Source organism: Halichoeres trimaculatus, unplaced genomic scaffold (assembly GCF_033239565.1).
Source record: "Halichoeres trimaculatus isolate MK-OKI-2021-1 unplaced genomic scaffold, fHalTri1.1 fHalTri1_scaffold_13, whole genome shotgun sequence".
NCBI classification, from domain to species: domain Eukaryota; kingdom Metazoa; phylum Chordata; class Actinopteri; order Labriformes; family Labridae; genus Halichoeres; species Halichoeres trimaculatus.
This window is the reverse complement of record NW_027437191.1, coordinates 33,322,721-33,394,809: the sequence shown is the minus strand read 5'-3', so window position 1 is coordinate 33,394,809 and position 72,089 is coordinate 33,322,721. Positions and strand designations below refer to the sequence as shown.

At 39.2% G+C, this 72,089-nt stretch overlaps 3 protein-coding genes across 4 annotated transcripts in view; 2 read left to right on the top strand and 1 right to left on the bottom strand.

The window, feature by feature from the left end:
* foxo3b (forkhead box O3b) overlaps window positions 1–4,312 on the top strand; it is a 64,033-nt gene extending 59,721 nt beyond the window's left edge. The window contains exons 3-4 of the mRNA XM_074685503.1: window positions 1–175; window positions 2,308–4,312. The exon at window positions 1–175 is cut by the window's left edge and continues 1,300 nt beyond it. Coding sequence (XP_074541604.1) covers window positions 1–146 — 146 coding nt within the window. The 3' untranslated portion in view covers window positions 147–175; window positions 2,308–4,312. The remainder of the gene's footprint in view (window positions 176–2,307) is intronic.
* A 32,409-nt stretch (window positions 4,313–36,721) lies between these two features.
* armc2 (armadillo repeat containing 2) lies at window positions 36,722–65,643 on the top strand. Its single transcript, XM_074685328.1, has 17 exons — window positions 36,722–37,008; window positions 38,123–38,195; window positions 39,926–40,097; window positions 40,613–40,739; window positions 48,814–48,878; window positions 49,440–49,547; window positions 52,052–52,236; window positions 52,342–52,444; window positions 52,832–53,046; window positions 54,518–54,663; window positions 56,837–56,936; window positions 58,631–58,922; window positions 61,970–62,092; window positions 62,173–62,286; window positions 62,494–62,626; window positions 64,695–64,849; window positions 64,991–65,643. The coding sequence occupies exons 1-17, from the start codon at window positions 36,800–36,802 to the stop codon at window positions 65,107–65,109; spliced, it is 2,439 nt and encodes an 812-aa protein (XP_074541429.1). The 5' UTR covers window positions 36,722–36,799; the 3' UTR covers window positions 65,110–65,643.
* A 3,667-nt stretch (window positions 65,644–69,310) lies between these two features.
* sesn1 (sestrin 1) overlaps window positions 69,311–72,089 on the bottom strand; it is an 83,768-nt gene continuing 80,989 nt past the window's right edge. For both annotated transcript variants that reach the window (XM_074685325.1, XM_074685326.1), the window contains 8 exons: window positions 71,583–71,648; window positions 71,277–71,477; window positions 70,967–71,149; window positions 70,569–70,802; window positions 70,226–70,480; window positions 69,962–70,152; window positions 69,734–69,878; window positions 69,311–69,640 (listed from right to left, as the gene is read on the bottom strand). In XM_074685325.1, the coding sequence (XP_074541426.1) occupies window positions 69,554–69,640; window positions 69,734–69,878; window positions 69,962–70,152; window positions 70,226–70,480; window positions 70,569–70,802; window positions 70,967–71,149; window positions 71,277–71,477; window positions 71,583–71,648 (1,362 nt within the window). In that variant the 3' untranslated portion in view covers window positions 69,311–69,553. The remainder of the gene's footprint in view (window positions 69,641–69,733; window positions 69,879–69,961; window positions 70,153–70,225; window positions 70,481–70,568; window positions 70,803–70,966; window positions 71,150–71,276; window positions 71,478–71,582; window positions 71,649–72,089) is intronic.

Below are 72,089 nucleotides of genomic sequence, written 5' to 3'. Positions count from 1 at the left end.
TGGAGTGTGATATGGACTCCATCATCAGAAGCGAGCTGATGGACGCAGATGGTTTGGATTTTAACTTTGACTCTTTGGCCAACCTGAACGGCGTCGGCGTGTTCGCAAACACCAAGCAGACCTCTCAGAGTTGGGTACCTGGCTGAGGGGTTCAGACCTGGAAGGCGTGGAGCAGGTTTGTTTGTTTCTGATGTCTTTAATGATCAGAGCATGTAAGAAAAGATCAGATTCAGGTATGAAGGATAAGGTCGTATGCTGATGATACAGTCTTCTCTTCTTGTTATAAACATCAAAGCCAAAGAATCTCCGGTCTTCAGCTGCAATTAAAAACCATCGATAATGAGAGCTTATGCTGTTCACGCCATAAAAAAAATCTAACATCTTTAAATGCTTTATCTGTTGATTCAGAATGTACTTTGTGTTTATTCATGAATTCCTCTAGAAATAGACCTATATGTTTTTTTCAGGGCCGATACCAATCATCAGTAGTCAAGGAAGCTGATAACCGATGTTTGGGTCAATATTCATTGGCAGGAAAAATGAAAATATTCACTTTATTCAAATATTCATTCAAAAAATCAAAATTTGGGATAATACAAACTCCAACACTTAACTTTGTTTAAAGCCTTTATTCATATGTTTATTCAACAGCTCCCAGGTTCAGCAGCTGTCTGTAAATGTTAAATGAAAACTTAAAAAAAAAAATAGCTACATAAAGTTTTCAACTGGAAATCAAGTTTTCCAAAAAATGTCACCAGTCAGATGGTGCTGTGGGTGGGACGATGCAAGAAACAGAGTAGTGACTGCAGACAGAGAGGCAACCAAATTGGAGCCAAAATAACACAGTCTAAAATTTAATTTCTTATCGGCCAGAAAATGAAGGCTGATGCTGATTTGCCTCAAAATTCGTAATATCCGGAACATAATCAGCCCCAGTCTAGAGATAGACCAATAAACGGTCCAGCCTATAATTGGCCTGGTCTAGTAATAGACCTAGACTGGCTCATAGACCTAGATCAGCTGATAATCAGCCCGGCCCATAATTGGCCCAGTCAAGGGATGGGCTGATAATCACCAGGCTGATAAATAGCCCAGTCTAGGGATAGACCTTGGCTGGCCAATAGACATAGACCAGCTGATAATCGGCCTGGTCTAGAAATAGACTGGTTATCAGCCAGGCACATAACTGGCCCAGTCTAGGGATTGGCCAGTAATCGACTGGAATCGAGCAAAATAAAATATCAACCCAGTCCAGAGATAGACTTAGACTGGCCGATAGACCTTCACCAACTGAACTAATCTAGGTCTAGGGATATCCTGATAATCAGCCAGGCACATAATTGGCCCGGTATAGGAATAGGCCAGTAATCGGCCCCGCCAAATATCAACCCAGTCTAGGGACAGACCAGGACTGGCCGATAGACCTAGACCAGCCAGACTTCTAGGTCTAGGAATAGACTAATAATGGGCACAGCTCATAACCCCCCGGCCCAATTTAGGGAAAGGCAGATAAACAACCAATAATCAGACAGGTGTAGGGAAAGGCCGATAGTCAGCCAAGCCTGGGAAAAGACCTAGACTGGCAGATAGACCTAGACCAGCTGAACTGATCTAGATCTAGGGATTGCCTAATAATCAGCCAGGCTTGTAATTGGCCCGGCACATAATTGACTTGGTGTAGGGATAGACCAGTAATTGGCCCCGCCAAATATCAACCCAGTCTAGGGACAGACTTAGACTGGCCGATAGACTTATAATTGGCACGGCCCATAATCTCCCAGCCCAATTTAGGGAAAGGCAGATAAACAACCGATAATCAGCCAGGTCTAGGGAAAGGCCGATAGTCAGCCCAGCCTGGGAAAAGACCTATACTGGCACATAGACCTAGTCCAGATGATAATTGGCCCAGTCTAGGGATAGACTAATAATTGGCATGGCCTGCTATAGGCCTGGTTCAGCGAAAGGCAGTTAATTGGCCCGGCTGTCAATCAGTTCGGCCTAGGGATAAGTCCATACTTGCAGATAGACCTAGACCAGCTGATAATCGACCTAGTTTAGGGATAGACCGATAAGCGGCATGGCCTACAATGGGTTGAGTCTTGGGATAAACCAATAATCTGCCAGGCCAACAATCGGCCCAGTATTTGGGACCATGGGTTGTCCTTTACTTTGGAAGTTTCACTGCAGCAGCTCAGATCCACATCCTGAAAACCTTACGCTGCCAAACCAAAGACGTTGTGTTTAACTTTTCTAAGAGTTACTTTAAATATCTCAGACATTATGATCTCATGTCCTTTGTCTCCCCAGGTCTGAACTGTGTTCAAGAGAAGATCAGACACACAACATCCTTTTTGCCAAACCTGCCATCAGCACAACGTTAAAGAAAAAAAAAACAAACCCTTTGTTTACAGAAGAAGACTTCCTCTCGAGAGCTTTACCTTCGCTCCCACACCGGTGCACCACGAACGATCCGACAGACTCTAGAGACGCTGCACATCAGCCCTCAAAGCCTCCTGTGAAACAACAACAGAAAGAAAGCTACGTCAGACTCACAAATCTTAGAATTATGCAATCTTTCCTTTTACACCTTGTCCGTTGATATCAGAGACACTGCTTGTCAGAACGAGGTTTCAGGTAGATTCAGAACAAGGACTACGCATCAGGCGAAGAGCGACGGAGTGCACGGTGCAGTTGTTCCCGTTCAAGACGACGAAAGTGTAAAGTGAAAAAACCTTGACGTGATGGTGGTGTAAATCTGATTCATGTGTTTCTGGGATTTGTTTCGTTGGAAAAAACGTCCCTCTGTTTTCACTTAGTGGTTTTAAATGTTCAGTGTTGTTTTCGGATATTCTGTTTGATCATAAATGTTCCTGCATCATATACGTCTGTACAAAGTGAACTTGAATATCGTTGAAATGATATTATAGTGGCCATGCAAACACACAGACAAACTAACATTTGCATCCAAACTTGAGAACCCGTCAAAGTCAGAAACCGAACTTTAATGCCTGCACTTCCAGTTTCGTTTTATGAATTGCTTGTGTTGAATAAAATTGGTCAAACTAAGGGTTAAATTAGCTGAATATTAGAAATACTCGTCTTCGGTGTGAACCTAACTTAAGGAAGAGGGCGTCTGTACAGAGCAGGAGAGCGCTTCAGGAAGAAATCTCGTCTAACTTTTCTTCGATTTCTTAACTTCCGGTGAATTCTGTCGAGGTCGTTTTTCACTGCGTATGATGTAGCCAAAATAAATACCTGTGTCCTAGAGTTGTGAACATTTCCACACCATAACAGGTGCTAAGTTAACAGTGTTGAGTCCTGCCCCGAGAGCAAACCGCACATCTTTGAGTGTGCGTTTTGTTTCCTGTTGTTACTCCTGAGCGGAGACGGAGGGCGAAGATCAGGCGGGGCAGGGTTTTAGGCTCATTCCTCTAGAAGCCATTCGTTTCTCGAGTAACACAATAAGCTATCTCTGTATATTGCCAAATTACTTGAAACAGACAGTAGGATATGCTGGCAGCCAAATCACACACACACATGCACACACATGCACACACACACGTATAGAAATATAAATACCAGGGATCTGCGTTAAGCTCTGCTGTTTTCTCGTCACGAGCTTGTGGGGCTTGTTATGCATATGTAGAATCACTCAGGGGGGTAAAGGGAGGCTTTCTGTTAACATCAAGTCACGTTCTACTGGTGTTTGAACTTTTCTCCATGGAAACAGTGATGCTTTGTGTTTGTGAACTCGTAACCTGTGAACCTGTTTTTGGGCCGTCGATATGAAGAGGAGGATGAAGACTTTGTGCGGTCTCAGTTTTTGCTGTCATTGTTTTTTTTCACCCCCTCTTTGTTGAATTGTAACACATTCACACATGTATGGAAAGGCTGTTTGGGCATAAAACTGATATCAGTGATATCAACCAAAGTTCAGCTCTACTAGTGATCAACTTTAGAGTTAATGTACTCAATGTTTGGTTAACTAGTGCACCTGTAGACTGTACTAGTAAGGGGGAAAAGTGTCACTGTTTTACTAGTACAGCACAAGTACAGCTTTGAGGTTTTACCAGTAACATTTTCTAAGTCTACTGGTACTACTACTTACAAAAAAATATCTACTAGTCGATGACTTTGCTTTACTAGTAAGGTTACTTGTGCACTAGTAAGCAAAAACCTTTACTAGTTTAACACATTTTTGTTTTAATTATCAGAATAAACATTATTACAGAGTTTATTGATAAAGGTGCTTGATATGTGCAAGACATTAGCTAACAACAAAAAATATCAATAAATGATATCAAATTAAAGTATTCTCTCTCAAAAAAAATAAGTTTGCATATTTTTGAAATTTCAAAATTATTTAAATTTTTTCAGATGTATTTAATTTCAATTTTTTAAAAACTTTGCAAATGTTCAAAATTTGCAGATGTTTTGTTGTTGTTTTTTTTTGCAAATTTTTTATTTCAAAAAATTTCCAATTTTTTTATTTTTATTATTTTTTTATTTCTTTGCAAATATTTTAAATTCAAAATTCTTGGAATTTTTGCCAATTTGTTATTCAGTTTTCAGTTTTTCAATTTATGCGTTTTTTTTTTTTTTTTTTTTTTTTTGCAATTTTAGCAAATATTGTAATTTTTTGCAAATTTCTTCAAAACTTTGCATAAGGACATCACATGTGCAATATCATAAAAAAAATGTAAAAAATTATTTAGACAATTATTCACTAGATTTTAACCATGTATTAAATTTTATCCACTTTGTATTCTTTTTTTTTGTGTAGATTTTTTTGGGCTCCAGAATGACTTTACGTTGAAAGTAAAGGTTGCAGACCCCTATAGTAGACTGTAGTACAAATGCAGTAACCTGATTGGTTGTTATACTTTCAAAAGCCAATAGGAAGCCTGAATTGGTTTTCCCCACCCCTTCATTAGCATATAAGGCTTACTATCAGTATAAGTGACGCTTTTCGTCTTTTACTGGTGAAGTCTACATGTGCACTAGTAAACCAAACTTGAGTGCATTTCCTGTTAAACTGAATCCTTGTCGAGCTGAACTATGGTTGATGTCACTGATACCAGTTTTAAGCTCAAACAGCTCTTCGTACACATACTCCCTCATGGACACGCCTGGTGCTCCTGCAGGTGACTCCCTGTATTTCTTGAATACATGTTAACGTGTGTGTGAGTGTGTGTGATGATCTTTCTTTTGGATTTCTCTCTGGAGGATGTGTAAATCCCCTCACTTATCCCTCATGGTGCATACAGCACAGCTGACTGTATGCATGTCTGTATTTATGCATTATGAAATGTGAGCGATGCATATTTACTCACTGTGTATGTCCTTATATACTCATGTCGTACTTGACCCTCGGGTTTTGTGATACCTCTGAAGGTAAAGGTGAAGAAGTAACGAACAAGGTCACACGCTGAATGGAGGGAACACTGTTACCAGTGGTTTCATGTTGAACCAGACTTTGAGAAATGGTGGAGAACACTATTATTGTAGCATCTGGAGACCTGGTATCCCTTCTTTTTTGGGGTGTGTGTATGGACGTACACACCCCGCTGTGTATAATAGTGTACAGATGTGTGTATATCACTTTGAGGCCAAGGCAGAGGAGTGTGTGTGCATGGTTGGCTAGAATGATCCTCTGTGCTACCTGAAGATTAGTGCATGACCTAGCTGCCCCCCCTGACCCTTTAAATGGTGCCGTCCTGCCAGGAGAAATGGTAACATGGAGGGACCCTGTGTCCTCAGCACTAAATCATACACTTTGTTATAAATCAGGGACTAAACGTGCACCGTCCTCCTGGATTTAAGGGTGTGTGCATGGACGCAGAAGCTAGGAAAAGCCTCTTTAATGGACGCTCCTTATCTTCACACTTCATTTATTCCACGTGGAGTTCAACAGATTCACGTCCAGGTGCTCTGAGTAAGCGTTAATAACTCCGTCTTACTACAACCCGCCACACCCTGTCACTTCTGGAGTCTCAAGAGCTTCAACACATTTAATTTAGGAATCCTGAATCATCACTTGAGCAGGTTTTAAGGTCAAGTCCACACGTAGCCAGGCATCCAGGAAAAAGTGTTTAATTTTATACAAGTAGGCCTGGAGTCCGTCCACACAAAACCGCAGCTTGATGTCACTGAAAACAAAGTTTTCTGGCAAAAGTGGAGATATTGGAAAACTCAGATTTCGTGCAGACACCAGGAAACTGAGTTTTTGCTTCTCAAATTTCACAGCTGAATGACAGGTTCATGCTGATTGGATGGGTTTCACAAATTTAAAAAAACAGTTATAAATATGGGCAACAACAAAATGATTTTCTTATTTTCAGAAAATAATTTTTTGGGGGGAAATTAAAGAAGAGAAAAGTACAGAAGAGGGCTAGGGCCACTAAAAAAAAAAAACCCAGATATGTCCGTTTTTTTGTTTTTTTTTAATTACTTTTTTTTCTGTGAAAAAAGCCAGAATTCTGAATTTAAAGTCATAATTTCTTTTTCTTTTCTCAGATTTCTGACTTTAATTTCAGAATTCTAATAAATATATATAAAAACAGAAATCTTTGATTAAATTCAGCATTCACACTTTTTTCGCAAATTTCTGTCTTTTTTTTTCAAGGAATTATGACTTTAATCTCAAAATTCTGGGAAAAAAATTCTTTTATGTCAGAATTTTGAGAAAAAGTCAGAATAATGATACAAAAAAATCTTTAATGTCAGAATTTTGAGAAAAAAATTCTTTAATGTCAGAATTTTGAGAAAACGTCAGAATGTTGATACAAAAAAATCTTTAATCTCAGAATTTTGAAAAAAAAAAATCTTTAATGACAGAATTTTGAGAAAAAAAATTCTTAAATGTCAGAATTTTGAGAAAAAGTCAGAATTATGATACAAAAAAATCTTTAATCTCAGAATTTTGAGAAAAAAATTCTTTAATGTCAAAATTTTGAAAAAAAAAAATCTTCAATGTCAGAATTTTAAGAAAAAGTCAGAATGATGAGACAAAAAAATATCTAATCTCAGAATGTTAGACATTTTTTTTTCTCAGAATTTTGAGAAAAAAGTCAGAATAATAACACAAATAAATTCTTTAATATCAGAATTTGAGACAGGATATTTTTTAATCAGAATTTTAAGAAAAAATCAGAATAATGAGACAAAAAATATCTATTCTCAGAATTTTAGACATTTTCTTTAATCATAAAATTCTGAGAAAAAGTCAGAATTCTGAATTCTAAGTCCGAATTCAGACTGTTTTCCTCAGATCTTTTTTTTTTTTGACTGAAAAAAAGATTAGAGTCAGAATTTTGACATTTATCTCAGAATCCTGTGATTACAGTCATAATTACGATTTTTTTTCTCAGAATCCTGGCTTTAATCTCAGAAAAACTATCAACTAAATAATTTTGACTGTTTTTGTTTTTTTTCCAGTGGCCCTTAACGTCTTCTGTAGATGAGTTACTCGTATAAAAATATTTGTGTTTGGAAATGCACGGCTCCATGTGTAAGAGGCCTGAATCCATCCACATTGTGCTGAACACACAGAGCTCTGACAGGTGAATCCAGGTGTTATGGATCCTTAATAAACTGCTTTAGAAGAAGAAGAAGAAGAAGGTGTTTGTTATGTTCGATCAAATCAGAACCTTGAGGCTTTTCAGGGAGTTCGTTTACACCCAAACAGGGAGCAGGTTTTCCACTCAACCACTCTGTGTCATCAGGCTCTGATTATCTCCTCTCGTGTCCGACACGCAGCACAGCTGCTGCAAATTTTAAACAACGAGAAGCGACATACCACTAGATTCCTGTGTCACCTCTTCTTGGACGTTTCCCTTTCAGCCTGCTCTCTGAAATCTTCCTCATCCTCGTTTAGACGCCCGGCCAGCTCCCCTCCACACGCCCTCTGAACTTTGTCCTCTGACCTTTGCCCTTTATTAATCTTGCTTCTTCTCGACTTGATGTTAGTGGGTATTTTTCCTGTGTATTCCATTTTGAATTGTAATCTAGTTTGTATAAGAAATGGTGCGCATGTAAATAAAGCTTGGTGCGGCTCCACACTCTTTCTGTGTCCTTGTTTTGACTCTTTTCACTGCAGCCAAAGGGAGAATGAACATCGCATTTGACAGCAGGGAGGATTTCTCAGCCCAAGGAAAATATTACAGCTCTCTCCCGCCTTACATGTGATGTTAATTCAACGCTCCTTTTCCAACTGTTGTGTGTGTTTGTACACTTGTGCGTGAACGATTTTAACCTCACACTCCCTCCAGAAGATAAATCTCTTTCTCGTGTCAGTCTGCAGGGAACAGCAAAACAACTACATGTTCCTCTCAAGTTCCTGGAAGTTCCCTTGCACAATCTTTTTTCTGTGTACGGCTGTTTTAGACGGGAGCAGGCGCAGAGCAAGCCACCGATACCTCTGGGCTGGGTGCTGTTGCGAAACTTGAAAAAGGACAAGGGGGAATCATCAAGAAGGAGGGTCACCAGCTCGTCTGAAGTTCCCCCCGGGGTCTAACTGTTCACACAACGCCCGGCCAAGCCGCAGAAATATCATGTTCTCCTTCTTTCCTCCTCTCTGTTTAGGCAAGCCCAAAGGCTGCGTCCTCCACTTTTAGAGGTAGAGGGAACAAAAATGTGTTTTCAGCTCTGTCTGATTCATCAAAGTGTGTTTTTTCCTTCCGTTGGACATGTTGTTTTAATTATCCTGAAATCTTCTGAGTTTTCATGTCTTTCTTTATCATGTTCAGTCTCCTCTTCAGTGATGAAAGACATTTTCAGTCAACTAAATCCAAGCTTTGGGCAAAGATCTGTCATGGACGGTTTTATCAAATCTTAGGAGGCTGTGGCTGATAGACTTGTCTGTCAGAGAGAGTTGGAGAAAACAGCTGTAATATCGACGTGGAAGTGAGACTACATTAAAAAAAAAAAACAGTCCCAATAAATGAATCAGACAAGGTGTAAACATTTTTACCGTTTTCAGCCTTCACTAAAACATAAGCCTTTCTCTTAATCTGTACGAGGGATGTCAAACAATCTATGAGGAAGTCTTTCTTCTAGATAAATGCCCGATCCTAATCCATGCTTCAAAATGAGATTATCAGCGCTAACATAGGTTATTCCTAAATGCTACTTTGGAGCTTCAGAACTGAAAATGATTTCTGTGATTAATTTTGTAGTGATGGTGGACACAGGAGCCTAACTGTCAGACAGAAAAAGGACAGAAGAGCAGAAGAAAGAGAAACAGGAGAGAGATAGAGCACGAGCTAAAGGCTAAAAGGGCTAATCTGTTAATGCTAATGTTGACGCCAACCCAGAGTCTGCAGTTATTTTGCAGTGGTCTGTTCAAACTTGAGAGTCTATCAATAAAATGAAGAGAAAGGTTACGTCAGAGCACCTGGCTGCCGATAGCACTACATATACTACAATGTTTGCTACATCACTGTAGGCTACTGATAAATACCTTACCTCGTGGTGTTGTATCCGCCAAAAAGTTGACTTGAACGAAGAAAATTTGTTCCAAAACAAACACAAGCCTGGTTAAAAGTCACATCTTTATGACAGTGTGCGTGAGACTCTGGGCCAGACGCTGGCGCTGCAGTCACATTAAGCAGATACTCCTCATAGCGGCTTTAAAAGAATAGTTTATGGTATTCAAATCCTTTAAATTTGTCTCTTTTGTCTATATGATACATAGCACTTTATTTTTGCTTATCAGTGGAGGGTAACATGGTTCTGTTGTTGTTTTTAGAATAGAATACAAATACTTTATTTATCCCCAAGGAAAAAAGGAGAAGTCACAGGAGCAATTAAGAAAACAGAAGTAAGAAAGTGTATAGAAAGTGTAAAAAGCTCCATAAGAAAATAGATGCTGACAGCTTGTCCATCATTGTCCAGTCAGCCAGCCTCCACCTCCACAGGGTCCAGGACTGAGCTTCTTCAGCAGTCTGTGATGTTATGCCTGTAAATAGCATGATGCTACTCTGCCCTCTGGTATTCCCTCTGTTGCTGGGTTAGCACAGCTAGCTCGTCCATCTTATTGGAGATAGATCTTACGTTCCCAATAACGATGGATGGAAGGACAGGTCGATGTCGTCACTTCTTAGCTCACACCTGAGAACCAGCACGACGTCCTCACCTCCTTCTTCTCACCTTGTGGGGAAACATCTGGCCTAGCACCAGTTAGCGTTGACACGCTAAAGGCTGCAAACAGCTGATTTCACATGTAAACAATGCAGCCATGGTTACATGTAGGATCTCCAGACAAACACAGGAGCAAAAATAGTAAAAATACCACTGAAGATATTTTTACTATTTCTGCTCCTGTGTTTGTCTTTTTGTTGTTGATTTTGTCGTCTGCAGCTCTTAATAAGAAACTAAATGTAATAAAATAAATAAATCTGCATAGTGTTTAACTGCCAGTCTATCTGAGTATGTTACACTCACTGAAACCACAGTCAAGCAGTAACTTCTGCATCAGGATCCATGACTGTAACATTAAATGCCCTGTGGCAACATGTTGTTATCGTGACAGCAAAGACATCAACGTGCTGTGTATTCACAGCCGACCAAAGATGCCAGCCTTCACCGCGTTGCTCTCCGTCTCTGTCAGAATGAAAACCAGACTGAATGGATCATGAAACCCAAGCAGGGCCGTCACACACAGTCTGGTGCAGCCATAACCACGTTGTTTACCACTGCTGCCAAACACAGGACATGCATCAGGAACTTCAGGTTTACCACTGTGGCGCTTTTCTTTGTACTCAAATATACAAAAGAGCCTCAAACAAACAAAGTTCTTTCTGTTTGTTTGCTCTCTCCGACTCCGTTTTCATGAAAAGACGACGTTTTAAAGGAGATGAAAGAGGAAGAAATCCACTCATGTTCGCCCAAACAGCCACTGCAGAGCTCAGGGTTGACTGCAAACTCCCAAATACTCAAACATGCTTTATGACAGCGAGGGCAGGCTCACCACAACTACAAATATACAAACCACATTTCAATAGCAGTCCCCATCCAGCTGGTCACATGACCCACTGAATGTCTGGCCTGGCTGCGAGCTCACCAGGCAGCACAGGGTCACTGAGGTTATTGGTCAGCTGGAATTTTTCTGAAACCTTCTTTTTGTGTGTGTTTTATGTCTGTTATTTTAGAGAAACCCAATCCACATGCAGGATTCAGAGTTCAGAGCCAAATATAGCTGAGTGCGAGGATGTTTTTAAGCCTTAAACTGACGGAAAACGCCAGACGAAGCATTTCTGAGCCGTATGTTTGTGCCGTTTCATGTAAGGACACAATGATCCGGTGTTTGTTTTGACTCACTTTCTGTTGTTGAACTTGCTAGTTTCATACCACGTCATAGCTTAATTATCTTGCACATTTGTTTTGTTTCGCTGTCTCCCACACCCACATTTAGGTTTCAGTTTTATTCACCCCTGCCATGTTCCATGCCAGTGGGCTCTTATTCTGTAAATGTCAACAAGTAAACACCCCACGCACTCAAAGCTCACCAGAAATCAACAAACGTTCGATTATCATGTTAAGTAACTGTGCTTATCTTCACACACCATTACACTGCAATAAACTGAAATTTTAACAAGCGTTTTTGTCTTATTTTAAGTAAAAGTTGTCGGATTATACTCAAAACAAGATATTTTTCTGGACTGATAAATTGAATGTGGCTCATATCAGGTTATTTGAAGACAAAATGAGGTCATACTTGTTACTTCATGTCTGTTTTCCCTCCACTGTGAAGGTTCCATCCCTTTACAATGTCTGTGTGATAAACATTCCATTTTCCCGCCTTTAGTGAGTCACATGACCAGCTGCACGGAACTCTTAATCAGAGTGTGACATCATCACCAACTGCTGCCCTCTGAGGAGTAAAATTGACTTTTTTACAAACAGCTACTCATAGATGCCACAATTTTGACCAAATCTCTCAAAAATTAGAACATTTTTGTAGGGAATTTTGTCAGGAATCTATCTATGTCATTTTTAAAGCTGTACTTATATCACTTTATTGTCTAGAAGCATAAATGCTGCAGCTTGTGTGGAGCTGGATCCTCCTCTCCCATTCATTCTAATAGGGAGAACTGAAAAGGCTTCTTTGGGGTTCACTGTTTTTGAGGGCTCGTCATTCAAAAACTATTTCCAAAACAACGAATTCCTTCATGACTTTTGTAAAGCAGGGTCCACTCTGTCATCTGAGCCAATTTCAAGCCAATACCATTTAAGCTGTCAGAGAAGATAATTTTTTAAAAAATGGGCAAAAATGTGGCAAAATTTTATTTTGAAATGAATTACCAGCTTCCTTTTTGAGACAGGTCAGGGGTGTCAGTGAATGATTTTTGCGTCTTAATGACACAAACATTTTGACATTGGTTTGATCTCTCTATGACATTGCTACTGCCACTGAGAGCCATTTGAGTGTACCTAGGTGGCGCTAGAGAGGGGTCAGTTTTGGTATTATATTGAATCTTTTGCCAATTATGAGGCGTGTTAAAATTTTGGTGAGTTTTTCATAATATTTAGAGGGTTTAAAAGGTATTTAAAGGGCGTTTGGAATAACGAGAAAGAAACAGCGACAAACAATAGGGTCCTCTCTCTTCTGGTTTGAATTGTATCTGAAAAACTGAAGTTTTTCTGTAATGATTGGTGACCTGTCTTCCTCTGCTGCTCCTTTGTTCTGTGGTGTGCCTCAGGGCTCTATACTGGGCCCTTTATTGTTCTCACTTTACATGTCGCCTCTGGGGTCTATCATTGCCAGGCAGGACCTAGCCTTTCACTACGATGCAGATGACCTGCAAATTTATCTTCCTATGTTATCAAACAAAAGCGGGGCTCTTCAGACCCTAACTGACTACTCAGAGTATTTTCCTTTTTTTTTTTTTTTTTTTTAGCAGTTTGAAACTTGACAAACAAATTGACAGTGTGGTCAGGGCCTGTTATTATCAGTTACAGAAACGCTTCTTAAATTGTGCAGATCTGGAAAACAAACATTCAAGCAGGAGCCAGCACCACTTTCCACCTGACAGCAACAACCTGTTTGTCTACACCAGGTTACAGGTGTTTTCATGTGGGCTTGTATTTACCTGTGAGTGTGCAGATCAGGACGATGATAGTCACTCAGACACGGGTGGTGAAAAAGAAAAAAAGAAAAAAAGTGTTGTTAAATAACTCTCAGTGTCAGATTGTTGTGTAATTCTACCTGAGTAGAGGTGGTGTGCCGTGTGGGTCTTTCCATACACACACGTGTGTCTGTGTTTGTTGTTGGAAGCTTTCGGTTTGAGGTGTCATGACTCAGCAGGTCATGTGCAAAAGATACCTGAAGTTTCTTCACGGTAACGGCTTTGAAACCATCAAATCTGTGAAATGAAGAGACAAGGCTCAGCTGTTGTTGGCATTAAATATATAGAAGTGTATGAACTGCAGAATGACATTACAGTCCTCAAATGGTGTGCATATGATACAGACTTTACACCAGATAAATTGGATAGCAGGTTGAAAGAGTAAAAAAAAAAATTAAAGGCATTACTGCCCTGTGCAACACAAATAAGTCTGAAACAGTGTTTAGCTGTGATGTGCTTATATAGAGACTACACTGACGATAACTGTACAAAGGTTTATGGAGCCTTAAGCCACACTCGACTATAAACAGTCATAAACTATTCTATAACCCTTGTATAAGTGTTTGTTACGAGTGTCAATCAAAAGTTGATCAATGTAAATATATATATATATATATATATATATATATATATATATATATACATATATATATATAAGATTAGGATTCATAGTTCAGTATGTTGTTATTCATTCTTTAAGTATATATAGTGTCAATCAAAAGTTGATCAATGTAAATATATATATATATATATATATATATATATATATATATATATATATATATATATATATATATATATATATATATATATATATGTATGTATGTATCTATGTTTATAAGATTAGGATTCATAGTTCAGTATGTTGTTATTCATTCTTTAAGTATATATAGTTTTATCATAAAGCCATGTCTATATATATATATATATATATAATTAGAATTCATAGTTCAGTATGTTGTTTTTTATTGGATTTAATCTCCTTAACTGACTTAAAATACAGATTGTCAGACATTTAATTCATATTAGCCTATTCACGTCTATGAGGGAGGTTGTTTTGTTTCATTTAGCTCCAACCATCAACATGACTGATCTGTTCTGCAAACATAATTTACAGTTGGCTCAGCACAGCTGTATAAATCTTGCCAACAGCCCTTAATTGTATGTCTATTCATTCGTCTACGTGTGGATTAAAGAGTTGTCACTTCTATGAGATAATTTACAACAGCTGTGTCAATCTTACTCAAGGTGCCAAGTATCTGTCACTGTTTCAATAATTCTGTTTAAGATGGTGATATCTGAGTTACAGCTCTGGGTCAACTGAGAATCCAAGAGGTGGAGACAGCGATGAACTCTGAGAACAGTTTGCTTTTATTAGTCTGTAACAGCGGCAGTGATTCACAGGTCTGGTATCAGGTACTGTCCTGAGTTATGGCTCTTCAGGTGATGTTTTATTCAGTGTTGAAGTGAGGACTGTGAGTCATAGTTTCAACCACTTTGACAGTCACATGAGTAAACAGAGGCCGTGCTATCACCTGACAAAAGGTGAAGTCACGTCGTGTGACAGTTTGAATTAGCCACCAGAGCTTTACGTCTCAAATTATATATAATAATAATACCGGCATTTAAAGTGATAAACAAATATGAAAGGTGTAAGGTGTTTGCAACTGTTACCATGAGTACTGATTCATGTTTTTGCTAATAGGTGCTCAAAAGTTACACTTTTTTGCCACTTTTAAACATTTTTTACCATTTACAGCTCTTCACGAACTCATAAATCAGCCCTTTACCTTAACCGATGGTCAGTGGATGTCAGATGATTTGTAAAAGAAACAACACGAATCCAAAGGCCACAACAAAAGTTCAAAGAGCTCAACTTAGTGGTTTGCTTACAGACAGTTATCCCATCAAACTCAGAAAAGTTATAAAAGTAGATATTAATCAACTTTTACAGAAATAATCCAGCTCCATTGTCTTCTATAGGCCTCTATACATGTGTGTCAGTGTCTGTGTCTGCCTCAAACCCTGTCCTCAGCCTGGATGTTGATGTTTTGGTTACATCAGGACATTTCTGGGCAGAGAGTAAGCATGGTTACATCAACCAATCACAGCATAACCAGTGCCCAAGTGATTTAATATGTTGATGAAAGCAAGTGGAAGAAGCTAATCAGAGCAGCTATGATAGCAGACGTAGCACAGAGGAAGAAAAACAACCAAAGTGAAACAAATCTCCAAACCGATAAAGCTTTTTCCTAAGAAGAGAGACGTAAGTTAGCTTTCTACTAACCAGGTGTGTGCTAAATACCCGTGGTTAGCTTGTACTAACATGCTTAGTCAGGTTCACGGCTCTCAAGTCTCTGCCATATAGAAACGCGATGCATAGGGGCATCTAGCTAGAGGGGGCGCCAAAGCGATAGGGAATAAATTATTTTGAGTCTGCATCTGTATTTGACAGTTGTTTGTGTAAAAGATACAATCGAAAACAGAGGCACAGAGCTATAGAGATAGTAAGACTAAGAGAGAGATAAGAAGTATAGAGATCTCTATAGCTCTGCAGAGGCACGTCAGCACATCACTGATTAGCGCCCCTCCGCAGCTGTTTGATCAGCTGATGCACGTACCCGTAAATGCGCCCTGTGACGTTCGGCAGCGGGCCAAACCCCATTCAAAAACTAGTGTGTTTTTATTATTAACACGTTGTAGACCACATCCCCGTCCGTCTCCACCTAGATGACCACAATATATATTTTTTAGATAATTCAGCACTATTTCGGCCTGTCAAATCATCTGAACAAAGCCAGTTTATTTCAGGGGCTCATCAGCTGGCCAGGCAGGCGTCACAATGATGCGTCTACTCAAGGACCTCGAGTCATGGGACGCATGCTTTGTTTTCAGCTCAAACTAATGTTAATATACCCATTCTACAGAAAATACATAACAGAGAGCAGGGCAAACATGTCCAAGAGATAAAAACAAAATACACAGGAATCCAGCTAGCCTTTGGTGTAAAAAGTTGATTTTCTTTTTTTATTTTAAATATACATTTTTGTTTGGTAAATGCTGATTTCCAACATAAATGATAATTAAAAAATAAACATCTTGGGTGACTTGAAGCCTAAAAAAAAGTAAATATGTAAATATGTAAATATGTATATATATATATATATATATATATATATATATATATATATATATATTTATATATATATATATATATATATATTTATGTATATGTGTGTGTATGGATTTTGGTATGAGTGTTGTCCATTTAGATTTTTTTTTTACATTTATATATATATATGTATATACACACACACACACATATATATATATATATATATATATATATATATATATATATATATATATATACATATATATATATATATATATATATATATATACATATATATAAAAATGTAAAAAAAAAAAAAAAAATATATATATATATATATATATATATATATATATATATATATTTATATGTAAATTATTTTTTTAGGGGTGGGGGGTGGGGGGGGTGGGGGGGGTGGGGGGGGGGGGGGGGGGCTTTCATGTGTCTGCATACCTCCCAGAAAGTACGTAGCTGCGCTCCTGTGTGTGATCACATTACTGTTATTGTTCATTTATTATTTATGAATTCTAAATTACAGTTGATTGTCTTTGTTCCTGAACAAGAAGAAAAAAGTTGACGGGTCACGTTTAAAGAGTGCCTCAATTTTCATCAAATTCGATCAGCCCGACACTGTTCAGGTCTGCAGGAAATTTCAGGAGAAAGTATGGAGATTGATTTATTAACCAGGTTAAATAAAACATGGGTTAACAGATTAAACTGGGACACAAACTATAACACCATCAAACCAGTCATAGCATCGTGTGATCCGCTCTTGAAACTCATTTCAAACGCCACACCTTAGTTTAGCTCTCCTTAACAAGCTGTCCTGTGTAAGGCCACAACTATTTAATGTGGTCTGACAGCACATCCAGCCATCTTTGTTTGAACCATAACAAACAGCCCAAGGATTAATTGCTTTGCAAATTTGAAGAAGCAAAAACAAAGACTGCTGCCCGGCCACCCTGGAGGCAGCGTGGAGTCACCGCGGCTTCCAGTCACATTAGTCATGATGTGTAATGACAGGTTGGCCGAGGATTGGATAAATCAGACAAATACAGAGTGAAACGTGATCCGCAGCATGTGTGTGCACTTTTGTCAGGCCTACCTACATTTCTGTCCGTCTATCTTTTCCCTCCACTCACACAAATGGAGACACATGATGCCACGCTCAGATGCACGGCCTCGCTAATGAGAAGTGAGTCATCAATATGTGGTGTGGTGTTCAAAGTGTAAACAAGATGGAGACGTGATGGATCTGTTGAGATATGGCCATTAGTGGGCTTCTCACCCCCTCCATCGCTGACACCGACCCAGTGATGGATGTGCTCGGGCTTCTCTTCATCTCCACATCTCACTGGATCGCTGTACTTCATCTGAACTCTCACACACAGCCACGCACAACACACACACGCGCCGATTGCCTCTGGTCACACAAGGACAGATCGGGGACCTGAGCTAAATGATACTTCTGTGTGTGAGTGTGTGTGTGTGTGTGCATAGGCGTGCTAAGTGCTGCAGTGGAATGATGTCATCTCTGTAATGGCACACCGGCACAGAGCAGTTGAGCTTTGTCCCGCAGCACCTCCATCCACAGGCTGTGATCAGCGTCATCAGGGCAGATTATAGCTCAGGCTCACAACACCTCACTCCTCACAGCCAAGACCGCTTCTTAATCACAGATTCACACGCCATAAAACATGCAGCAATGAAGCATTCATCATCAATCTCTTGTAGTGATGTGGGAAGAATATGTGCCCGCTTGTTTCTCCCGAGACCCGTACGCGTGCGTCACAGGTGGAAACGTGAGGATGTGATGCACGGTAAAGGTGTGAGGAGTGATAAAGGAGAGGTGCAACAAAACAGGAATAGATACAGCAGAGAAGGTGAGAAGACGCAGCAAGGTGAGGAGAGGGAAAAGATGGCAGGGTGTTAAAGTGGAATATTTAAAAAAAAAAAACATCTGCAGAACTTGAAGTGTTGAAGTCAAACATGTTTAACAAATGAGTCCAACAAAATAGAGTCTGCAAGATTTTCCTAAAAAAATAAAAGAAAGTCAACTCTTAAAGGAATAATCCTGCTCAACTGTCTCCTATGGGCCTCTATGCATGTGTGTCAGTGTCTGTGTCTGCCTTAAACCCCCTCCTCAGCCTGTATGTTAATGTTTTGGTTGTATCGTGATGTTTCTGGGTGAAGAGTAAGTATGGCGCACCCGGAAGCAAAAGACTGCGTTGATTTTGAATGAAAAATACAACCACAGTAACACCAAACACCAAACAGATAAAGCTTTTCCTAAACAAGAGTGAAAATTGGTGAGTTAGCTTTCTGCTAGCCAGTGTTACGTTGATTAGCGAGTGGAAGAAGCTAATCAGAGCAGCTACGATAGTGGACGTAGCACGGAGCAAGAAAAACAACCTAAGTGAAACAAAACGCCAAACAGATAAAGCTTTTTCCTAAACGAGGGTGAAGCTAGGTGAGTTAGCTTTTTGCTAACCAGGTATTTGTCAAATACCCGTGATTAGCTTGTGCTAACATGCTAGGTCAGGTGCACAGCTCTCAAAATGTGATGCTACAGGTAGTTGCTGAACTAGTGAGTGTGTTCACGTAGTCACAGTTAGAGGCTGTGGGTGTGTGCTGCCGCTGGCACTGAGCCAAGGAGGAGGAAAAAATTAATTAATGAATAAATAAATTTGTGATAAGCATACAAAAATATTGAGGGGAAAAAATAACAATTTATTACCATTAATAATAACAATATTTATAATAATAATAATAATAATAATAATAATAATAATAATAATTAAATGATAATATTTAGAATAATAATGGTAATAATAATGGTAATAATAATAATAATAAAGGATATTAAAATAAAAATAATAGATATAGAAAAACAATAAAATTATATGTTTAAATAAATAAATAAAAAAATTAAAATAGATATCAGGAAGAATGGGGGGGAAATGAAACAATAATCCAAGAAAAGTTAAAATTTTAACCATATCAATAATGCACGCTTTTACCCTCTCTGAGGGGAATAAATGAAACACATCAGAAAAAGATTTTCCTTCTGTTTTTCTCAATCACTTTGAGCTGAGAATTGATGGGGTTGGACTGGATAACCTCATGCACCAGCAGAGCTGGAGTGAACTGTTTTTCATTGGTCACATTGATTTGTTTTGCACTTGTTGGAGGTCTGAGTGAAGGATCTGAGGTAACAATAGAACTCTTAATTCTAATGTAACTGCTGCTTTATTCTCAAACATAACTAAAATCACAATAAAAGCATATAGTGCTTCATTAAATCGAATTTTTCCCTTGCAGTCATTTCTACAGCTTCTGCTCTCGCCTTCTTTTTTTCTCACCCTCACATCATTCATTCTCACACCTCTTCTCTTTTTTTTTTCTGAGTTATGTTTTTTCTCTCCCGCTCATTTCTCCTCCGTCGACCCCACTTTACCTCAGCAGCAGCCCCACGCTGAGCGGGAGGGTGATGCTGGGCTGGATGCTCGCAGAGAGATGAGGTGGAATAATTGTTCTGGAAACAGAAAAGCCTCGTCTTCATCTCCTTTTAATCAAATCAGAAGATAAAGCGCTCATCACGCTAACACACACACATGCTCGTGTCTCTGTTGTGTTATTTCTCTATGTGGAGGGGCTCACTAATGCTCATCATGTCCCCCTCCCCCACATCCCTCTGGGTTGAAAGCTTTACCTCCCTCTGTAGCACATGGCAGCATGTGACTGTATTACATGTGTGTGCTCTGGGTCATAGGGCGCTATAAACTTACCCGTACTCCACCATGCTGCCTGGTTATGGTGGACGGCTGTTGATGAGATGGTTTTTATGATTAAATGTATAAAGATGGAGTTGCAATATGAGAAAAGTCAATGTTTCTTTCAGAAGCCGTTTTGGCTCAGCTCAGCTGGATTAAAGTTGTTCCAAAGCAACAAAATCTTTGTTATGGTCACAATTAAACCTATAGAGTGAATTAAATTCTTTACAAGTTAAAATCTGATAAAAAATGTATCTACATCAGAAATTTTTGCATATATGACATTACTTTTTAAAATTTGCAGAAATGTTACAAATTTCAAATTTCCAAAATTGTATTATATTGGAAAAAAAAATGGAACATTTGCTAAAATTGAAGGAAAAAATAATTAAAAATGGCAAATATTGAAAAATAACAGATGAACAAATATTTGCAAAAACTGCAAATTTTAAATAAAATTATGTTGGAAAAAACACAACCTTTTAAAAAAATCCAAAAAAATAAAAGTTTATATTTCAAAATTTTTTGAAAGTAAAATTTTCTGAAAATTATTTGCTTTTGAAGTTTAAAAAAAAATTAAAAACTTTGGATTTTTTTTTTTAATTAGCAAGAATCTAAAAAAATATGTATTGCCAAAATGTACAAGTAAAAAAAAAATAATATTTCAAAAACTTGCAAAAAAAAATAGTTTGAAATTTTAAAATATTGTGAAAATTAAAAAAAAAAAAATTAAAAATTTGGTAAAATTAAGCTCTTTAAAATTTTTAAAAATTGGAAAAATTTAATTGTGAAATTGAAAAATAAAAAAAAAATCAAATATTTTGATACTTAAAAGAACCCCTCAGAAATGTATCAAAAAAAACTATTCACTTGAATAAACTTACAAAGTTTTTAGAAAATTATTTAATTTGGTAACATATATTTATAATATGGCTCAACTCACCTTTACCATTGTTTGCTAATTCCTTGCCTCATTTCAGGCATGTTTATTGAGCCAGTTTGTTGGCAGCCAAATAAATCCATCCACTCAGGTTTAAAGTCTCTGTTTTCTTCCAGATTTGTCTTTTTGCTGATTTAGTTTTCTCACCAGGGCTGTAAAACTCGAGTAAAATTTTCAGCCGAAAATCCTGAATCAGATTTTTCTTGGGAAAGTGTTATCTATCAGCTAAGTTAGCTGGGACAAAAAGTCGATGTAATGATTTCAGTAATTTGAACCATTTCTTCTCTGGGTTTTTGATACCTATCCCTGCTTCTCACAGAGCTTTTAAAATGTGTTCAGGTTAGAAATAAATCAAAGTCATCCCATAATGAGACTAACACAGAAACTCCATGAGCAGATGGAAGTTACTGACGAAGGTTTAAACAAGTGAATGACGCAAAATCACACCGATTGTTCTCTGACTGGAGCACTGGACGTTCCCTCCTCTGTGTGCTTTCTGTTTTCTTCTCAGGGGAGTTTTGCTGCAACAAGTGTCTGTATTTTTTTATTTTTTTCAAGGAGCTGTTTAGTTCAGCGATGATAAGCATGATAAACTGAATGTACACAAAGTGAAGTATTTAAGATCTAATTCAAAAATCATAACACTTAAGAAAAAGGAGAAGGAAGAAATCTCTAAATGATCTCAGTTTAAATATCTCTATAAAATGATAAAGAGCCACCTCGATGTTCATTTAACATTTTGTCATAGGGCTTGATTTACTCCAGAATTGTATGTACTGGTGTGTCATTATTATGATTCATTGATGGGTGTAAATGTGCGCAGTCAGTGTGTATTATAACACATCCCCTCCCCACTCCCACACACTCATACACACACACACACACACACACACATGCACTGAATGTCAAGGTCACTGTGCTCCTCACATCCATATATCTCCTGCGCAGCGGCTGAAATGGAAGCGAGGACTCACACAAAGACACAAAGAGGAGACTTAGAAGTATTGCTTTGGGCATCAGTGTGTGAGTGTGTATGCATCTCTGTCTGTGTGGAGTGAATTATGGTCTGCACTCACCATTAAAACCACCAGGGAAGGCGCATACATGGCTTCATTACTCCCTTTCTTCACCTCCCCCCTCCTCCCACCTCCTCCCATCTCCTCCCACCTTTGATGTGTCTGTCCTGTTTTTCTCCACACGTTAAGTAATGGGAGGTGATGGCCTGTTGGCCGGCCAGACAAAGAGGAGGTATAGGTGCACCCATGATGCTGTAACATAATGTAATGTCACACAGAGGGACACATTACACTGTTTTAGGGTTTGATGTAAAAGCACAAAGGGCCAGAGGAGCTTTATTAAAGCCCTGCACTGTAAAAAAAACAACCATAAAAAAGGTAAATGACTGACAGCTACAGCTAAAAACCTTTAAATTAAAGTAAAATATCCTAATTTACATAAAGTGCTTTTGCACTTCATTGACGATTTCTGCAGAAAAATACCTCTATTTAACAGCAAAATACTTTTTGTTGCAATGGCATTTTGTAACCATGAGTGAGGAGGGAACGCAGTGCATATGAGACCCTGCTGAACATTGAGGTATTGCGTAGGGGGAACAGGCTGTTTGTGGACCTCTGCATGTACTGGCTGTCTAATCTTTATTACACTGCGTTTTGAAAAAAAGAAAAGCACTGACAACTGGTCTGCGCTGCAGAGCACAGACATCTGGTTGGTGCTGTGAGCGACAGACAGCTGGTCCGTGCTGTGGAGCATGACTGCCATTGACGTCTGTGCTGCCAGGCACAAACAGCCAGTCAGCTAGTTTGCGCAGTGGAGCATAGACAACCCGTCTGTACTGCGGGGCACGGACAGCTGGTCTGTGTTTTGGAGCATAGACAGGTGATCCACATTGCGGAGCACAGACATGCTCTGCACCATGTGAATGCACAGCTGGCTCTCATATCCACAGCGTTCCCAGCCCATTCATGGCTACAAACACTCACAACAAAAATGACTTTGGTGTGAAATAAAAGGAAAAGACTTTGGAAAATGAGTGTTTTTTTTTTTTTGTTTTTTTTTAAATCAGTCATTGATCAAAGAACAGTTAAATAAAAAAGTATCACCATTATTATTAAAGCCCCATTTTTTTTCTTTTTTAATTTATTCCGTATCATGAATTACAGGTCACACACTGTACATTTAGAAGTTCTATCACAATTTCCATTTCATGATCGAAAAGGGGCAGGAAGAAGGAAAACTTATTAATACCAGCCCCTTTCTTGACATAATAAAGCAAAAATACTTGATGGTCTAACCTTCAGATATTTAACAAGCAATGCTTATTTAAAACGCAGAAAGTCAGAATTAATAATAATACCTAAATGATACATAAATAAAATAGAAACAAATAATCACAAGTGGTACGTGCAAATGGGTGTTTAAAATCAAATTTCCTTCTATGATCCTTATTTTCTGAACTAAAAGCAAAAACATGTTGTATATTGTCTGGCATTGTCCTGCCTTTTACCTTGAACATAACGGGTAAAGTCTGCAACTCAACAATGTCTTTAAGTTTAAGTAATCCTGACTTAATAAAAAGTTTGTTAGTATGTTCTCTTGCCTTCACTTTGTTTATTATTCTTACTGCTCTTTTCTGTAAAATAAATAACGGCACATTCACCTGCAATTTCAGGTTAAAAACATTAAAGTTCTACAGTTTCATTTAGCAGACACTTTTGTCCAATGTAACGTACAACACAAGCAAGAATTTAGACAGAAAAAAACAAAAAAACATGAGATTGTTGGTGGTTATATAAATGCTTTATATTAAGTTAGAGATAATTATTGTCATTTCACATCTATTTAATTGTGATCTAAGAGAGGAAAACAGATCATACAAGACTTTTTCCATTAAAAATGATAAATAAATAAATATGTCCTTATGGTATAATTTACAGATAATATTTGCAATTTTACAGTTTTTGTATCCTATTTTGAAAAAAAGGACTACTATAAAAAGTTTAAGGTTATTAACCATAAAATTAGGATTTTTGTATTGTACAGCTGTTTCAGCAGAAGATAACCTCCCCCCATGGTTTTAACATCTGGTTTCCCAAATTTCAAGCTGAGAATAATCTGACACCTGAACACCTCTGTCTCATCATTTTAATATTTCTCTCTGAGCAATGTTATTTTTGTCACTGAGCTGCGTCCTGCTGCTGTTCCTGCTCAGGTCTCATCAGGACTAATCTGTGAGGAGATGATTTCTTGTGAGTTTTATCCTACGCTCCCTCATCTGTACCTGTCTTGTGTCCCCTTTATCGACCTGTACGATGTGTGACAGCAAGCAGACATGTTTGCGTGCACTTGTGTTTATGTTTTTATGCTTGTGTGACGGTGAAACGTTTCCCATCGCCTCCTCTCAAAGGCTTCGTTCCCATCTGTGACACACATGTGTTTATGAGCATGTGCGCTCTGGCGTCGACTTGTACATCTGTGTGTTTATGTGCTTGTGTGTGCATGCATGTACAGTAAAACTTGCGGCTTTGCCTTCTGACTTTGTTTATTAGGACTGCGAAGCTCCTCGCACGAGAGCAAAATATGCAAACCTGCAGAAATAATCCTCTGTCCCACCTTTGGACTATTTATACAAACATCTACACATTTACTGGTTGTTTTATTAAGACACTGATGTGTTAAATTGATCCAAAGATGATAGTTTTGTTTATGTTTACGTCTGCAATGTGCGTGCAGGATTCAAGTAAGTCCAGACACAGAAAGTCCGTCGCCATTAATCACGCTGAGATCCCGACAGGATAAGGAGAGAGGAGAAAAACAAGGAAAAGGAGGAAAAGAGGGAGTGAGGGGAGGAATAATGATGGTCATTTGCTGCAGATATCACCCAAGAGGGATGTGTGATGATCCTTGCAGAGGAACAAAGGACATCAGGTCTGGGGGAGGGGAGGCGCAGGAGGAGAAGACCTCACAGATGATGGTGATATAAGGCTTATGTGGCGGTTAATGTAATGCAGGTTACTATAGAGCTCCATGAAAGCTCTGCAGAATGTCTCAGTGCGGACACACAGGAGGAGGCTCAGAGCGTAAAAGTCTTTGTGTCTCAAACGTGAAATATTTCAAAATCTACTCGACTGTGTTTGTTTAGATTCAGGCAGCAAGAAATGTTGTTTTTGTTCAGCACACTTTGTTTGGATCGAAGTGGAAAGCATGTTTCTGGCTTCCTTCCCTGTGCTCCACTTGGCTCCACTCTGTGTGTGTGTGTGTGTGTGTGTTTTCAGGGGTCAAAGGTGATGTTTTTCTATGATGATGAGCTCTGAAACGTTGTGACACACCCCTGTCAGCATAAAACCACAAACCTTGCCAGACAGCTCCACGTTGGTGTGTGTCACCCTGAGGCTCGTATGAACCGTTTTCACTCCGTGTAGCTTTTACTACATTCCTCGATCCCAGCCAGCATCCAGAGCTCGCACGGTGCAGCTAATTTCCAGAACATTGTGTAACCACAACAGTTGCTTGTCTTGTTTATCTAAGCGCATGTTTTTCCTCAAAGTTTCCAAATCTCTTTTTTTTCTCCTTCTGTTTTTGAAGTAAGAACATTTCGCTGAGATGTCCAAGGGACCAAACAAGTAGTTTATGTTTATATTAGTGAATCAAAAGCATCTGGGCTGCAAAACAAACAGCTTCAAACTGCTGCCCTCTGCCAGTTAACAGCTAAAACATGTGCCCTCAAACCGTCTCACCTTGTGGCACTGGCTTTGCACATCTAATCTCTGTTCTGAGATAGATACACATTAAATGAACACACTCTTCTTATCAGTGATGGCATACACTGTACAGAAGGTATGCATGTAGCCATTAGCATGTGACTATTTGGAATCCTTAAGTTTGGTATTTTGGCCAATCAGATCTTTCTTTTTTAATACCAAGAGGGTTAAGTTCAGTGACTTGAATACAGCCCAATTGTGGCTGCTCTCTCTTCTTTGTTTGTTTCTTGTAATTTTTTCATCTCTTTTTCATCTCTTTGTATTTGGAGTGGATCATTACTTCGTATGGCTCATGAAACCAAACTGGTTTTGTCTTCAGTGATATTTTTACTATTTTTTCTCCTGTGTTTGTCTGGAGATCCTACATGTAACCATGGCTGCATTGTTTTCATGTGAAATCAGCTGTTAGCAGCCTGTAGCATGTCAATGCTAACTGGTGCTAGGCCAGATGTTGCCCCACAAGGTGAGGAGAAGGAGGTGAGGACGACGTGCTGATTCTCAGGTGTGAGCTAAGAAGTGACGACATGGACCTGTCCTTCCATCCATCGTTATTGGGAACGTAAGATCTATCTCCAATAAGATGGACGAGCTAGCCATGCTAACCCAGCAACAGAGGGAATACCAGAAGGCAGAGTAGCATCATGCTATTCACAGACATGGCTAACAGAGCTAACAGCAGACACAAACACCACATGTGAAGAGCTTCACCTGCTGTGAGCAGACAGGATCCAGGAGACAGAGACTGAACAGACTGCTGAAGAAGCTCAGTCCTGGACCCTGTGGAGGTGGAGGCTGGCTGACTGGACAATGATGGACAAGCTGTCAGCATCTATTTTCTTATGGAGCTTTTTGCACTTTGGCTGATTTACTGCAACCCTAACACTCATCAGAAATGCTAAAATAAACAAGATATAACGGGAGCTTAATTATCGTTTACACCAGGGGCAGCCATCTTTGATTGTTAAGTCAGAGCTGCTGTGGATCCGCCAACTTCCCTGTAGGATATTTCGACATCAGAGGATGTTCCAGTCGGAACTTCCCTCAAACATTCCAACTTCTGAGTAACAGGTGTGTGTGTGGTTTTACTTCCAGTGCTGGCCTCAAGTGGACACTCAAGGAACTGCAGTTTTTAGCACTCCCACACTGGCTATATGACACAACACAAAAGCATTTAGAATTCATGATAATCCATTGAACTACTGAAAATGTGGCATCCTACAGTAAGTGAAAAGAGAATAAAGCAATGTACAGTAAATTTAAAGACTTTTAAAGAAGATAAAGGTTGAAAATGTACATTTTTTCATATCTTTGGTTTGTTTTGGTTGAAGTGACTCCATCCTAAATCTTAAAAGCGTATAATGTATGACACAACAGCTGATCGGAAACACTTTTCCAGCGGCGTCACAGACGGCCATGAGATTAACATACTGTTTATCTTATTCATTGCCTGTAATAAAAAGAGTGATTGCACCATTTATTAAGTAACAGCATTGTGTAACAAATGACACTCATGTAGCAGGAGAAGGCTAGTTTTTGTCATGCATGCGCAAAAAGACTCAGGTGCACTTACTAAGCGTGGCCCTGGTTAGCACGGCCACGGCGTGTAAAAGAACAGAGTCTGTAAAAAGAGCGGCGCAGGCAGCGGCGGCCTTCACCAGCCCCCGTGTGCACTTGTTGCAAAAGGCCCATTGTGAGAGCGCCGCGCTCAGACCTTGATGCTCACTTCACTGACTGGATGTTTTTTCTCCAGGCTGATCAACACAGGACAGGAGGAAAAAAAACCTCTGAAGCTTTTAGCATGTGCTAAAGCACAGGTCTGCTGTGTTACGGTGCGTTAATGGGTGTGTGAGTTTGTTTTAAAGTCAGATGGTTTTATGTGATCAGGGGAGGGACACAGAGAAACACAGAAACACAGAGACAGGTCGTCACCCGCATCAGGCTGTCTATTCATAGGAACAGACACCAGCTCCATCAAGATACGGCCCAGTCGCCTGCGTTTTGATTAGCGTATGAAATGAGATGGATCTGCCTCAGTGAGATGTGTCAGGGCGATGGCTATCTCTGGGGAAACAAAAACCAGTTCCTATCTGGGTCCACGTCACCTCTGAGTTCTTAATAAGGCAGCTTTAATGCATACACATGAGGAGTTAAATAGTTTGAAAAAAAAATTGTTGTATTCAGGTACAGGTAGATAATTATTGTCTTGCATTGATTTTTTGCATTAATTGTAAAATATCTCATAGTACATATATTTTATTTAGTGGTGAGACTTAATTAAAAAAAAATAATCGAATTAATTAGGCAATTTGTAATTAATTAATCATAATTAATCTCATTTTAATCACATCAATATTCAACATCAGAGGCAACAATTTTTAATTCAAACAGATTTTGGTAGAAGACTAAATCATTGAATATTCTCATACCCAGGTTTAAACAACAAAATCCTGAAGATGTTTTTTTTGTGGACACTACTTTCAGGTTCATTCATCAGCCGTTATGTTGTAAATAGTGCTGTCAGGAGATTAAAAAAATTAATTAATTTGCATATATATATATATATATATATATATATATATATATATATATATATAATTTTTAGTTTTTTATTTATTTTATATATATATATATATATATATATATATATATATATATATATAATTTTTATTTTTTTATTTATTATATATATATATATATATGTATATATATATATATATATATATATATATATATATATTGACCTGGTCAAAATCTTAAGACCAGTTAAAGGATTGCTAGAATTTGCAATTTGCACATCTGGATCTTAATGAGGTTTTAAGTAGAGCTACAACCCCACAGTCTATTAAAGCCAAAATCTGCTCCAAATGTTGATTTCCTGTCAGGCATTCACACAGTCACGCCCTCCTGATGGCTAAAGCTAAGAAGCTGTCTCTTCTTGAACGTGATCGAATCGTCGAGCTGCATCAGCAAGGCCGCTCGCAGCGTGCCATTGCTGTTGAGGTTGGACGCAGTCAGACAGTCATTCTAAATTTTCTGAAAGATCCAAAAAGTCAAGTGGTAGACCCCAAAAAATGACACCTGCGCTGAGCCGGAGGATCCGATTGGGCGGTCCTTGACCCTCATTAAGGCCAATACTGGTGCCAACTGCAGCGCAATAACCAACAGACGACATCTGCAGGAAAAGGGTTCCAAAAGCACGCAACAAAACTGCCTGTTTAGACTTTGCCAGGGAGCATCATGGGACACTGAAAGGTGGAAAAAAGTTTGATTCCCTGATGAGAAAAATTTCACCATGACGGTCCAGATGGCTTCAACGTTCCTGACATGACGAGGAGATCCCACCTGAGACGATCCTGATGTTTCCCTGCTTTAAATCCAAGAGAGAACATTTGGGGATGGATGGCGAGGGAAGTTTATAAAAATGGCCGTCAGTTCCAGACAGCTGATGCCCTTCGTGAAGCCATCTTCACCACTTGGAGCAATGTTCCCAAAAACTTCCTGGAAACACTGGTATCAAGCATCAAACCAATTTCTACTGAGAAAAACTTTTGTTCTGGTTTGAAGAGTTTTTTGCAATTTTTGAGCGATCGTTTTTTTTTTTTTTTTATCTTTATTCTAAGGTTGAGTTTTGAGCGTATTATAAAGCTGCACGCCTAAGTAGACAAGTGTCTGCGCCCATGCCCGCTCAAGCCTCCCGTAAAGCCCGACTGTGCGTTATATGAGTGTGTTCATGTGGGAAATATTGTTTTCCACACACACACACACACACACACACACACACACACACACACAGCGTGATGAGTGATAAGGCGGTGACTGTCTGCCCGTCATGTCTGCTTTATTTGAATGTCTGCGTTCACTGTCAGCTCACCCGACTCTGACGAGACAGCGTGGAAAGACTCTCCATCCCATGACATTCACGCTTTAAAAAAGTGTCTGGGAAATGATTTAATAAGTCAGCAACACTGACTTTAAAAGATCAACTCATTCCCATACTTCTCTTAAAAGCTTTCCTGCCCAAAATCCAACACCAGCACTAACGGAGAGTAAATCTGCTCGCTGTCTCTAAAGGAGTCTCTGTTGCGTCTTTTTATCTCTTTGAAATATGCAGAAAACACACTCTGCTGACCTTTCCTCTGCTTAGGATGGCAAACTTTCCTTAAAGAAGCTCATTCATCACACTTTCTGACAATCACTGGAGCTGAATTTGTCTTCCTGAACAAGCTGAAAAAATGCTTGAGCACCATCACGTCAGTCAGAGGGAAGTAAACTCCTGCTGAGTACGAAAAGCCCAAAATGACTGACTGCTAATTTGTTATATCCTAACATCAAGCAACTGGCTTTCAAACGCTGTCAGTTTGCTTACATCACCACCTGAGAGGCTGACTAATAAACAGAAAATGCAAAGAGAGACAGAAAAGCAGAAATGAGCAGTAAAACAGGATATCTCTGTAAGTTATGACCGTACAAATCAGGCATGAAACATTTTTGTGTTTGAGACAGGCAGTCTGAAAGTTTCAGTGCAAAAGCTCAACTTTGAAGGTCAGGAATGAACCAAAGGCAGATTAAAACATGGCTGTAGTCCGTGATGTCACTGAAGCAAAGCACAGAGACAGGCCTGTAGCTTTGTGGCTAACAGCTACAGTTGGCCAGTCAAGTCATCCGTGACCATTATTTCGCAAACTCATTACTTTTTTTGTACTTGATTATAAATTAATTTGTATTTTAATATGAATTATTTTTATTTTATTATGATTTTTTTTATTATGAATTTATTTTTAATTTTATGTATTTTATTATATTATGAATTTATTTTATTCTTAATTTATTTTTATATTATTATTAATTTATTATTTTTATTATTATTATTATTTATCTATTTTGTATATCCAATAGTAAAGAACTTCCTTATAACAGCTAACTCATTGTTTGCACACCATTATATATAATTGAAAAGCTCAACACTAATGAAACAAAGGAAAAGAATGAAAGATGTTACTTATATAATCAAAAAAGAGTGAGCAGAAGCATAGCTTGTTTTGCTTTTATGCCCTTACAGAAAAAGAGTTTAAAAATATAATAATAAAAAAATAAGCAACAGAGTGAAAATAAGATAATTCAGATAATCAGAAAAGATGTTTTTATTTTTTTTAAACATGCTTGCTTTTACTGTGAAGGCACCCAGGTCTGTGACTCTGTTTTCACATGAATATGAAGTGCGATACATGTATTTGGATAGTAATGTAGAGATTTTGGGGGTATTTAGTGTAGAAATCTGACTTAAGTGGAATTTTGGGTCATGACCCGTCGCAGGAACGGAACTCATTCGTATCCACGGACTGCCTGTACTTCTAATTCCACAACAACAAACTTAATTTTTTTTTTCTGAAATATTTTTTTTCTAAATGTCCTTCACTAAAATGAACATTAGTGGAAGTACAGCAGGACAGCATTCACAACATGAGGACAGAGAGCTTCAGTAGTAAGAACAGTAATTTAATGGAAGCAGGCCCTCGAGATGTCACACTCTTTCACAGGATGTTTACGTCTGTTGTTTTATGACAGAGTGCCTCAAATTAAACTGCCACTTTTGTTGTTCCATTAAATTTTAGAGGCTTATAAACACTGACAAAAATATGTTTCTAGTAGGGCTGAACAATTTTAGAAAATAATGAAATTGCGATTTTTTGGACCAATATTATTTTTTATTTTATTTTATTTTATTTTATGTATTTATTTATTTATTTATTTATTTATTTATTTATTTATTTATTTATTTATTTTTTTTTTGGGGGGGGGGGGGGGGGGGGGGGTCATAATATAAACAGGTCTTTCCTGTAGGCCAGGCCCACATACAGTGAGATGAATTAATGCATGAATTGATACAAATAACCTTTCTTTAACTATTAAAATCTCATAAAAAAAAACCTAGATAAAGTGCAGAAATGTAAATCAGACCAAATCTCTGGCTCAACCACTGAAATGTGTAAACTTGTGGATTGCACTTTTCAAATGCACTTTAAAACTTAAGAAAAACAAAACAAAAAAAAACAAAAAACATTTATTTTCATTGTCATTTTAATTTACAGAAAATAATATATAATAATAATTATTATAATAGTAAATAAGTAAATAAATAAGTAAAAAAAAAAATAAAATTGCAGCCTTTGCGATTTGAAAATTGCATTATATCACATTGCAATGTCGGTTTAAATTTGATTAATTGTTCAACCCTAGTTTCCAGAAATAAGAAGCTGGTGACAATTTAAATAGTTTAACAGGTGTATCTTCTAACATTTTTTTTCCGACTAAAATATCAAACATCAACTTTTCCGACTGTAGTAAATACATATATGTATATATGTGTGTGTATTTTTTTTAATTAGGCACTTTTATAGATAACAACCAAATTCTGTCTGCAGTACCGTCTACTGATTCACCTAAAATCATATGGTGTCATGTTTTGGTACATAAACACATCCCTGTGACTGAAAGGGAGTGGGAGAAAGAAGAAGATTTTCCATACTGGACATGAACACAGCATTACAAGATTATATATGGAAGAATAAATGTGTTAAATTGGAAAAACTCTGAGATTTTATTGTTGAACAAAATAACATTTTTTAACTCACCGTTGTTTATTTTTCTTTTTTCTGTTATTATTTTTAAGTGATGGACTCTGTACATTTTGGAAAGTATTTCACATTTCCTCACATCTTATTTCCAAAACCATGAAATACTCTCCTCTCCGGACTGAGATCAATAAGACCGTTTCGTTCTTAATGTAAACAGAAAGGGTAAAAGTTTGCAGACAGAGGAAGGTAAACGCCTGATGTGGAGAAAGGAAGAAAACAGCAGAAAGATGGAGAGGAGCAGAGCCACGGCTCTTCAGGGGTCAAACCAGGACTAAGTGGTGGGTGAAGACGAGTGAAGACGCCTCGTCCTATCAGCTGAGAGCAACCCCTGGATCTGAGCTTCTGGACGTAGACAGAACTGGTTACCAAGGAGACGCACCACCTTCAAGCAGGACGATGGCTCTCACGAATCAACCCATTCATCCCTGTGACGTGTGCAGGGGGACATCAGTGACGTGTCTGTGTGTGTGTGTGTGTGTGTGTGTGTACTCTGAGTGTGTGTGGCAGTGTGCCTCCTGCTGTGTGGCTCCACAGGTTATCTTTAACATATAGGGTCTGACTACAGCAGGGTCCACTGCTTAGCATGTCACTGCCAACTGGCCTGTCAGAGTGTTTCCTCCTCCCTTAGTGACAATGAAATCACACAGACCATCTACCTCCTCCCATTGGCTGCTGAGCTCCATGGTGATGCCCTCTGATTGGGCCTGCCTAGCATGCACTCTCGGCCAATCAGGTTCACTGTATCCAAGAGACTGAAGCATGTAAGGCTATTTAAATCCAACCAGAGACTCACAAGATTGTTCAGATGTATATTTCACTGTGAAAAAATAGAAAAGCAGGGGGGTAAAGGTTTATGAGTGGACGAGTGTGCAAATCCACATAACCTGATTGGTGTTCAGAGCGGTCGCTCCACGTTGACGGGTTACAGAGACCCAGAGCGGAGTGTGAATGAACTTCTGCTGATGTTCTCATTCTGAATCCTGAGTTTATCTATGAGCATCCACAGCATTCAGCTCCAGCTCCAGCGCTGCGATGAGGCTGGAGTCGCATGTTTCTCCAAGCTTAAAAACAGCGAGGAAAGCACGGTCAGAGGAAATGGACAGTGGAAGTAAAAGCCTGAGTTTTTTTCTTTTTTTTCTGCGTATGTGTGTCAGGGGGCAGAAAGCTGTTGGTCTGTTGTGTTGCATTAGGACTGGGAACATTGCATCGAAGAGCAACTTAATAGTGCGACTCGCTGTGACAAACGCAGAGTAAGTCTGTGGCCATTTTGTGTCCACCCCTTTTTTTTTTTTTTTGCAACGTCACACTTTCCATAAAATGGCGGATGATTCCTGATGTCCTGCACGCTATGGATGGAAAATTGCGGGCAGGACATGAAATCTTTCAAAACTTAACTAATCAGCTGAAACTGACAATTTTGTTATTTTTGCTAGTTTTCAAAATTGAATCAACTTCTTACCTGAGTTTGCTAAATATATTATTCCTCTTTATTTCTGTTGATTTTTTAACCTAGTAAGCTCTTTTCCTCACATGTCCATCTGTGTAAGTGAGGAGGACACACGTGTATGTTGAAAAAATAAGCTACCTGGATTACCGGCTGCTAATTTCTTGTTCTGTCATTTCTATATATTACCATGGGAGGATACTTATATTACAACATTTTGTTTCTATTTTAATTTTTTTTTCATTCTCAGTGTTTTAATAATCTTGTATCATATTTTTTTCTTGGAATAATTTTCCTTTATTAATGTACTGGTAGCACAAAGATGCAAAAATCTATAATATTAACTGTATATTATATTATAACTATAATAATTGTTTAAATCTCTACTTGTCTGGCCTTGTGTTGCCGTCATGCAAATATACTTGTAAGATTTAGATAAGTCTCAGGTTTAAAACAGTCTTTAGTGGTGTATAAAGTGAAGACTATTTGCATTGGGACAGTCAAATCATACCTGACAGGCTTATTATGGTAGATGTAAAGTTTGTTTGACTTTGATAAATGCATTAATTCATCCATTTTTACTTTGTCATTCAGAATAAAAAAAATTAATAAAACTTCACAAATATGTCAAAGCTTCTGTGAAATGTTTCCTTCATCTCACCCATGTGAAGTGTAACCAAGTAAATTTACTTGAGTACTGTTTGCTACCACATTTTTTATTTTTATTTTTATTTAACCTTTATTTAACCTGGAAGGTCCCATTGAGATTAAGAACCTATTTTTCAAGGGAGTCCTGGCACATTTTAGAGGTTTGTTTCACTCACTACTACAGGCCACATTTAAGAGGCAAGTTACACTGACGTGTTTTTTTTTTTGTTTTTTTTTTACTGTAGGTTTTCAGATTTTATACAGGACAAAGTATAAGTTAAAAAAAATAATAAATTTGGAAGTGTTGCAAATAAAAAGTGTTTGAAGGGAAGTGATATATCAAAATATCCTTACTTACTCTTTTACAAAAAATATTTTTCATAAACAATGTAGGCTTTCACCATAAATTGTATAATTAAAGGACATAGTCTCCCCGTTGCCACAGGTCTGTTTCTGAAAGGGATTCTTGAAGCAAATCAGCTATCATAGCCATATTGGAGGTGGCAGGGATTTGAGTACAGCCATTGGGTGCCTACAGTCATGTGAGCTGAGCTGTGCTTCTGATTGGGTGAGTTTGCGATCTTAATATCCTTTAAACTGCCAAGTTAGAAAAAAAATTACTCCCAAAAATTGTGTGTGGAAATTAGTGATTTGGACAGGAGACGTTTTTTGAACCAAGCTGTAAATACGTTACTTTCTGCCCTAAAGAATGTCTATTTTCGGCTTGGTGTGTATGTGACTTCCTGTACTTCTGGGGCCAGCCTCAAGCTGCAGATTTTAGCACTTCAGCATAGACCAGAGGTTACCACTTAGCTTTTACCCAAAGATCGTTGTATGGACGACTTCTCTTCGTCTAAATGACCCTATGCCCACAATGCATTGCGTTCAGTTTCTGAAAAGTAGGCCCGATTTTACTCTAAAACACTTCTTTCTTTGATAAATCTAGTTTTATTAACGCCCACCCTTAAGTTTTGCTCCTTTCAGATCTATAAATAACACGTTTCTCTAAATTCAGGTGTAAAATAACGATGTAGGACTTACATTTCACCGTGTGAAGCTGAAGTTTCATCTTGTCTTCCTCCTCTCAGCTTGACGCGCGTCACCGTTTGGCGCGAGTCAGCCTCTCAGAGAGGCGCGTGCACACACAGACGTTGGACTAGCTTGTTGCACACAGGCTTCAAAACTGAACGTCTTCCAACCAAATTTCTGATGCCATGGTCGTTTTGTGTAGTCTTTGGGGGCTGCAGTGGACTCTCAGAGGGGGAGCCGTCCCTACAATCCTCCATGGAGACTTTTATCGGGGTTAACGGTGAGTTTTGGGGAGTTTCTCCTGCTATCTGTGTAGTAGTTGAGTTGACATCCACGGTACTCCAGTTTCCGCTAACGCTTCCTCCTCCCTTTCACCTTTTCGTGTGGTCATATAAAAGTTTGGTACACTTCAGGTGTTTGTGAATACTTTTACAATGAATATTAAACAGTTTAGCTCGTCTTCTTTGAATGGCAGCTTCATTCATCCTGTCACTTCTCTGTGTGTTTGCTAATTTACCACAGCGGCATTTGGTTACCATAGAGACGGAGCGTGAACGCGCGCAGGACCTCTCATTCATCCCTTGAATCATTCATTCATATTTAAAGGCGACAAATCCACTAAATGTTAACCAGTAAATGGTTGTTTTCACAATAACATCAATAATCAGCTCGATGCTGTTCACTATTTGTGCTTTAATCCAAAGTAGCAGTCAAAAACGTCGTCAAAACGTTCATGAAAAGTCGTATTAAGGTTAAAGATTTTTATACAAAGTCATGAAACATACATTAACTACACAACAGATAAAAGTTGAACAAGCCACGTTGAAAACATGCACCTGAATCAATTTGAAATGATAAATATTAAGATAATCTACAGAACTAATAAATTATTTTAAAAAACAAACATTTGTTACAGTTTGTAAAATAGGATATTAATTGGCTATTTTTCCAATTAGGAATGAAATCCTATGTTTATATTGATATAAATTATTTCTTGTATATTTTACAACCTAAAGATTTCACTAATTTACTCAGAAAAGTAGTCTGTGCATTATTGATAAAAACATGAATTAGCTAAAGCTCTTGAAACAGTAATATTATCCATTTTCCAACACACAAAAACCCTTTTTTTTCTGATAAAATGAGAACTATTACTGTGCTGCATATGAAACATTTGTTCACATTTTTTCTATCATAATCCTTGTGTTTTTATGTCTCCTTACAGTGAGACACCCTGTCACTGCTGGCATCATAAAATCAAACTAGTGAAGCCACTTTCCAACTGTCTCTGCAAATGTCACGTGGCCTCGATGGAGAGAAAACCTGATCTTTGCTCCCCCTTCAATCCACGGTATAATGCTTTGAGGAGGACAAGTGCAGAAATCGTGAGTGAAGCCAGGCAGTCCCTGCGAGTCCAGTCTACCCAGCGACCGTTTACCCCCAGAGATGGACACAGACATCTGTTTGGACAGAGTTCTGCTCGTGCAGGTCGTGACAACAGGCCTCCATCAACGTTCAGGTTTGTTTGAAACTGAAGCTGTGTCTCAAGGCAGGGTCTGCAGCCTTCAGAGGACTGGTCCTTAGCAGCTGAACTGATTTGAGACCCCCTCACTTGTCAGGCTTCAACATTTATTTATTTAAAGATTTATTTAAAGATTTATTTATTCATTTGATAAATAAAAATCAATACAAAGAAAAAAATAAAAGATCCTAAAACTAACTGAAAAGGAGCGGAAGGAAGAAAAACTCTTATTGTATTTGTCCCTTCTTTCACAGGATACAAATCAAACAATCACCCAACAATAATATAAGAAAATAACAACACAAAACAGCCACAGGCAAACATGCCTTTTAACATTTCATTCTTTTCAAAGAAAAAGAAAATAAAAACAGCCAAAAAACATAAATTCAGTATGGCTAGCTTTTCAAACACAAGTAAACCTAAAGCTTAAATTAAAAAAAGGATGTTTTTTTTTTTTTTTTACTATTACTATATTTACTACTTTATTATTTATTTTTCTACTTTCATTGATCAAGTATAGAACCACAATCACATCATGAAACAGAGTCAAGCAAAACCGTAAATTTTTATTTTCTATTTTCAGAGAACTAAAATGATTGAATGTATTGTTTGAATTGTCCCTGTAAGTTTTTTTTCTGGTGAATTTACATTTATGAACATAGAATTTTGCTATGGGGAAGATTTGTAAAGAACAAATGTTTCTCTATTGGAAATTACTTAAAAGGAACTCAAAAAACACATTTTCCAACAGTAAAACAAAATCTTCATCAGTGTTCTGAGAAATAAAAGTACAGTTGTTGCCAGAATACCTCCACAACTGGATAATCCAGGAGTTCAGCTGTGTCCATCAGGTTTGGCGTTCACACACAATGAATTGAGGCTAAAAAGGATTCACCGAATTTGTCCCTTCCCCGCACCCAAAACTGATTTTGTCTTTTGGGAAAGCCTTCAAGGCACTGCTGTGACGTCATTCAGTCTTCAGAGTCAGACTTCATAGGCTGCAGTCCCTGAATTGGGAAACGGCTTCAGATTTGCTTTATGATATGCGGTTCAAAAGTCAAAGATGTTGTCCCCCCTGAGTTAATTCTCATGTTTTATTTTTACTTCATAGTCTTCATGCCCAAAACTTTGATGCTCCTGACTCCAGGCCGGGCTCAGGTACCCGCCTTTCTCCTCTGGATCATGTGAGTTCTCTTACAAACACACATGCGCTCATGTCAAATGGTCTTTTGGATTTAACTTGTTTTTTTTTAAATCTTAGATACATGAATGCAAAGGGCCAATCCCAGTTCTCATTCTTACCCCATAGACCATCTCGATTCCCGCTACGTCATCACCCCGAGACGCTCGCTGGCTGTTGTAGGCAGAGCGACTGTTTACTCACTTCCAAACCAAGCACATTTTTACAAACTGATGATAAACTGATGTCAGATTAGGGCAACAAACAATGTTATAATAGTTTGGGATTTGTCATTATAGTTTAATCTTAGTTAGTTTTGACATTGTTTTTCCATTACAGTTTAGTTTTAATTAGTTTTAAAAAATTTCAGAGTAAATATTTTGTAATACTGTTTATTTTGAAGTCCAACATAGAGCTCACTGCTCAGTCAATGATGATACTGAACTGTTGGCTGCTGCCTTCAACACAAGAAAATAATATTACCTTAACATAAAAAACTAGATCATAAATTGTATAAAAATAATGTAAACATAAATTACATAAAATAATATAAACATAAATTATATAAAACAATATAATATGAGGTTAAATAATTGGAAACTTGGACTCTGTAACAATAAAGTCAGACTCACATGCACTTAAACTATTACAGATGCTCTGATTCATTGCTCCACTACGTTTGGTCGCAGCACAGCGCACAGCCAGTCAGTGCAGTAAACAAGCACGTCCCAGTACGTCGCTATGATGGTGCCGTACGGCGCTGACAACTGCCGAAAACAGTCGTAAAATTGGTTGGGAAAATGTGTCGGATTAATTTAAATCCTAAAGTCTATTAATATTGTCAGAAACGATAACGAAGGACATTTTGTCTTTTATTTTGGTTAGTTCCAGTTGGTTTTGTGAACACAAGATACAGTTTTAGTTTTCTTATCATTTTTGTTTTCTTTTCTAGTTTTTATTAGTTTGAGTTAACTGCAATGTATTTCAAATTTTAGTTTTCATTTTTAGTTTCGTTTTAGTTAACTATTACAACCTTGGCGACAAACTCACAGCAAACAGACACCACCACGATGCACCACATAACATGAGTAAGGAGACAGCTAAACCATGAAAAGCTAACGCTAAGCTAATTTTCATGTATTCAAAAGCTATATTATGTAGCTAGCTTATGTAGCTGATGCCGCTCCTGAATGCGGCTTCTCTGTCCAATCACTCATTGCTAACCCGCTGCTTGGTCTGACAACAGTGTAGCTATTATTAGCTGTAGCTGTCGCTGCAGGGTTAGCTAGCTAAAAATACAACCAACAGTTCAAAACATGGCTAATATTAACGTGAAGTAGCACAATGGAGCATGTGGATATCTGATTAACAAAATATTTATATCATGGGAAATTTGTCATACCCCCTGGTTTCAAGTGAGGTCTCAGCTTGTCTTGTTTTAAGGGCGGTGTAGCTCTTCCCCTTGATAACACCACACCTGCACTAAACCAAGGGCTAATAATTGGGATTGGCCCAAAGTTTCACCTTCAAAACTAAAATAAAAATAAGATACACCTTTGTTCACCAGCATAAAATTTTACCTGTGTTTTATAAATTGGATTATGATGTAAATATGAAAAAGGATGACTTGCTGAGGTAAGAAAGGAGAATCTCTGTAAACGTATGTTTCTGGTGCATTCAGCCTCTGACTCATTGTTCATGTCATATGCCATGAATATGTCTCTGTGGATCCAGAAGCCAAAGCTGCCAGCCCCCTGCCATTCAGAGGATCCATTCAAGGCCTTTCCCAAACCCCCCACTGACCCTCTGGAAACAAAGAGGGGGCTGGCAGGGGCGCGGGCACGACTTCTCCGGGCTGGATCTGTCACCACGTTACCTCCTGTGGAGGGGAAAACAGATGGTACAGGTAAAAACAAAAACAAAACAAAACAAGACGGCTGAATCATGAAGAAAAAAAAAGATATGTAAAGCTTACACAGTAAATGACGCAGAGAGTATGGGAATGCTTATTTGTTAATTATCCGTGATGTGCTGATAATAAAATGCTAGTGCAGCACACAGAAGCAGAAACATAAAGCTCTCTGTTTTTAATTCATCGCTGTAAATCTTGTATGAAGGCGCCAGCGCAGGAACAGCTTTCTCAAAAGTAAATGAATGGAGCCATTCACTCGCTGACATACCTGATTTACATCCTCTGTGGTTGGGCTTGATGAAAAACATAATTTATGCTGCTGTTTCTCTGAAATCCTCTCCTCATAATCTGATATTTGGGGAAACTATATAAAGAGAGTTTTCACTTTAAGAGATGGTTGAATTGAATATAAGTCGACATTATGTGATATTTAAAAAAATGGATTCATCGTACTTAAAGGTCGTGGAAATAAGTCAAATGCCCTGTCTTCAATCTCTCTGTGTGTTTAGTGAAAGAGAGGCTGAACCCAGGCCCAGGACAAAAGCAGCCTGCAGCTCAAAGACTCCCCAGCTCAGACCACACCGAGCTCTGCAGCGCTCCCCACAAACACGGCCCACGCAGGGCTGCAAGTGAAAGGTACGCTTTCTGTCCCTCTGTTTGACTTGCAGGATCTGTCCTTCACACTAGCCTGCAGCCCCCAACACACACACACACATATATACACACACACACACACATACACACACCCTCTCCGGTTCCCTCTTTTGGAGCGGAGTGACAGTTCAACAATGACTTAAAGATTTATAGGCGCACAAAGGTTGCAGTGGTAGCCATTACTAGATGGAGTTGATTGTGTCTCCCGTTATTGCCTTTCATCAAATCCTGCACTGCCTCCTCTTTGCTTTCCTGCTTCCATCTTTGTGACTGGCTCACTTTGTCAAACACATTTCAAATGTTTCTTTGTGCTAACTTCTAACCAAACGCCTGACAGACCTTAGTATGACAGAAAAAGACTGAGACTGGTATTAAAATTGAACATGAAAGAAATTAAGTCTAAGGTAAGTTGTCATGGTTTTGGTTTTATAAACAACACATTTAGCTTTTGAATAGTATTTGGTAGGGATGCACCAGAAATATTGTCTTAAACTGATACCAATACCAATGACGGTTAACACGCACAAATACATACACAAATGTTATTTATATTCACCTTTGATCATGACATGAATTATTTGAACAAAACTAAAAATACTATTAAAATTGCTGCTACACTGCAAAAACTGAAATCTTATCAAGTGCTTTTCTCTTATTTTCAGTAAAGATTGTCTTATTATACTCGATATGAGCCACATTCACCTAATCAGTCCAGAAAAAGGTTTTGCTTCAAATTATCTAAAGATAAAAATTTGCCTGAAAATTTGCTTGTAACTAGAATAATGTATAAATACAAGAAACTTTTCCCTTGTTCCATTGGCAGATTTTTCATCTTATTATAAGCAGTTCAGACCTCATTTTTGCCTTTAAATAACTTGAAACAAGACACTTTTCTGGACTGGTCAGGTGAATGTTGCTGATATTAAGCCTAAAAAGACATTTTCGACTGAAAATGAGACAAAAACACTTGATAAGATTTAAGTTTTTTTGTGGTGTACTGTGTACAGTGTGGTGCTTGTGAATAACTTGAGTTTTTATCCTATATTTTCTTGTGTGCTGGTTGTATTCCGTGGTGCTACTGCTGCAGGAACCTGAATTTCCTGAGGGAACCTTTCCAAGGGATTAATGAAGTTCCTATCTATCTATCTATCTATCTATCTATCTATCTATCTATCTATCTATCTATCTATCTATCTATCTATCTATCTATCTATCTATCCATCTATCTATCTTTCTATCTTTCTATCTATCTATCTATCTATCTATCTATCTATCATCTATCTATCTATCTATCTATCTATCTATCTATCCATCTATCTATCTTTCTATCTATCTTTCTATCTATCTATCTATCTATCTATCTATCTATCTATCTATCTATCTATCTATCTATCTATCTATCTATCTATCTTTCTATCTATCTATCTTCTATCTATCCATCTATCTATCCATCTATCTATCTATCTATCTATCTATCTATCTATCTATCTATCTATCTATCTTTCTATCTATCTATCTTCTATCTATCCATCTATCTATCTATCTATCTATCTATCTATCTATCTATCTATCTATCTATCTATCTATCTATCTATCTATCTATCTATCTATCTATCTATTTTTCATCTATCTATCATCTATCCATCTATCTATCTATCTATCTATCTATCTATCTATCTATCTATCTATCTATCTATCTATCTATCTATCTATCATCTATCTATCTATCTATCTATCTATCTATTTTTCATCTATCTATCATCTATCCATCTATCTATCTATCCATCTATCTATCTATCTATCTATCTATCTATCTATCTATCTATCTATCTATCTATCTATCTATCTATCTATCTATCTGTCTATCTATCTATCCTTACATTACTAGCATCTTTAGCATTCTTGGCGTCCTCATTAGGGATGGCCACCAAATTACGTACCTTTATAGGTACTGACTGAATTCTGTCTGTGGCACCGAGTACCAATTCAAGTGAAATCAAATGGTACCATGTTTAGGTACCTAAACGCATCGTTGTGACTGTGTAGGAGTGAATGAGTTGGTGATTTTCCATACTGGACATGAACACAGCATTGTAAGGTTATGTATTTAGGAATAAATATGTTAAACTGGAACACTTTGAGATGTTATTATTAAAGAAATTATTATTTATTACCACATAAACACACACAAAAATACAGAGAATTGATGCCGATGAGTACTGATACCGGTTGGCAGGTACCGTTTCAAATGTAAGAGGTTTTCATCCCTAGTCCTTATGTACTTTCAAAACTCTGTCAAAGCAGCGGTTACGTTTCAGATGACTGTTTAGGTTTGAAGTATTAGAGCTGCGGACTTTTTCCTCCTCATGGACCCTCCCTGGAAAACCTGTTTTGTTCAGAAACTTTGAAGAAGTCTCACATAGTCAACTTCATGTTTTTCTGTTTGCTGTGTGCACGTTGTGCTGCATTTACAGTGTGACGATAATTCACTGTTCCCAGGTTTGCTAGTCATTCTTTATGCCTTTTTGAGTTTGTTTTTCTGTTGTTTATGTGTCACATGTGGAAAAATACTGTGGATGCCGATTCAAGTCAGTAACTACCAGAATTATGAGTTAACAAGTTATTTTTCCAACATGAGGGGGCTCTCTTATTTTTCCTGGTTAGAGAGTGTTTTTTTATGCCGACGGTGCCTGAACGCAGCACTCACTGCTGGCTGTTCAGGTCTTACGGTGGGAGTGGGTCACTGCCACACTGACAAAAATACAAGTTATCGGGGCTAGTCATCATAATATGGGATGTATCAGAATGACGTAGTAATTTCCTGTTACTGGTCTGATAGTGATCGTGCACCCTTCGTATTTGATTATGATTACAGTGAAAAAGAAAAACACAAACCTTCAGTTTATGACTCAAACTCTCATGTGATTAAAGATTATGAGGCTTTATTGGCTTTGTTCAAAAGAGAGTATTTTCTCGTGTCTCCAAAGACTAAACTTGTGAGTCACATCCCTCTTGGAGCGCCGTCAGCTGCGTGTTTGAAGTCAGTGACACAATCAGTGGCGTCAGCTTCTAAAAACTACAACTAAACTCTCCATCCTGATAAACTCTCCAGCTCAAACCTCCTCATAGCTCACCATACAGTATTTCTCAGTCATCATTAAATCCAGTTTCTTGGAAAGCTTCATCCCACATGAAATGCCTCCATCTGTCATCACAATCACGTGTCAGCTTTTACACCTTCGCAGTGCGCAGAGGCTGCACGCTCCCCTCTTTTCTGCCGATCTCATCAGCTGCGTGTCAGCGCGAGGGGCATAACTCTGGCCGTGAGGTCGGAGAGCGTCGTTACAATCCATCCCCCCCATCGATCGGGTGGGGCTGCGGAGCGGGGCACGCTATAAAACACTTTTACAGGAAATCTGGGCTAACGCCGCAGCCCAACCTCCTCCCCTCTGAGCCAAGTTAACGTTGTGTTTGAATAACTTGTTGCTGGGTTGGATTAAAGACTTCCTCTTTGATTAGAAAGTCCAACTCTGTGTTCAGGAGAGTCGAAGCAGGCAGACGCTGAACACAAGTGGAAAAAGACACAGCACGACATAAATCTGATGAGTTGGATGAGATATAAAGATAGAGGAGATTAGACATCCACGAGGTTCTTTTTCTCCAATAAGCCGGAGCTTTATAGCTCCAAATGGCTCTCTATTAGATTTGGGTGCCCATCTGGGCAAGGCTGGCAGCGGCGTGTGTTGTGACTGTTGGTGTGCTGGCCAGGCCTAAGACAGGGATGAGGTCATGTCTCAGAGAATGCAGTATCACACAAAGAGGCCTTATTATCAGCCTCTTAATCCTATCATAGAGCCCGAGCCCTCTTTGACGTTCACTGCAACATGCCTCGGCCAGAGCTGACTTTAAACCTCTTCAATAGTAACAAAAACACACGATCTGTAGATGGTCATTTTTAGGTCTTAAACCTTAAAGCAGAGTCACTTTGGTGTAAAACAGGGGTCGCCAACCTTTTCCATGACTTATGCCGCTTTGAAATACACTCATACCCAAAGTGCCAAAACTTTTTGTCAGAAAATCATTTGTAATTCATCTTTTTTTTTTTTTTTTTACAATATTTTTATTAAAGTTTTAGATACATATCAAACTTTGTATCAAATGTACAAACATTTTCAGTTTCATTTATGTCCCCTCAAAGAAGTGCTCATTCACACACACACACACACACACACACAAAAAAAAAAAAATAATAATAATAATAGTAATAATAAAATATTATTAATAATAAAATTAGTAATAATAATAATAATAAATAAATAAATAAGAAAATACACAAAAACAAAATAATAATAACAATAATAATAATAAAAAAATAATTATAATAATAGAATTAATAATAATAATTTTAAAAAAATGATAATAAAGAGAAAAGCTAAATAAATAAAAAAGGCAGGATCATTTCATAATGTTATTCAGTCAGTGTTATCCCTTTCATTAGTCAAAAATGACATGAATGAGTCCCAAATAAAGGAAAACTCCTCTTTTTTTACCTTTAACAATATATGTCAATCTTTCAAGTCCAAGACAAGTTATCAACTCCTTCTTCCATATTGCCAGTGAAGGTGGTTCGACATTTTTCCAATATAGTGCAATCACTCTTTTTGCATGGAGAAGACCAAAGTCAACAATTTCAGATTGCTTCTTTGTTCTGATGAGGTTTTTGGGATATAATCCAAGTATGCAAATTGTTGAGGTCAAAGGAATGTTAAAACCAACCGTAATTCATCTTTTTTACAGTTTTTTTTGCAGTTTTTAAACATGCTCACAGCAGAGTTCCTCCTTCATCTGTCTTCCATCGCTGTAACTCGCCACATGGCCGAGCGCCAAATTCAGGAGCATCCTGTAGAGCAGCTGTGACACGTTTTCTACCATTTCACCAACACGCCTTTCCACAGCTCTGGCTGAAAGCGGTATCTCTTTGATTCTGGACATAAATGGCAAGGCAAGTTTATTTCTATAGCACATTTCAGCAATGCAATTCAAAGTGCTTTACAGGCAGAACAAATTATGGAAAACAATTAAAATTCAATTAAAAATGAGATTAATTAAAAAGATACAATAAAACAAACGACAACAAAAAACAAACAAAAGATTAAAATAGATTTTAAAACAGATTTTAAAACGGATTTGAAAAACAGATTTTAAGATAAAAACAGATTTTAAGATAAAAACAGATTTTAAGATAAAATTTGCAGTGCAAAATTAAAGACAAGATATTAAAATGATAAATGTGTCTCCACAGGAAAGTCTTCTCCACGTATTCCTTCTGTTATCTTTTTTTTTCTTTGCTAACGTTTTTACTGACTTCAATTTATCCGTCTCATCCATAGACTGTGAAAAAACTGTATCTTTCCAGGCTCAAAGTGAGGTCACCACAAAAACTGCTCCCCCTGGTGGCTGGCTGCAGTATAGGTAAAAAAATCCATCTCCCCAGTCATTCCAGATGGGCTGTGATCAAACTTTAAAAAAATTAACACATCTCGTAGAAATGTTTCTCACATCTGATTGTTGTGGTGATTTGAAGATATCATTTGGCTGTTCTGTATCCAAGTCCTCTTTTTTCTGAAAAGTTTCTTTTTCATTAGTTATTAGAGGTTAAAAACAAGGTTTTTTGTCAAATTTAATGATGATTGACAGCAGACGTTCTTGTGTATTTTTTATGGGGTTGTAAAATATGTCTAGAGGGAGAGCCAAGAAGAGATTAGACTCTTATATTTTTGTCATCCGGCTCCACTCAGGCTCTCTCTGAGTCCCTCATAGCCTCTACTGAGCAGACTTGTGACAGGAGTATTTTGGCTTCAAAACCGTACAGTGGTAAATGGTATACAGTCTATGATAGCTCTATTCAAGTAGAGGCCCGCGGGCCACATGCGGCCCAAAAGCAGCTGCCAAGCGATAGGGATTCAGGGCTAATGAGAATATTTTCTACTAAAACAGACAAGCTCTTACAAAAATTCCAACATTATTACAGATATTGACTGCTACACCTACTGTTACCTATCAACTAACCCAATCCAATGTGTCATTGAAAAGCTAACATTAGCAGTCCAACACGGGTGAAAAAAGCATGTCTCTTTCTACACTAAAAAAAAAACAGCAAGTAAAATAATTGGTTTAGTCCTGCATGGATTGGAAAGTATATATTTATTTTACTACCAAGTCTAACTTATTGCAGAATTGATTGAATATCCCTGGTCTATGGTCTCATAGCTGAATTTTTATCGTGTTTGGTCTCAAAGATTTGAGATGATTTTTTAAGTTGTTTCACCTCATTCATCAGCTTCATCAGTTTAGTTTGTTTGGCGAGCATCTCCTCTATCATAAGGTTCAGGGATTTCTTTATTTACTCCATTTCTTCTTCTGTGTCATTACCACCTTGCCAAAGAGACGCCGTACGCTTGATGTCCTACATACTACACTCTCACAGCAAAGCGTGCATATCGCTCAATCTCTGCTGGCAATAAATCCATACTCCATTATCCATCTCTGGTGGAAAAAATGACAGGATCTTGGTTTGCTTGCCATGATAACACCGCTAAATGGATGCGATAGCCGCAAGCTAGCCAACTGAATTTGCAGAGGCACACTTGTAGGTCACATTACCACACTTGTAACGTCACGTTTTGAAGCCATTATCTAATTTTATTTGTTAACTTTTAGGTAAGAACATTTAAAGTGTGCTCAACTCTTAGTGAAGTGTTACATAGTTTTGTTAATTTTCATTTTATTTGTTTATCTATTTTGTCCTCCGCTTCGTTGTAATTATTCTGTGCATGCCAACATGACAACACCGCAAAAACTGAAATATTATCAAGTGTTTTTGTCTTTTTTAAGTAAAAATTGTCTTTTTATACCTGATATGAGCCACATTCAACTGGTCAGATCAGAAAAATGTCATGTTTCAAGTAATTTAAAAGAAATCTGTCAATGAAAGAAGAGAAATTTGCTGGAAAATTTGTTAGAAACTAGAATAATGTCTTAAGACGAGAAACTTTTCTCTTGTTCCATTGGCAGATTGAGATGGTCAGGTGAATGTGGCTCAGATTAAGTCTAAAAAGATATTTTCTATTAAAATAAGACAAAAAAGCCCACCCCTGGTGTAAAAGATCAAGAGAAACTCCACCATATCTGCTAATTCACTGCAGAAGCTTCAGACACAACAGATAACACAACAATCTCTGACTATGTCACAAGTTTTTGCTCCATATTTGATTTGTTTACTCATCTTTGGTGGGAGATTCACAGAGTTAATCAGAGCTGAGATTCACATTTGTCTCTATTTATCAGAAATTATTTTCTCAGCTTGTTTTTTGTAGTAATAAGTCATAACAGGCTACCTGCCATGTTTCACAAAAATCGATTGCAACATTGAGTCACGCTCTGCAAGCGAGGGCGGACACGCAGAGAGGAAGACGCAGCGGTGACACGCAGAGGGCAAGCCACAACACATAGCTTAGCACGACACGGGGCGTGTTTCTGGACGCGCTTTACTGTTACTGCACAGACAGCTCACAGTGACAAAGCATGAACGGCTTCAACCAGGCTGCCCGCAGAGCCCAGATGCAGGTTCCTGTCTGTTAGAGAGCCCTGTGTGTGTGTGTGTGTGTGTGTGTGTGTGTGTGTGTGTGTGTTGCACAAACACACAGGTTCACAAGCCCTCAAAAACTTACAGACACACACACACACACACACACACACACAGAGCTGATTCTCCACACTCTTTCATATAAGTGCACCTGCACTCCAGTCCCAACCTCTGCTGCAACAGAGACACCCAGTGGTGCTGAGAGGAACTGCACGTGTTGACAGACTTCAGTGTCAGCAACTTCTTCAAGAGTCTCACTCTCTGCTACAACAATTTATGCATCTTAAACTTTTTTCCTTTCTTTCAGTTTGACTTTTATAATTAGGATACTGTTAGAAAACAGCGAGCACAGGTCTCCACAGCATGATGTCAGCAGACGCTTTGTGATTTCATGTTTCTTTGTTCCAGCAGCCGGATGAAACAGGCGGCTGGTGACTCAGACGTCAGACCCACAGAGAGCAGAGCGGAGAAAACAGGTTTGACCAGATGCACTCACTTGTGTGTTTTCTGTATGAATCTAACAGTATAGTCACATTATCTCCTTAAAAATCCTCTAAAGGGGGTTTGAGGCCATCGATCAGGCCACACCTCCAGAAACAAACATCTCCCCTTGGTGTCAAACTTTGATTGGGTTGTTGTTGCTAAGTGTCTCGTTTTCACCCTGAGAAACAGACAAAAAGTTGCTACAAGAGCTATTATTTTGGGCAACCACAGCTTCCTGCATCACACCAAGCTATAGGGTATGCAAATGCTCAAAAAGTGCGTGCGAGGTGCAGACATTTGCGTGCACACAAGCCCACGTGTTTTCATCTCACATGCCCGTGCTTAGCTTATTTCACATCAGCGCAGAAACAGAAAAAGAAAAAAATCAGAGGAAGTGCAGCTGAAGATGGTGACCTTTCATTGTGGCATCGAACTTCCTGCTGTTTTATTTTCAGACGGTGGTGAACTTGTGAACCGGGCGCACGGCACATGTTCGCCGTCTGGTTTTCGGAGGTGGTAATTGGCTAACTGTAATTCTGCGTGCACATTTTCAGGAGCTGGGAGCAGAGACGACACCACGGGCACGGCGGAGGATGCAGAGGCAGTGGTGTGGGATAATGGGATTGCTCCTCTTCTGCAGCAGCTGCAGAGCGTGGCTGGAGGTAGTGTGAAAAATGCAAAAAGGTGCCCTGAGAAAATCTGCAAACATGAACCATGAATTCACATCACCCCAAAGAGTATCTGGTTTCTAATCTACCACACCCACACAATCATATTTTTTTAATCATTTTATTTTACATTCTTCAGGCAGAGAAATACATTTTTAGCTCTGGCAGAAAGTCAAGCATTCAGTCCCAGAAAATGAAAAATCTCTGTCACTTCAACGGCTGAAGAAAAGCAAACTTAACACTGTTATGTTTGGCATCCGCGCAGAGCTGTCTTCGCCTGAGCTGCAGTCTGGCAGCCCTGAAATGAAACCTATGGTTGTAAATATTTTAACACTCTACAAATTTAATGGAAATTTCATTTGAAAGATAAATGTTAAATATTTATCGTACCAAATGCCTGCTGGCTCATGCATAAAACACCTCTCAGATTCAGCGGGAAGTTACAGCGACGGCGTCGAGTGTGAGACGGCAGCCAAGCATCTGTAGAGACGGCCAGACCCGGTTATTTATGCAGGGGAAAAAAAAAACATTTATTTTAACTTTTAAAAAAAGAAACAAGGAAAAGACTCCACCCTTTCCTTTCCTCTGCGTCAGGATTGGTGCAGAATTAATCCAGTTTAAACTGAACGCTGCTAAAAACTGAAATCTTATCAAGTGTTTTTGTCTTATTTTCAGTAGAAAATGTCTATTTAGACTAAATATGAGCCACATTTACCTGACCAGTTGAGAAAAATGTCTTATTTCAAGTTATTTAAAAACAAAATGAGGTCTTAATTAGATAGATAGATAGATAGATAGATAGATAGATAGATAGATAGATAGATAGATAGATAGATAGATAGATAGATAGATAGATAGATAGATAGAATTGATGTAACATGTAAAAAAAAATCTGCCAATGGAAAAAAAGAAAAGTTATGTATATCAAGACATTATTCTAGTTTCAAGCAACATTTTTCTTCCATTGGCAGATTGTTCAGAACTCATAATTGTCTACAAACAACTTGAACAAGACATTTTGCCAGGGGCCAACATGTTGCATGTAGAGTGGGTCATTACTTTGTATGATTTATTTGTTGGTCATGGACACCAAACTGTTTTTGTCTACAGTGATATTTTTTACTATTTTTTCTCCTGTGTTTGTCTGGAGATCCTACATGTAACCATGGCTGCATTGTTTACATGTGAAATCAGCTGTTAGCAGCCTGTAGCATGTCAATGCTAACTGGTGCAAGGCCAGATGTCTCCCACAAGTTGAGGACGACGTGCTGGTTCTCAGGTGTGAGCTAAGAAGTGACGACATAGAATAGAATAGAAAATACTTTATTTATCTCCAAGGGGAAATTCAGGAGTCACGGCAGCAATCGAGAAACCAGAAGTAAGAAAGTGTATAGAAAGTGCAAAAAGGTACACAAGAAAATAGATGCTGACAGCTTGTCCATCATTGTCCAGTCAGCTAGCTCGTCCATCTTATTGGAGATAGATCTTATGTTCCCAACAAGGATGGATGGAAGGACAGGTCCATGTTGTCACTTCTCAGCTCACACCTGAGAACCAGCACCTCCTTCTCCTCACCTTGTGGGGAAACATCTGGCCTAGCACCAGTTAGCACTGACATGCTACAGGCTGCTAACAGCTAATTTCACTTGTAAACAATGCCGCCATGGTTTCATGTAGGATCTCCAGACAAACACAGGAGAAAAGTAGTAAAAATATCACTGAAGACGCAAAAAGTTTGTTGTCCATGACCAACAAATGAGCCATACAAAGTAATGATCCACTCAAAATACAGAGATGACAAAAAAGAGACGAAAAAAAATTACAAGAAACGGACAAAGAAGAGAGAGCTGCTGCAACAGGCAGCTACTTGGGCAGCGCCTAGCAACAAAAAAAAAGAAGAAAAAAAAAAAAAATATATATATATATATATATATGGAAAACATATGGACATAGACCTGTCCTTCCATCCATCGTTATTGGGAACATAAGATCTATCTCCAATAAGATGGACAGGCTAGCCATGCTAACCCAGCAACAGAGAGAATACCAGAAGGCAGAGTAGCATCATGCTATTCACAGACATGGCTAACAGAGCTAACATCAGACACCACAGCCACATGTGAGGAGCTTCACCTGCTGTGAGCAGACAGGATCCAGGAGACAGAGACTGAACAGACTGCTGAAGAAGCTCAGTCCTGGACCCTGTGGAGGTGGAGGCTGACTGACTGGACAATGATGGACAAGCTGTCAGCATCTATTTTCTTATGGAGCTTTTTACACTATTCTATTCTATAAGATTTCAGTTTCTGGAGTGATTAATGCAGAAGCTTAAACCTTATGTAAATAATGAACTCCACCACGCCGTAAAGCTGAACTTTACTGCTCCAACATGCGACCACGTATAGAAAACATCACATAAGAGCTTCTTTCTCCGGCTGTTTGATTTCTCTAAGCGCGCCCTGAACTTGACATGTATATATTTTTTATGTCTGTGCCAGGCAGCTCTGCGGCCTCAGTGGACCGCCTGTGTGATTTGTGCGACGCTCTCTACACCACCTTGGCAGAAGCAGACCTGCTTGGCCGCCGCTCTAAGAGGAGGTCGGGGATTCTGCGAACGCTGTTCCGCCTCATCGACCTCAACTCTGCCCAGCTGAACCTGCACATCGCCAAGCTCTGCCTCGCTGTGAGTCAGCCGTGTCTGGGCTGTCGTACCCTCCCAACACAACGGCTTCAAATCCAAAAAAAGAAAAATGTGTGAACTGTCTTTCACCTTTTTGTTCCCTTCCAGCTGAGTGTCAGCGGAAACAACCTGCTCAACATCTGTAAGCTCGTCTTCCAGATCAGCCGCAGTGAGGACAACGACGCCCTCTTCCAGAACAACTCTATCATAGGTGGAGAACTGATTAAAGATCTATTTAGACATACGTGACATGATGTTACAGACTTGTCTTGTCTTGGCTGGCCAGATTTTACCCCTTATTGCACAAAAATACCTCTAGACGTCCTCAAGAGCTGCCCCAAGAGCAAAATGCCCTTTACTGGCCTGGGGTGGATTTTTATTAGCCTAACAGTGGACGCAGAGACCATGGCGACAGATATTTTTACCAATTGGGAGGATGTAGAGAATAAAGAGGAGGGGACCAAGCACCAAGCCCTGGGGGACGCCATGGGTCAAGAGAGGGGTTTATGTTGGTTCCTCTTTTGGAAAACTTTGTTAAGCTCCGGACAGATTTTTTTTGCAGCGTATGGATTCTGACATTTCTTTTCTCTCCGTTCAGACTCACTCCTGGGCGTCCTGAGCAGCGAGGATGTTTCCTCCTCTGGTGAAGCTCTGCTTTATTGTGTCGGGACTCTGAAGTTCCTCTCAGGAAACTGTGCGGTCCTCAAACTCCTGCTGGACAAGAACTGCATGGGTGTTGCTCAGAAACTCATCAAGAGGCTCTGCACAGTGGAAGGCGAATACTTTACTGTCGCAGGACACATCTTGGTACAGGTGTGTCCCAGTCTAGAAACTTAAAGTGCTTGGAGTAAGGGATAATGCCCGTCCAAGTTTGCATTATCAAAATCAGGTCAATTCAGATTAACTTTCAAAATGTTCAATTTTTGCAATTTTTTTTAATTAATTAATTTATTTATTTATTTAAATTTTTACAATTTCAGAAAAAAAGAATTTTCCCAAATTTTGTAAGTTCAATTTTTTAGGATTCTAAAATGTTTTTGAAATTTCTTTTTTTCAAATGTTGCAAATTTTTTTTTAACTCTTTGAAAATTTGGGAAATTTAAATTCTTTATGACATTTTTGCAATTATTTTGTTTTAAATTTTTGTAATTTTTTTGTTTTGTTTTTAATTGCTATTTTTTTACTGTAAAAAAATTAGAATTTTTCCAAATTTTTGTAAGTTATTTTTTATTTTTTTATTTTCTTAGTTTTCAAATATTTTCTTAATATCTCTTTTTTATGTAGCATTTTTTTTAATTCTTTGCAATTTTTTTAAATTTCAGTTCTTTTTGAAATCTTTGAAATTTTTGGTTTTTATTTTTTTTCTAATTTTTTGAAAAATGTTTTTTGCAATTTTTTTTCAAATTTAAATTCTTTGCTAAATTTTTGAAAATTTTTTGCAATTTAAAAAAGCAATCCCATGAACAATTTAATAATTTCAGAAAAACTTCTCATTTAGATAATTATTCACTAGATTATAACTTTGTTTCGAATTGTATGCCCTCTATAGTCTTTTTTGTGAAGATAAAGTGAATTTTGTGGATCTGTAATGACTTTAATCCAGGTGAGCTAAAGCATCATAGCTCCTTTGAAAGTAAAGGTTACAGGCCCCTGACCCCAGACCATACTATAAAATGATTTAATGCACTCCTACATCTGAAAAACAGTTATACTAGGTTAGAAATAAATTACCACAGTTAGTTCTCTGTGTTTTTTGGCTGATCCAGATTTCCCCGCTGTTAGACTGAAATGTTTTTGTTTGTGTCTGGTATCGAAGCTGCTTCCAGGGCGTAATGTTCTCTGCTGACCCGACCACTTTGGTCTAAAACAAACCAAACTTCAATCCCTCCAAAATGATCACTACAAACGGCACGAGAAGGCCCAAGCAAACATTCCCAGCCAGCGTTTCATTTGATATCTAACACAACTCATTAAGCTGTTAGTGGAGGGAAATGTGCAGACCATGACTTTTCCAGAACGTTCAGTTCTGCCGCGTGTTGGAAATGACCGTTTTCCTCTCCTGATAGAATGATTTATGTGCTCACTGAATAGTTTCCGGTCTCTGTGCCGTGTGGCGCTCTGCACAGGCCAGCAGCCAGCTTTAATGAGCACATGGTAGACATTGTGTGCCGGCCACGAAAGCAAAACACTGACATGTAATACTGACCCAAATATGAAAGCAGTCACATTTTAAAACCTATAGCAGCTTATCAAGCAGTTCAACTCTTCTCTGTGACCTCTGCAGCTCACTGCGGCCCTCAGGAACCTCGCTGATCACCCAGACTCCCGGCCGCTCTTCGTCTCCTTCTCTGTGCTGTCAGAGCTCTGTGAGGTGCTGCGTTTCCACCGCACAGACCAGGACATCTGCACCAACATTTCCAGGATATACAGGTACCACACGCACGCAAATAAAAACCACAACATCCTGTCGTTATGCAGTTTTACCCTCTATCTCCAGAGATCTCTTTTTCTAAACCTTCAGATTTCTTCCCACTCCCCCAAGGAGTCTTTGTAGTTTGGTTTGACAAAACAAACGTCTGAAGGGAAACTTTCGGTTGTCAGGCAGGATGTGGTTGTTATCAGTCTTTAGGTGTCTTCTGTCTCCGCTCATCTCTACAAGAACGAGCAGAGCAGTGACACAGCTCATTTCTGTTTTAGATATTTTTGACCTGTTTCAGTAAATGTAGTGCTATCGGCAGCCTGGTGTCTCTAAGACGTGTCTGTAACGTGTAATCGTTAGTGAATCCTGGTCATGTCCTGCCAGTCATTTACCAAGCAGAGCTAATGTAGTTTAGCCCTTTTAGCCTTTAGCTCGTGCTCTATCTCTCTCCTGTTTTTCTTTCTTCTGCTCTTCCGTCCTTTTTCTATTTAAGCTCCAGTGTCCACCATCACTACAAAATTAATCACAGAAATCATTTTCAGCAGAGACTTAGACATGCCGTAAATCAATCCAGTCCTGTTTGACCTGATCAGGAAGCTAAGACGTAGCATTTCAAAATAACCTATATTGGCGCTGGTAATCTCATTTTAAAGTCTGGATTAGGATCAGGATCATTAGGATGGTCCAGCTGCAGACCTCCACTCTCAGCCGACTCTCTTGGAGGCTCCACTGTCAGAAGGAAGTGATGTCAGAACATGTGGTAAAAATTTCAAAATAAAAGTTGCCTTTAAAGTTACATACGGTGGACACATCCAATTTTTCTGTGTTTTGTTTACCTTGGTTAACTTGATTACTCGATAGTGTTACCAAGGGGCAACATCCGGTTAGTAAAAATGAAGATTTTGTGGAAGTGCTAAAAGCATCGAGAATCCACTTGAGTCTGGCTGCAGAAAGACTGGAAGTCACGTACACACCCAGCCATAAAAATAGACTGTTACAGCGTTAAAAAACATATTTACAGCCTGGGTCTGAAACGCTGATTTCAGCACACACTGTACAGTGAGTGAATTTCTTTCTATCTCTGCGGTGTAGTAGTTATTAGGATCATTTGATTGTCCTATCAGAGACACCCCTCAGGTCATGTGACTGCCAGGCGCCCTGTAGCTGTTGGAAAAGAAACTCCTAGCCAGCGTTAAATCAAATGTGGTTGCATCCGCGGATTGGCTTTGTTTCACGCCTTTAGGAACAGACGGGTGATGTCGTGGAGGCTACGCCCATGTTTTATGCAGTCTATGAGTGTTACATTATCAAAAGAAAATCTATAACGATACGAGTCTCTGTTACTCAAAACTCTAAATGTCAAAAAACAAACAGAAAAATGTTTTCCATCAGGAAAATCAAATAAAACTTACATGTGGGCTATGGCTCAAATGATTGCTATTACCACTTCAAGACACTAGATGGCCTACTTCATCCAGTAACATTCAACAAAATGATAAACCGATGCCAGAAGACGTGCAATTTTTTAAAAATTATTTTTGTTTCATTAATATATAGAGATGGATACACCGGCCAATTTCAAATTTATTTATCTTTAAACTTTTTTAGCTCAATAAAATGCTGTTTTGTTTTTTTCTTTTTTCTTTTTTTTTAACTTAACATCCTTACATCACTTCCGTCTGACAGTGGAGGAGCCTCCAAAAGTGTTGGCTGAGGGTGGAGGTCTGCAGCTGGCCTTGTCTCACTTTTTCTGGATCACTTTCAAACTCCTCACAGTCTCTTTAAACTAAACTGGCTACGATGGTTGAACACCATGAGATAATTTCTCAAAGTCCTTGTTCAAGCTGTTCAAGATGAAGACGTACGAATCAGACGTCATCTTCAACAGCAGGACGCTGAGTTTCCAATATCGTAGTCTCATGTCTCAGTCTCTAACCACAGCACAGTTACTCCACCTGTGTGTGATGAGTAAAGTACAAACTGTAGCAGAAAGGAGTGTAACTTCATGTTCACGGTGGTACAGCGCTGATTTAACTCTCGCAGTGTGAATATTTTTCTGAGATAATGAAAGAATCTCAGGGCGCCGTGCTTCTGCGTTGATTGAATGTCTCCATATTTAGTCGGCGCAGCAGCGCGGCGTCTGCCAGGACTGATCAGAGGTGTTTGTCGTCCTCTGTCCCTCAGTAAACTCTCCTCTTACTCTGAGTGCCGCCTCGCTCTGGCCCAGACCCCCGACTGCTACCAGCTATTTTTAGAAGTGCTGAGCAAACACCACCAAAAACAGGTGAGTCCACCAGCTCCTCTGTGTGTGTGTGTGTGTGTGTGTGTTGGGAGCTTTTCCAGCGTTTATGAAGTCCACTCAGCGTGTTTACCCTCAGAGCAAGTTTGTTTATGAGCCTCAAGTCCAAGCACATCTACAGGACATTGTGTCCCTCTGCGCCAGGCTTGTGTCTTTCTCTCTGCCCCACTGTGTGTGTGTGTGTGTGTGTGTGTATGTGTGTATGTGTGTGTGTGTGTGTGTGTGTGTGTGTGTGTGTGTGTGTGTGAGTGTGTGTGTGTTTTGACATTTAATCAGCCCAGGAGGGGCTGGTAAGTCAAGGAAGGAGACGCAGGATGGAGGAGGAAAAGTAAAAACAGAAAAAAAACATGAAGGAGGTGAGATAGGGGTGAGACAGAGGTGAAGGGGAGGAGAGATAGAAAAGAGGAGGAGGAGGAGGAGGAGGGGGGAGAGAAAGGGGGCGGGGCTTTGGCATCAGACACTTCTGACATGTGTTCTTAATCTCATATGAAGTAAACACACACCCACGCCTTTTAATACACACACACACACACACACAGTTTGCACAGGAAGATGTGATGACTCCTAGCACAGCCTGTCCCGTCCTGATATCAAAGTCAGCGTACGTTTATTAGAGCGAAGTGTTCGTCTTTGCTCACCTGCTCCTCATGTTCTTCACTGAGCAGGCTCAGGATGCACAGGTGACGTAAACGCCGTCATTAGTTTCCTTTTTTTTTAAGTTCATGTGAGATAACAGACAGAAAGGACAGGGTGAAACATGTCTGTGAACTCACAGCCCCAGATATTTCAAAGCCAAGCCCATTTTTTTTAATGTTTATTCAGGGTGTCCACAGGGTTTCAAAAGGGTTAAAAGGTGATGATTCAAAATTGACAAGTTTACAGCCATAACAATTTAGAAAAAAAAAATTAAATAGGATTTTTTTTGCAATTTTTTTGGCTTTTCACTTTTTTATTTTTGAAGTTTCTAAAACTTTTTGATTTTTTTCAATTTTTTGAAATTTCTAAATATCTCGATTTTTTAAATAAATTTATTAAATTTCAATCTTTTGAAATATTTGCATATTTGGGGATTTTCACTATTAAATTTTTGTTAATTTTTTTAAATTTTACAAACTTTTTCAAATTTTTCTATTTTTTTTAATTGTCCAATTTTTTTTTTTTTTAATTTGCAGATGTATTCAAATTAAAACCTTCCAAAATTTTTGTTAATCTTTGAATTTCCCAATATTTTAGAATTTTGAAACTATATATATATTTTTAATTATTGCAAATATATTAAATATTTAAAAAAAAACTTAGACATCACATAAAGTTTCATTAATTTTTAAACCTTCTTTTATAGATAAGTACTCTTGTAATAATGCATAAATTTTTAGACACTTAATTGTCTTTATTGCAGAGATAATGTTGATTTTGTGGCTCCTAAATGACTTAATCCAGTTAAGCTGAGGAAAAATGGCTCCTATGGAATTAAATGTTTCCTCTTTGCATTAACCTCCTTTACCGTCCCCTGGTTGCTGCTTCCGGCACTGAACAAATGACGTTTTATTAAACTTCCTAAGTTCTGTTGCGTTTTTTGGCCTTACTATCACATCACAGAAATATCTAAACACTTTTTTTGTACCAGGCTTCAGGAGCAGATCGAACTCTAAAACACTCTCCCCCTGTTTCTCCTACAGGACCTCGTCGTGCGCCTCCTCTTCACCCTGGGGAACCTCACAGCCAAAGGTGAGGAGGCTCGGCAGCAGCTCTTTCAGAGCGAGGGCTGCGCGGACACGCTCCTGAATCTGTACGACGAATACCAGCGCAGAGAGGATCTCTCTCCTCCCAGGATGCCCTGCTCCGTGCAGGAGGAGGACGACGTGCTGGTGAAGCTGATCAGGGTGCTGGCTAACATGTGCATCCACCCGGCAGTGGGTCCAGCTCTGGCTGCTAACTCCACCTGCATCCAGCTGCTGATGGAGACGCTGGGTGGGCAGAATATTATCTTTATTATTTTATTATTATTATTATTATTATTTTTAATTATTATTATTATTATTATTATTATTATTATTATAAATATTATTATTATTATTATTATTATTATTATTATTATTATTATTATTATTATTATTATAAATATTATTAATAATAATAAATTTATTTTTATTGTTATCTTTATTATAATTATTGTTATTTATTTTTTGTTATTTTTGTTATTATGATTATTATTTTAATCATCTTTATTATCTTTATTTTTATTAAGAGTGACTGAACATTTGTTCATCATGAGCGCAGTCAGGGCAGAGGAAGACTTCCTTTTCACATGCAAAACTGTAGGAGAGAGAAAAACACAGAGAAGAGACTTTTCCACCAGAAGCACCAGGAACTTTTAGTTCCAGTAAACCTCTTCATGAAGCTAAAAGGTTCCTGTTGCCTCTTGTTGTCCTATGTTTCCTCTGAGGCCTGAAATTCTGTGGAGATTATGCAAACCAGATCAGGAATGTAGAGAGAAGCAGTGGAAGAAATCGAACAAAGCGCCTTCGTTGTGTACACCGCCACGCCACCCAGGTTCCTGCTGTCAAAACATAAGATCTCCTTAGTTCCTGAGGAAAGTTCCTGCTGTTGAACGGTAACTAAAGAGGCAGATGGAAAGAGACAAACACACAGATGTTGGACTGCAGTAAAATCAGTGTTAATATCTTTTGTTTCTGAAATGAAGAAGTCAAACCGTCAGTAGCAGAGCTGCTGCTTGTAGAGGACTCTTGAACTGTAAATCTGTGTCCTCCAGAGGAAGCTGCAGTTTAAAAATAGCTGTTTATTGCATTGTGTGTACAGCAAGTATCTGCAGGCACCAAACCACTTCCCCTGCGCTGGGAACAAGACCTGACGCTGGTTGACAAACACACTCCTGGTGTGTGTCGCTCCGCCAGCAGCGCTCCTCTCAGGGCTCTCAGCACATCCTCTCTGGCCTGCATGGTTTTTTGTTGTTGTTGTTTTTTCTCTGACAGAACGAAGCGCTCGACTGCAGGAGCAGGATGTTCTGTCACATCTCGCAGCCTCACGGCTCGCTCTGTGCGAGCATGTGTGTGAAATTCTCCCGTGTGGTTAGATGGTTTCAGGACAGGTTAACTGAAACACAGGTGGGTGTGAAACTCTCGATTTCTCCAGCGCCTGCCTCCCACACTCGCTTCAGTTTGGAGAACAAATTAGATAATCAACCGAGGCCAGAGCAGAGAAGAAAAGTCTGATCACAGGAGCGAGGACAGTGACAGGATCATGAACTGAGAGTGATGCAGCTGTGAGCAGAGGATTAAAGAGCAGGCCCGGACGATCCATGTCTTGTTTTGATCAAGTGCCTGTCAGGCTCTGCTGCTTTACATTACGAGTGCAGGGGGGGGACAACAAAGCCACATTTCCAGTCAGAGCCAGAAACGAAATTCAGAGTGACACCGGCGCCGGGTGACAGAAACCGCAATATCTGCGATTTATGAGCGAGCACACGACATCTGCTGCTATATCGGGAACAGACTGAGTTTCCGAGCGGCTCGGTGTGTCACAGCTGGTTGGGCTGGGTCACGCTGACCTCTGGATGCCAGCTCACGATCAACATCAGACAGAATTAACCACAGACTCTGCTTCTTTTAGGATAACACCACCAAGGTGAACTGTGATGTAAAGAAACACTGAAAACAAAGATATCTGTATCCATCAGTCATCACACACAAATCTGACAGGAGGGAAAGTTTTATTCAGAATCCTCTCATCATTTGACTCCAGTCATCAGACAGACAGATGGTTAAAGTGGGCAGTGACGTTCAGGGGCCTGAGAGCCAGCTCCTGCTGACCTGCAGTGCACATACTCCCTCTATTGGCTGAATTTTAAAGAGGGGGAACGATGAGAAAAGACCAGAAACTTCCCTATGAGCAGGAGTCTGCAACCTTTACTTTCAAAGGAGACATTTTTCTTCAGCTCACCTGGATTAAAGTCATCCAGGAGCTAAAAATCTACTTTATCTTCTCAATAAAGACAATTAAGTGTATAAATCTCTATACCTAGTGAATATATGGGGAAAATCTATCTAAATGTAAAAGTTTTGCATTTATGACTAACACATCTGATGTCATAATTTTTTATTTTTAAAAAATTTGAAAAATTAAAAAAAAAAAAGATTGAGTTTGCTAAGATTTCAATGCTTTAAGGATAATATTTATTTGATTTTTTTCTTTTAAAATCTTAATTTTTTGTTAAATACAATTGCAAACAAAATTCAAACTTTTCTTCAAATTTATTAAAAAATGCTTGAATTTCTTAAAAAAAAAAGAATAGGCAAAATTGTATTTTTTTTAATTTTTAAAAATTTCAATCTTCTTGAAATTTCAAAAAATCAGCAAAAATGTTTTTAAAAATTTGTATTAAAAAATTGAAAAATGAAAAGATATTTATTTAAAAATTGCAAAAGGTAAGTAAGAAATTGAAATTTTAAAGAATTGTAAAAAAAATTCAAATATTTTGAGATTCAAAAAATTTACAAAAATTTTAATTTTTTTAAACTTTCTTAAACTTCTATAAATTAGAAAAAGTTTTAAGTTTTTAGAAAATTGCCAAATGTAAAACATTTTGATATTGAAAATTTTGAAAAATAAAAATAAAATATTTTGAACCTCAAAAAATTGCAAAAATTAAGAATAATGCAATTATAGTTATTTAAAAAAAAAATTAAAAATCTCAAAGAATGCTCGTATTTGATTGCATATATTGATTATATTGCTCAACTCATCATTTTTTGTTTTTGTTTGCTACAGTCTTCCCACCACATCTTACTTGTGTATATTAATCCAGCACGTTGTCAGTTAAATGAATCCATCCACACAGAATTAAAATCTGTATTTTCTTCCAGATTAGTCTTTTTGTAGATTTAGTTATTTTTTCCAGGGCTGTAGAGGCTCCAGAGCCACTGGTTGCACACTCTTGCTCGTGAAAAATGAAATTAAAAATGCTGCTGATTCTCGTCTTTCTGTCCTTTCTGTGTCAGAGCTGAGGTGTGTGCAGGAAAGCGAGGAGCTCTTGGTAAACGCGGCCGCCACCATCAACAACCTTTCTTTCTACCAGGAGCAGAGCTCCGTGCTGGGACGCCATCGACTCACCATCGCAAAGTGTAAGAGGATGAAAAACAAAGTGTTTTTTTCTTTCTGGTTTTGCTTTTTTTCTCTTATTCTGTCGTTTTTTCTCCATCAGTGATGTTAAAGTTGCTGCTCAGCTCCAGCATGGACGCCGTGCTCGAGGCCACGCGTGTGTATGGAAATCTGTCACAGTCCGTGGATGTACGCGACTTCATCATGCAAAACAAAGGTAGACTCAGAGTTTAACACTTAAAAAAATAATAATATAGATTTCATACTCATGCATCACTGTTACACTCTGTCCGTACAGGAAGCTGCTCTGCACGCTGCACGTTATGTTAAGACTAAACTTATCTGAGAGGCTGAGTGTGTGTGTAAACACATCTGCTCACTGCGCTGACAGCAGCTCTCCTTCATTTCTCTTTCTGTCTCTTAGTGCATCAGTTTCTGGTGATGCTGCTCGACTCAAAAAGCGCTGAGGTGTGTTTCTCGGCGTGCGGCGTCCTCACCAACCTGGCTCAGGACTCCTCCAGCAGAGTCAGCCTCTCAGAGGAAGGCGCCGCTGCAAAGTAAGGACAGATGCATTTAGAAAACGTTACGACGCAGACTTATCATGACTGAACGGATGATCGTTTCACACAGCATCTATCAGGAAATGACTCATCCATTATGTTAGAAAAACTCCACTTTTACTGTTTTCCACGTCGTTTAGAGGTGTTTGCAGTTAGCTTAGCATATGTTAGCCTAAGGCATCTCACTGCTCCTTTGACAGGCAACAAAACCCAGCACATAAAAAGCTTCAATTAAGTTATTTCACTTTGTTGGTGTGATGTATATAAAGATAAATAAATACGGAGGATATGGTTTTTCAGGGCCGATATTGACACCGATAATCAGCAGTCAAGGAAGCTGATAACTGATATTTGGACCGATTTTCATTTGCAGTAAAAGTGAAAATATTAGCGTCAATATTTTGAATCAATATATTGAAGTATCTGGATTTTTGTTGATGGTTTTAAATTGTTATATTTTGTTCAAATTTTTTTTTTCTTACTTGAATCCTTCATTTTCAGTCTTTGTTTTTAAGAAGGGATGGGAATCAAAAACCGGTTCCTGTTGAGAATCAATATGATATGTTTCAATCCATCGATATCGTTACCCTTTGTGCTTAATGATTCCCTTATCTATTCTTTACATTGTGCCAGAGCCAACGGGCCTTACGTTGACTAGTCTGCTGCAGCTAGCTTAGCTTAGCAGTTAGCTAACGTTCCCCAAGAAAGCTCTAATGCAGGATTTTTAGCTTGAAGGAGATTCATATTCAGTACATTCAAAATGGTATAAATCACCTTATTCACCAAAATAACAAAATAGCACAAGCTTGATGCTAACGTATATGGGAAACTGCATTGATATGCTAGCAGTTAGCATACATCAGCATAACTTCAGCTTCAGAATAGAATTTCAACTTTCATCACAGAAACATATCACATCAACTCTTTGTAAAAAATACTGAGAATTTCAAATGCTAAAAGCTAACAGGCTAATGAAAGGCTCATGGCTGATGGAAAGGTTCCAAACAACTTAAACTATTGCTATAACCACTTTAAGACACTAGATGGCCTACTTGAATTATTAATATATAACAACACAGAACATCAACGTCACATTGTGTGAAATTTTGACCTGTTTCTGTTTAATTATGCCCAGAAATATCCAGACTCAGAGACCAATTACATTTTATTCACTCACAGTATAAACTTAATTAAATGTTGTTGACACAGAAAACCTGTAAAGCTACTTTTTGTACCAAGAAAATTCACAACAGGAATTGATAAAGAGTCAGATCGATAAGCAGAATTGGTATTGACAAAATCTTATCAATTCCCATCCCTGTTTATAAGCTGGGTTGGATAAAAGTTGAGATGTCAGATCCCCTGAATATTTTCTGAAAACTGACTCACACCAATGTGGGAAAACATGGCTCCTGACAAAGACTGTAGAAATCATCATCATCATCATCATCATCATCATCATCATCATCATCATCATTCAGCTTTTTCACTTGGTCTGGTGTTCAAAAAGCAAAATAAAAAGTGCAAAAATCAGAAATGTGAGTGAGTCGCAATTTAAGTCAAATCAGCAGATGGTGGGTGACTGTGGGTGGGACAATAAAGGCCAATGCCGATATTCCTCAAAATGCCGATAATCGGCGCCAGCAGCCGATAATAAAACCCTAAAGCTGAAGTCAAACTCTCTGAGGGTTTTTAATCTGCGAGTTATTAAAGATCTCAGGATGTTCTTCAGGTGAATTCTCTCCAAAGATTTTCAGTGTTTCCTGAACTTTTTTAGCGCTCGTAGCGTCAGCTCTGCAGCAGAGTTTTGGAGGGAAACGTGGTTTTGGTTTGGACGAACGGGCGTTAGCGTCAGCCTTCATGTTCGATGTTTGGAGGAGTTTCTGAGCAAAGTGTGAGCTTCCCTCTTCAGGAGAGGATCAGAGTTTCTTTCTCACACACACTCAGTGAAGTGAAGCTAATCTCACAAACCTGCTGGTCATGTGAATCCCTCTCCCTCCAGTCATCTGATGTGTGTGTGTGTGTGTGTGTGTGTGTGTGTGTGTGTGTGTGTGTGTGTGGTCAGGCTTGTGGACTGTCTGAGGGACCTGGGCCCCTGTGATTGGCAGCTGGCGGGTCAGGTGTGTCAGGTGTTGTGGAACATGCTCAGCGGGGGGTCGGAGCTGCTCCTTGACTCTGAGGAGAAGGAGGCGCTGCAGGAGATCCTCGTCACGTACTCAGGTCGGTACACGCCGTTATTACTGCTCCTTACGTAACCACGAAGGGAGACAGCACGCTCTCATTCACACCGGGGCCCTCGAGCACATGACCTCCACCTCACATCTGGACGCTGGAAACCAACCAACTGTGTTTTCTCTGCAGATGAAGAGGAGGCTCTGAGCTGGATAGACAACCAGGACATCAGGGACTACCACAAAGCATGCTGGGAGATAGAGTTCCTACCTGTGAGTCAGAAACTGGTGAGGATGCTTCAGCCTTGACTGAACTGGGACACAGAGCGTTAAGTTTTATATTTTATTTATATTTATTTTTAACACTGAGACTTTTTGAAGGAACTGTGAAGATTTATACAACAGTTTGATTTTCTCAGAGGAGACGACCTGAATCAGCTCGGTGGGAGTAGATATGGATGGCGTGCCTTCAGGATGTGTGAAAAAAGTGAAACCAAAACCCAGAAAATAAACTTTGGACATGAATTATTATCCTAACTAACTCTAACTGTAAAATACATCATACCTGTACAGAATCTGGCCACAAGGGGGAGCTCTTCATGTTTTGGCTTCACTTTACAGAAGAGGTTGTGCGTCCATCTTCTTATACAGTCCACAGTTTATGTCAAAGTAGATTTCAATTTAGCAGTTTGCGATAAGATCTGAAGAGGACGACATCATCTACATAAAAATAAGCTACACTGTAAAAAAAAAGACATCTTATCAGGTGTTTTTGTCTTAATTTCTGTAGAAAATGTCTTTTTGGACTTAATCTGAGCCACATTCACCTGACCAGTCCAGAAAAATGCCCAATTTTAAGTTCAAGCTGAATTTCTTGTAACATTTTAAAAAAATCTACCAATGGAGGAAGAGAAAAGTTTCTCGTATAACGTCATTTTTTCTAATTTTAAGCAAATTTTCGCGATTTTTTTTTGTTGCATTGGCAATTTTTTTTAACTTGTTAAAAGCAATTCAGACCTCGTTTTTGTCTTTAAATAACTTGAAATCAGACATTTTTCTTGACTGATAACTTGAATGTGGCTCTTATTGACTATAGTAAGACAATTTTTACTTTAAATAAGACCAAAAAACTTTGAAGTTTTCATATTTTTGCTGTGTAACTATTAAAAAACTTTGATTTAAATTTACACACTGCAAAACCTGAAATCTTTTAAGTGTTTTTGTCTTAATTGAAGTAAAATTTGTCTTGTTAGACCAAACATGAGCCACATTCAATATGTTAGGGAAAAATGTCTTATTTTGGGTTATTTTAAGACAAAATGAGGTATAAATTGCTTTAAAAGTAAAATAAAAATCTGCTCAAAATTAGAATGACGTCCTAAACCAAGAAACTTTTCTCTTTTTCTATTTGCAGATTTTTTTTTTACTTGTTAAAATTAATTCAGACCTCATTTTGTCTTTAAATAACTTGAAATCAGATATTTTTCTGGACTGATCAGGTGAATGTGGCTCTTATTAAGTATAATAAGACAGTTTTTGCTTTAATTAAGACAAAAACATGTCAAAGTTTTCAGATTTTTGTAGTGTTACTATTAATAATCTTTGGGTTAAATTCACACACTGCAAAAAGTTAAAATCTTTCAAGTGTTTTTTTCTTAATTTAAGTAAAATTTGTCTTGTTTGATCCAGTTTGAGACAAATTAACTTGTCAGTCCAAAAAATGTCTTATTTGAAGTTTTTTAAAGACAAAATGAGGTCTGAATCGCTGTAAAGAGTAAAAAAAGAAAAAACTCAAAATTAGAAAAATTTCATTAAACAAGTATCTTTTCTCTTTTTCTATTTTAAGATTTTTTTTTTTACTTGTTAGAATCAATTCAGACCTCATTTTGTCTTTAAATAACTGGATATAAGACATTTTTCAGGACTGCTCAGGTGAATGTGGCTCAGATTGAGTCTTAAAAGACATTTTCTCCTGAAAATAAGACAAAAACACTTGATAAGATTTCAATTTTTTGCAGTGTAGGGGAAGCTCTTGATGTTTCGGCTTCACCTTAGGGAAGAGGCTGCGCCGTCCATCTTTTTTTACAGTCTGGTTCATGTCAGAGTGGATTTTAAGACTTTCCCCTGACGTTAAAAACAACAGATTAAAGGAGGCTGATAGAGGAAATAAAATGCAGCTTTACTTTCTATTTCTGTTTGATCTGAATCTTTATTTTATGCACTTTAACTTGTTTCCTGTAAAACTCTCAGAGGCCTTAATCTCTCCGTGCACAGCGAATGTTTACTTCAAACTTTGCACATTTTTATGTTGACACACACTGTGCTGTGACGGTACTTTAATGATGATGTCCTCTTTAAAACTGCTCCCTAACCCGGCGCTGACCTCAGACTGAAATCCTTTACGGCCTGTGGCCTGTGTGTCAGTGGAACTTGGACGTAATAAAACAGGAAAGAAAAACTTTTCTCGCTCCTTGAAGCTTTTATTGGTACACAGATATGGGGCCAGGCAGTGCGTACAAGTTACACCAAGTAGCCTTTAGGTTACAGCGTTTCAAAATCACATCTTTACACCAAAACAAGTCAGAAACGGCACTTCATGGAGAAACCCACGTTTTCCCACAGCAGGGACCCGGAAACGACCACGAGACGAACGTTTCCTCGTTTGTCAGATTGATATGAAAGATGGCCGACTGATGCTGAGGTTGTTTAACGTTTCCTAGAGAAGCGAAGGCAGTTTGGTCAGTGAGGGAAACGCTGAGGTTTTGACGTGGAAGCCTCTGCGGCCTCGATGGGAAAACACCCTGAATATCAAACTGATAAACGGGGTGTGGAGGCAAACGGGACAGGGGTAAAGAGTCCAACGAGGAACTCCCCTGGTCCGTGTGAAAGTTGGTCACAGGAGCAAAGAGGAACTTTGACCCGCGTCACGCCACAGGAGCCGACGCCGGCCTCCCTGTGACTCACACAACAGGAGGATCCAGACTGAGCCGGGCCCCGTGAGGTCGGCTTTACGACCCCACAGCTGGGCGCACTCTGGATCCTCACACCTGACTCGTCTCTTTGCGTAATGATTGAGTTATGACGTTTCTACAGCTGAGCCGATGGCGACTGATTGCGCTGCCGTGTCGGCCTCGTACAATCTCATGAATGATGCGATGAAACCAAGACGTTAAGGAGAAAACTACGAATGATACACGACAGTTTAATATCATAGTTTATTTTTTCATCTTTTTTGTTTTTCATAAAAAAGTGTCAGTAACTGACATCAGTCAGAAGTTTGAAAAAAAAACTCCACTTCCTCTCAAACCACGTCCAAAGGTACCTTTCCTCCCTCCTCCTCCTCCTCCTCCTCCTCCTCCTCCTCCTCGTCTCATTCGTCTGTCTGCAGAACTTAACTGGTTTTAGTAAACATGAAAACAAACAGCAGAGGCGTCACACCCCTTCAAAATAAAATTTAAAAAAAACAAAAGCTGCTTTTGCACTGGTTAGACTTCCCCAGCAGGGAAATAAGCACAGCTACGACCGCAGTCGGCCCTGTGTGTGTGTGTGCGTGTGTGTGTGTGTGTGTGTGTGAGCCCGCCGGGCCCCCGAGCAATGGGGACGCGGCGGGCCCCGGAAAGAGTCTCTGCTCGCCAAAGAGCACTTCTTAAATGTTTTCTAGAGAAAAACAGAAGAGGTATTCATTTACTGGTAAAATTCACAATCCAGAAAGCTTCGAAAGCGTCGGGGCCACCAGGCCAGGCCGGGATGAGCGGAAGACAGATACGGTGGCGGTTCAGATCCGGGCCAAACCGGAAGCAAATCCCTCCTGGATGAACCTGGTTCCTGACTTTCTGTTTGACCCCCCTCCCCCCCACCGCCCTGACACATTTACCAGAAAACAAACGACATCATCGAACAACAACAAATGATTAACAGTTTTCTCACAATAACAGCTACAGCAGAAGCAAGAAGTCCGTCCTTCAAAGTGCCTCGCTTTTTTTTTCTTTTTTTGACACGTGAAATTCAAAGACAACTTTTTTTTATCATCATCATCCACACGTCAGTCACACGCCATCCACACGCAGACTCAGACCAGGGGCTCAGACAGTGTCTCCTCTCCTCTCCTCGGGTTAGCTTACTCTGACATTTCAGATTTGGGATGTGGGGGAGGACAGGGGGAAGGAGGAGGAGGGAGGGGTAATGCAGTGGATTTCTGATGGATAGGGGTCAAAAAAAGGGTTAAAACGGGGGATTTCAGCAGCGTCAGCACATCTGCACACTGTGCTGGATCGTTCAGGCACACGTTACAAAACAAAAAACAACAAAAAGGAAAAAGTGAACTCCTCCACGTCCAGTTAGCACATCCACAACACTTCCCTTGATACAAAATGAAATAAAAAGACGCTAAAAGAAACTAAACACAGAAAACAGTGACGACAGAATCAACGTGCAGGATGCTGGTCGACGCACGGCATTCTGGGATTCTCTGCAGGTCTTCACTCGCTGCCAGGAGGCGGAGGAGATGCTGAATACTGAAGAGTCGTCCTGTCAGTGCTCAGGGTTGGTCGCCCTCTGTTGGTCACATGTGGCACTGCAGGCGACACTGAGTGAATCCTCTGAAGTTTGAGATGAGTTTTTTTTTCTTGTTCATTTGTTCAGATCCTCTTCTCACCCTCCCTCCCCTCCTTTTTTCATTTTCTTCCTTTTTTTTAATTTTTGTGGAACAACAACGACAGTAAAAAGACAAACGCTAAAAACGCCAAAAAGCACTTCATGTCATGTAGCGGGTGATCGCTCTCAGAGCGTATAACAGTTCAGCTTGCATTCGCGCTTCCATAAGAAGCAGATTAACGTGGACCTGGAGGAGGAAGCAGAGAAGCAGAGAAAAGAGGCGATCAGGATCTGTGTCATGATGTTTGATGATGACATCACGCTGCGTTGAGGATCTCACCTTCTCGGAGTGCTGGAACTGCCTCCAGAAGCTCTCATACATTCGTCGGGTGGTCTTCTCAGGACAGCACACCATGGTCTTGATGTAGATCTTGAAGCTGCGGTCCAGGAGCTGGTTGATCTCCCCGTAGTCGTAGTCGTCATACCTGGAACAGAGAGAGACATGTGAGAAACGTGGACGCCACATCCGTCAGTGATGATGCATCATGTGGCGAGTCTGGCGACTGACCTGATGCCGAACATGCAGTGGATGTAGTTCCAGATGGCCCGGCGCAGCATGCTGGTGTCCACGTCCTTGTGCGTGGCCATGGTGTTGTAGGTCAGGTTGTACGCCATCTGGAACTTCTCGTCCAGCATCTGCCCCACGTCGGGGTACAGCCGGTTGACCAGGGAGAAGCCGTGATCCTCCCAGCTGTAGTCCTGAGAAGAACAGAGAAACGTCAGACATGTTGGCGAGTTTCTCCTCAGGGTTCAGGCGGCATCTGGTCCTTACCTGCACCCTGAACGTGGGCACGTGCTCCCCCCTCCTGGAGAAGTCCTTGTAGCCGTAGCTGGGGTCTTCAAAGTGCCGCGAGATGTCTCTGGAGGGGACGCACTCCTCGTCCTCCGCCGTGACCACCAGCATGCTCTCCGTCTTCTCCCTCTCGAAGCGCGTCGCCATCTCCTCCTGGCTGGCCTCCTCGTCGTCACGGCACTCCTGCAGCTGCTTCATGCGCTCCATCAGCACCTCCACCTCGCCGCACATCTCCTGAGAAACCAACGAAGAAGAGAAACGTCAGTTTTAACCTCAAAGAGAATGATCATGTTTGTCTCCGAGGGGTTGGTTAGGCGCTCACCTGGTTGCTGAGCGGGTCGTTGTGATTGGCGTGGCTGTTGCCGTTAGCGATGTCGCACACGCAGTACTGGCTGAGGGAGGGGGGTCTGAACGTGTGCCCGCCATCACAGTGGATCTCCGGCGTGATGCCGCAGCCGAAGGTGAAGGAGGCCAGGGAGTGGTAGTGTGTGAGGAGGACGACGGCGTGGATCACCTCTGCCAAGGACCAGCTGTGCTCCTCCGCCTTCAGGAGGCGCTGCGACGGGAGACGAAAGGGAAAAAGAGCGTTAACAAACTTTAATCCATCCAAGTTCTGTCGCTGCAGCGAGACTCCGGCCTCCACCCATGATCTCAGCCTCTTACATAACACGCTTTCATGTCCCCAGACCGCCGCCGCCCCCCACCCTCTCACCCTCTCACCTCCATGTGCTCCTTGGTGAGGAGCCAGGGTCGGTGGGCCAGGATTTTGTTGAGCTCCCCGAGCTGCTGCAGCTTCTGCGGGGCTTCGTCCAGACCCTTCAGCCACTTGGGATCCCCGCCGACCTGCAGGAAGTCGTTGACGTGCAGGTTGACCAAGTAGGAGCACTGGTGTCGAGCTGCCGCCTGAGGATCACAGGAGACGGAGGAGGAGGAGGAGGAGGAGGAGGAGGTGTTAACCACAAGATATTTGATGTATCTGTGCTTACATAAAGCATGTACATGAGGAATGAGAGCGTGAACACGGCTGTACCATGATGCCGATGTAGTGTCGGTAGTGCAAAGACAGGGGTCCGTCCATCTGCAGCAGGTAGTGCTGCGTCCGGAGGAAACTCTCCAGGTACTGCGGGTGGAAGCCCATAACCAGGGAGATATTGTCAAGGCGACCGAGGGCTGCAAATGCATCCTCAAATATTGACTGTGTCCGGGCGTCCACTTTACTGACTTTGAGAATCTGACAGGAAGAAAAAAAAAACGATGAATAAAGGATTTATTACATCAACGTCACACCTGTAAGGGAGATTAAAAGTCTGATTTGAGATTATAAACTGCTTCTTACCTCTTTTTCAGGAATAAATCTGCTTGGTCCGTTTCCTAGAGGTCTTGGGATCCTTATTCCCAAGTCCTGAAAGACAAAATAAGAGGGAAACGACATTTAGATACAACAGGAAGCAGATGAGAAGCAACTGTCTTCAGCTTCACTTTTTTAAAAATTATTTATTTAATTATTTTTTAGTGTAAAATTACTCAACCTGCATCTTTTTTTTTTTTATTCCTGAGCAGAAAATAGTGCCACAGTCTGATTTTGAGCTTTTCTCGCAGCGTCACTGTCAATCGACGCATTAAAAACAAACTTAGACATAAAATGTTTGAATATTTAACAAAAAATCAGAGTAAAAAGCTCAGCTAATCTCTAAAACCACCTCAGTGTCCTGTAACTTTCCGCTACTTGCCGAGACATGTCCCCGCAGCGGACACCGTCCCGCACCGCGACCCACATGAATGAATGACCGAGAAAAGCTCTTTTTTCCGACGCTGACACCGCGTTAAAAACACGTCTTTGAAC

Excerpts from the sequence above, each read along its gene's own strand:
- armc2 (XM_074685328.1), top strand. The coding sequence starts at position 36,800 with ATGGAGAGAAAACCTGATCTTTGCTCCCCCTTCAATCCACGGTATAAT. Across the intron at positions 58,923-61,969 it reads GCTGCTGATGGAGACGCTGG|AGCTGAGGTGTGTGCAGGAA; the intron begins GTGGGCAGAATA and ends TTTCTGTGTCAG. Across the intron at positions 64,850-64,990 it reads GATCCTCGTCACGTACTCAG|ATGAAGAGGAGGCTCTGAGC; the intron begins GTCGGTACACGC and ends TTTTCTCTGCAG.